The 59,420-nt window shown below is 40.8% G+C and overlaps 2 protein-coding genes across 5 annotated transcripts in view; one reads left to right on the top strand and one right to left on the bottom strand.

The window, feature by feature from the left end:
• Positions 1-917: 917 nt before the first annotated feature.
• On the bottom strand, positions 918-23,088 carry LOC125888262 (POU domain class 2-associating factor 1). The gene is made up of 5 exons (XM_049575513.1): positions 23,000-23,088; positions 13,159-13,286; positions 4,092-4,131; positions 3,673-3,965; positions 918-1,448 (listed from the first exon to the last, which is right to left on the bottom strand). Exons 1-5 carry the CDS (start codon positions 23,013-23,015, stop codon positions 1,011-1,013), a joined length of 915 nt encoding a protein of 304 aa, XP_049431470.1. The 5' UTR covers positions 23,016-23,088; the 3' UTR covers positions 918-1,010.
• A 34,249-nt stretch (positions 23,089-57,337) lies between these two features.
• Positions 57,338-59,420, top strand: part of zgc:113279 (uncharacterized protein LOC553749 homolog) — a 19,007-nt gene continuing 16,924 nt past the window's right edge. For 2 of the 4 annotated variants that reach the window (XM_049576940.1, XM_049576937.1), the window contains exons 1-2: positions 57,338-57,401; positions 57,487-57,643. In XM_049576940.1, the coding sequence (XP_049432897.1) occupies positions 57,496-57,643 (148 nt within the window). In that variant the 5' untranslated portion in view covers positions 57,338-57,401; positions 57,487-57,495. Of the gene's footprint in view, positions 57,402-57,483; positions 57,644-59,420 lie in introns of all 4 variants that reach the window. The other 2 variants (XM_049576939.1, XM_049576938.1) reach the window with 2 other exon arrangements.

The following is a 59,420-nucleotide window of genomic DNA, read 5'->3' as shown; positions in this document are numbered from 1 at the left end:
CTTCTCTACATCCTGTGTGTTCTCTGCATTTAAGTTTGAGTTTCCATTGAGTTGTTATAATATTGTAAGGGAACATATACTTTTATTTTAAGGCTTGAGCTGGAAAAATGTGCAAAATATTGAGAAATGGAGTGTGCATGAATGTCACTGTTGTGAGACTGTATGCAAAAATGTACTGTGATTTGACTTCGTAACATCCATGACGACCTCATGTTCTTTGTTTCTTCAATTAAAAAAAAGTTAGAAAAAAAGAAGAGTGTCAGTTCAGCTGGTCCAAACAGAAACTCACAGTCAGTTTAGTAACCTATCATTAAGTTGCGTGACCCCAGTTCTTCATCTGGTTTGATACAAATCATCAGCTAGAAAAACAGGAAGCCAGCTGTGCAGGACACGTGACAGTCCTCCAGGCTCCTGTTAACTGACAGCATTAATGACAGATTTTATGGCTCGTACAAACGCCTCAAGGCTACGAGGAGATGGACGGCACTTCACTGTGTCTCGAGAAACTGCAACTGTCTGAGATAACTCCTGCTGACTGGGACAGTAGCATGTTTTTACTGTTTTTCAGTGACAGATTTTGCTGCACAAAGCCTCTAACATGAAAATAAATCAATCATACTTTAAGAAAAGCATTCATATCTTACACACGTATTTAAAAACAGTCTTGCAACACCAAAAGGCTTCATTAGTTTGACACAATCTGAGTTTTCCCCTTTCATTTGGCTTTAGTGGTGCATAAACTAATTTTTACAACGTAATAGTCAAACAGACAATCTTGGGGCTTGTAGGATTTGGTGAGACTTGCATAATTTCTCCAAGAATTCTTTTCAGCAACAATCTCTACAGTTACTCCAGTGAGTACAGTGCTGTCATAGTAAATGTAAATTATAGCCACAGCTACAAAATGAAGCCTCAAGTTGTAATAAACCCAAATTATCCTTTAATGACGGCTCCTCAGAAGCAAACAGAAAGAAAAGCTGCTCTCTACAAACACACGAACACTCATATTTTTAGACACTCGGAATAAAGAGTGAGCTGCTGTACGAGTCTTTGCCCTCCTCTCCGCCGTCACCCTTTTGATCCTCCAGAAGTTTATCCAGGAGGTTCGGTGAGTCCGACTCTATTCCTGGATCTTCATCCAGAGACTGGCCCTGTGGCTCAGGGTCCAGCTGGTGTTCTGAACGCTGCGGGAGGTCCAGTATCTGTGGATGAGGATGATCTACACCCTGAGCATCCAGCTGAGGAATCATGGTGGTCAAAGACATGGACAGGGGCATGTGGACCAGAGGTGAAGCTGGCAGGGCTGTAGAGCCGGGGGCGAACTGGACCCCCGGGTTCGGCATGGTAGATATGGTGGTGATGGGCTGGGCCCAGGGGAGGTAGGTCAACCCTGAGTCTGGGAGATCCATTTGAGGGAGGGAGCCTGGTGTGGAGGCCACAGGTATGGTCTGAAACAACAAGAAATAGAACTGAAATGTTTGAAAGATTGAGCAACTAGAGAAATTTGGTCTTGATCTTTCTTTGGTCAACCAAGTGCCCCCTTTAACACAAAGGCCACAGAATGCTAACAACATTACTCTAAGAGTCTGTAAGAGTCTTATTCTATAAGCTAGCAAAATCATAGTGGTATCATGTATGAATAGACAACCTAAGGCATCCACTGGAACCAACTATGTTGACTTAGCTTGTCAGAAAAGGGGGCTAAATAACACCGCAAACTGAGGCTTAATTTTGGCAAGGGAAATACTCTAATGGTCATTTTTAAAGGGGTCTCTTAACTCTCTCCTTAAGACTTTCAGAGGCCCCATCTGCCCACCCACATTAAGCATTTCTGGGGGCACCACTGCTTAACAAGCTTTAGCAATCAGATTATTTAAGTCAGTACCAGGCTGCAATCCTGTACCAGTCCATGCAGTGTTGATTAATGGGCCTCAAAGACATGATCTGACAGGAACCGATCAACCAGTCATCCTGGTCTAACCCTCTAACCACCCCACTGCAGGGGTATTTTTTGTGTTCCTTTTGCAATACTGTACTTCTACTCTTTACTCTAGTATATTTTTGAGCCAGCGACCTAGTTTTCACTTCACTGCATTTGCCATTTATACCTTTGTTACAACCAGTGTGTAGGGGTAAGAGCATGCAAGAAGCACCTCAGCTGCAAACCAGGCGGCCAAACCCTCGGCTGGACTAAAGCATCTTGGATTTTTTGAAAATGTATTTTTAACCTCCTCAGACCCGAACTTGTGTTCTGAATGCAATTTTAACCTCTCCTAGCTATTTGGGATCAGTAGGACCCGATAAGTATAAAAAACTAACATTTGTCAACAATAATAAAGTCTCAATGTCCTCGAAAGAGTACTTCCTAATTAACTGTGTCTTGTTACTGTTGCTGAAATTGGTCAAATTTGTCGCCATATCAAACAACTAACATTAAGAATCATAAATAAACAGCTGCAGACTGACTTGTCAGAGATGGCTGCCATCTTGTTTTACATGGATTAGTGTATTGTGCTCTTACTACCACTAGATGGCACAAAAAGTGTCTACCAACGAGGACAACAGGTCTGAGTTAAGCAAAATGAAGTATACTGTCAAGTAAACCCAAAATACGATGTTCTCATACAAGGACACGGCGTCTTAGGAGGTGAAGATGGTTTTTTTTGCATGTCAAGAAACACATCCTGTTGACGTTACAATGAGCGCAATGAACATGAAACTGGCTGCACTGACAAACGTCACAGAGTCGCCAGCCTCTGGCCTCATGACAGCCACAGCTAACAGGGATGTTAACATTACCAGTTAGCTAATGTTAGCATGTTTGCTTTTAACCGTTATGTTACATGTTAACGTGTCAGTCAGAGTGCACACTATCGTGCATGTATTGTATTGTAGAAAGTGAGAAATTAATGATTTAATTAAATAGTTTTTACAGTATTTTCATAGATTTTATATGTATATAGAAAAAGCATATAATTTTGTTTTAGATAGCGACTGACTATGTAAATAAAAGAAAAAGAAAACCATGATACAGATGGGTTTGCCTTCTTCAGGATACATAGCAAATGGCTCCGTTTTTAAATTAATATTCTTTTTATTTATCATTTACCTTTAAACACAGGTATATTTCCAAGGTGGCAGTCTAAATCACTTGCAACGGCCCGCACTCTCTACGGGCCCCAGTGCAACTGCATTGCCGACAATGTCTATATTTACACCCCTGTCATAACCCCTTCTTCACTGTCCATCTGTGTCCTTAGCATGTTTCATACAATGTTGGTGTTCCATCCACTTCACTCACTGATGAATACGCGGCATAGAATCTCTCTCATGACAGTTAAATGACTTTTAAATCTCAGACGCAAATAAATAATTGCAGGTAGTCGGCTGTATTTGATGTGATGTGGCTCTTTGAGGCAGCAGGATTGTTAGTGCCAGACTGCACCTGCATTAGGAGGCTGACAGAGTGGAGCAGAGAGGAACTGGGGCATCGGTCCAGCTCAGCAGCTGCCGGGTGTGTCCTTTGGAATCAACCCATGATCATTAACAGCTTCTCTCTGCTCCACACAATCAAACCAGCAGAGCAGAGACTACTCCTGTAACAACTGTTGGACTCACAATGGGAAGAAATAAATAAATAAATTATCACATGCAGAGTTTTCTCCTACTCACCCCAAAGTTAGTGAGCAATGGTGTGTGTGTGTAGGTCAGCATGGTGTAGCTGGGACACAGAGTCTGCATGTACACATCTGCAGTGAGGGTGGGGGTTGCTGGGTAGGCCAGAGTCTGAGCTGAAGGGTCCTGCTGGTTGTACTCAGATGACGACCAGGATGTTACAGCAGGCTGCAGGCAGGTGCTGCTGACAGGTGGTGCAGCTCTCCATCCTGCGCACTGCAGCCCTCCATCAGCGACTGCAGTCGGCGGCTCAGCTGGGGAGCCGCCGGCAACATCAGGGCCAAACATGCCTGATTTTGAAAGAGGAGTTTCGAGCATAAGTCTTCAGAGACAGGCAGAGACACATGCTCTACTTCCAGAAATCAGTTTAATAAATACATCATGTAACTCTCAGATGCAGCTGAATGAACAATTACCTTGTGTGTATGATGACTGGTTGTTGCTTGTGACCACATCCTAAAAGAAAAGTGAATTTAGCACATCAGTAATTTGCAGTAGAACCACAAGCACACGTTGCTGCTGTAGAATAGGCTATAGTGTAATGTTGATATATAAATATGCAGTATTTATACTTGTACAGATCGAGTCCAGGTGTGAGCAGCAGCTGAGCTGAGATTATAATTAAAGTGTGTTTTGTGTTTTGTCAGTGTATTCATACACAGGTACAGTCTTGAACGGTTGTTGCGTGCAAAATAATCTTTATTAACTGATTCATGTCTAACTAAGGTGGTAGCGGCACCTCAATTCTGGGGTGTCATTCATCCCGCCGACTCAGGCAACCGAACGTGGCCATGATTTCTTCCAGCATGTTGAGTTTGGGTCAGTACTGGGCCAGGTCATTTTTGACTACAGCCCAGTGTCAGCAGGCAGATTAAGGCCAGTTCATGTGGCTCGATTATGGGGCATCAATCATGTCAAGTCTTTGCTGAGTCAGGCGACCAAACACGGTCCAACCTACTTCTGCAGCGTGCTGAGTCAGGTCATTTTTGACAATGCTCCAGTGATGGTAGTGTTGACGGCCAGAATCAGGCCAGTTTATCTGGTCCAATGTTGGGGCATCAGTCATCCTGAGTCTCAGCTGAGATTGGCAACAGGATTCAGCCCGCCTTTTTTCATTCAGCGTGCCAAGTTTGGGTTGATACTGAGCCAGGTCATTTTTAAGTGATGGCAGTGTCAGCAGGCGGATTCAAGCCAGTTTATCTGCCTCACTTCTGGGGTGTCATTCATGCCACATCTTAGCCAATTCGGGCAACCAAACACGGCCCAACTTATTTCTTCTGGCGTGCCGAGTTTGGGTCAATACTGGGCCAATGATGGCAATTTGGCAGCTGGTATAGGGCCAGTTTATTTGGCCCAATTCTGAGGCATCATTCATCAAGTCTTAGCTGACTTAATCAGTGGCCAGACTTGCTTCTTCCAGCATGCTGAGTTTGGGTCAATACTGGGCCAGATCATTTTTGTCTATGGCCCAGTGATGGCAGTATCAGCAGGCAGATTCAGGCCAGTTTATCTGCCTCAATTCTGGGGTGTTGTTCATCCCAAGTCTCAGCCAACTAAGGCAGCAGGATGCGGCCCAACTTATTTCTTCCAGCATGCCAAGTTTGGGCCAATGCTGGGCCAGGTCATTTTGCCTGCCTGGGCCAGAAATTGTTTTTAAAGCTCTGCCGAATAGATAAAATATAAGTTAGAGTGTGTAATTCTGTCTTCCACTGGGGCAGGGCTGGTTCTGTAACTGCCAACCTATTTATTGGCATACTGTATATATCATTGCATCAGCATATATTTACGTTTCTCATTGGAAATGGTTTTTCCTAATTACATATCTGTGATCCACAAGATTATAACCTACGTCAGACCCCAACGAGAAAAAATACACACAGTGGCTGACAGTCTATCACACACAGCAATTAACTGGAAACTTCCAAGCTGCAATTTAATAATTGATCAGTTTGCGTAAGTGGATATCATATTCCCTGAAGGCACAACAGACATGCTTGTCTTACACCTGAACAGTTTGTTGCTGTCAGTGAGAGAGGGTGGGGTTATTATTTTCTTAAGATCCTAAAACTTTCAGAACCAGTGTTTTACACGAATGGATAGAGATCTGATAAATCTTAGCTGTACTGGAAATACCTGGACATTTAACCATTTATCCAGAAAAAAAAAGTGCGCTGAACAACAAAAACAAGCTAAAAGAAAAAATATATATGAGGGTACTTTTAAGGTATCTTGTTTTAGGTGGGACTATCATTTATGACTGGCACACTGACGCACATTTTGCACCTAATTTCTAACTGTTCAGACCCTTTCAACCAAAATGAATATAAATTGCAGGTTTTTCTTGACCTGCAGTGTGAACTGTGATGACATCAGTTGGCATGCCATATTCTGCAGGTTGGAATGAGAGGATAGAGAAGTCAATAGTAGAGAAGTAAAATGAGAAGTCATCAGTGCATTGTGCAATGCCTTCTGTTGATGACACATTCCTTGATAACAGAGGTTCTGCACAAAACAGGTGAAAACGTGGGCTGGTTCACTAGATAGCACCAACGTTCCCAGAATCTTGAATGTAGTTAATTTTGGTGGGAAAGGGGTATGAGGGGCCAGCAGAGAGCTCAAATAAGCCAAGTAAGGCTTGAAAAAATGTTTAGAGCTAAGAAAAATAGTGTGTACAGAGGCAAAAAGAGAGCAAACGGAAATAAAACAGTACAAATCAGGCATTAAAATGGAAAGCTTTGATATAAAAATATATTTTGAGCAATAATGTAAGAACAGGTAATGCGCTCACCAGCCTGATCTCCTCAGGCAGAGAATTCCATTGCTTATAGTGGCCTCAATGGCAAAAGCCTGGTCACCTTTAGTTACCAGCTTTGGTCTAGGGATCACAAGTGAGGGCAGGCTTAAAGATCTCAGGTCAGGACTTGGAGCACAGGTCGTCAGAAGATCAGCTATATAACTGGAGCTAAACTATGCTGAGCTTTAAAAGTTGACGTTTAGTGGCAACTAATGAAGTGAGGCGAGAATCGGGGTGATATGTGACGTATGATTTGTCCCAGTTAAAATACGTGCTGCAGCATTCTGCGCTGGTTGAAGCCGAGCTACTGAAGATTTACTGAGGCATGTAAACAGTGTGTTACAGTAGTCAAGGCGTGAGAAGGCATGAATAAACTTTTCGAGGTCAGCAAAAGACACAGCTGATTTAATATTGATAATATTTCATAGCAGGATTTAATGAGATTATTGACATGTGGTTCAAAATTCACTTGAGAATCAAAAGTGATGCCTACATATCTGAGTGTAGATTTTATAGAAGTTGCCAGAGGACCAATAAACAGTTGTAATTTGTTTGCTAAGTGATCCGGGCCAAAGATTATTACTCCTGTCTTGTCTGAGTTCAGCTGCAGAATATTACAAGTCATCTATTTTTAATAGTAGTGAAACACTCCATTCAAGTGTTCAGACAGCAAACATTATCCGACTTAAAGGACAGGTAGATTAGGGTGTCATCAGCGTAGCAGTGGTAGGACACCCCATTAAAATGACCGATAATAAAAACAAAATAGGACCAAGAATAGATCCCTGTGGCACTCCACACGTTAGTGAAGCTGAAGACGAAACTAAATTACCAATGGACATTTTGTCAGTCTCCCTGCTTCCTATGTTACCTCCCTATGTGTTGCATTTGCACACCCAGATTTCCATTGTGCAGAACCATGTGTGTATAATCTTGAAAGACATCTGTATGCACCTATGAAGGAGTGTATGTGCTCTGTATGGTCCCTATAAGGATGAGTGTGTGGCAAGCAGCAGAACAGTGAAGAATCTGTAGTGAGACATCAGTGAAAAAGAACAATAGAGCCGGCAGCAGTGACGGTGCTGACTGACAGCTAGTGTCAGTATTTAGGTGCCGCTTGACGCCAGCAGCAGTGAAATTGTGCATCCACCTGCCTGCAGACAGCCAGCAGGGCATGTTCAGAGGCAGCAGGGCATGTGCTGTCAGATGCCTGAACAACCGCAGAGGTTCTGAGGAGCTGGTTAGTGTTACAGCTTTGACAGCAGGCGGAGAATTACAGCACTCTGTCATTACACCAAAGACTAAACTCCTCTGATGTCACTTTTACTCAAGTGTTGAGGGTCACAAGACTTTGAGAGATGAACCAAGAAATATTAAAAAGCTGAAAGTAAACAACCTTTTTTTTAAAGAGACAGTGGATTGCTTCAGGGCTGAGGGTAGGTTCAGTTTTAATAACGTCAATAAACCTAATACCATTTGTGGTAATGTTCGTGCTGACTGGGTGTGTTTAACTGTAAACTGAGAGCACTCCAACAAAGCACTGTGGCAAACACAAGGATCTCAAACCAAAGCTCTGTGTCTAAACAATAATCCAGTGCACATTATGTCAGCCTGCTGCTGTTTAAATCTGGCTCAGCAAATCTGCATATAAATGACCTGCCCTCTGATTTAAAGTGGGAAACTGTCAGACATTAAAGGGACAGTTCACCCCAAACAGTGATACAGCCAGGGAGACCTTTTGTTCTGCTGTTGAGAAAACTCTGCCTTCACTTTGATACAACAGCAGTGAATGGATTTGTGTCTGCGGTGCTCATAGTGATGAGAAATTACACTTAAAACATTCTTTAGTAATATTTTTCCGAATTAGGCCACTCACTGCTCCGTCCAGCACTCTCTGTTTTTCCTCATCAGTGGTGACAAGTCTGCACCTCGTTTATCGTCCACAGAACGAGGCTGCACGCCGACATTTTCAGAACAAAATAAATGTTCCACCTTAAAAGTTGCCGGCAGTCGGCCCAGTGAATGAAGTTATTGTTTCTCAGACTCCAGCTGCTGTGAGAGGCAGCAAAACATCCTTTCATTTTATAGTTACAGTTTACTAATAAAACTCTCCACAGTATGAACAGTGGTTACATGAGCCTCAAAACCAGACACAACTCAGCCCTGAGCAGAGTGACCGTCCTCTACTGACCAATCAGACTGCAGTGTTCACAGCTCCACCTTTTAGTACCAGATCTGTGTGCTAGGTACCCCAACAGAGGGGGGACCAAACATGGGGACGCTAAGGAACGCTTCCATTGGTACCATCCACAACTTTTCACAGTGGGATTTAGTGTCCCAGTTTCTCACTGTCAAAAACATGCTGCAAGCTACTCTTATGCCTCTGCGCTGGCGACAGCCGTAGTCAGAGGTATTATGTTTTTGGGTTGTCCATCCCTCCATCCCTCCATCCCTCCATCTCTCCGTCCAACTGTCCCTCTGTCTTCTGTGCTGCCGTGGGGAAGATGTGTGTGAAGCGTCCATGTTTTCACAGACATGGACTGGTGCACAGAGGGACACGACCACGGGCCGTAATTTTAGTTTCCTAACATGGAAATGCCCTGCTGGCATTTTAATGAATGAATGAATTAAATTACCTACATCATGTTTCTTTAAATTGTTTTTAAAGAAACATTTTTGGGAACATCTTTATTTGCTTTCTTGCCAATGAACAGTGATTCAGTGTCAGGTAAATATGAAGCTGGCTGTTCGCTGAAACAGAGGAAATCAGCTAATTTGACTCTGTCTAAAGATAGAAAATGTGCTCACCAGCATTTCTAAAGCAACATACAGACTCACACAAAAGTTATCCCTCTCAATCATCACTTATCAGCACCTGTCCTCTGTCTGTATTTTCTTCTTATTTTGGTTTGTTTGGGATGTTTCTGGGTGTCATCATTTGGGTAGTGGTGTGTAGCCTCCTGCTAATAGCAGCACAAATTCAGGGGACTTAAAAATGTAGTGACCGGCCGTCTCTGTCCTCTGCTCTGTGGATGGCAGCTGCAGGTCTGTGTGACTGTTTGATGGAGGGCGAGGTTGAGCCACATGCACACACAGAGACAGAACAAAGAAGCCGAACGGACAGGATGAAGCATGCGCTTTGGCTGAATTCACACAAAAATGAGCAATATGGTGCCTTCCTGCCGGGCTGTGCGGAGGTGTGGGTGTGTTTATTTGTGCTTTTGAACGTGACTGCCATGACACAATTATAAAATATTGTTATATTTCTCTTAGCTTGACCAACGCTGCTCTTTTTAGTTTCATTGAGCCGAGGAGGAGGGGCCAAGTCTGAATGTGGTGTTTAGAAACTGTGAAGGGCAAATCCTGCATAGTACGCCTTTAACTTGTCACACATTAGGGTTTTTTTTTTTTAAATCTGTGAAAAATCAAATATGACAGTATTTTTGACCATCAATATTGATGAGATTTTTGATAAATTATCATCAGTCATGTGGATATAATGATTAAGTGGGTAAATGTAAATAATAGAACAGCTAGAACAGTCTGGTAAGTTCAGGATATACATCACTTTACAATAATGCAGCCTTTAAATCCAGGAAAAGACAACAGTTGTAGAAAAACTAGTCCAAGCATTGGTTACTTCCAGGCTGGATTATCGCAATTCTTTATCACCAGGTTGCTCCAACAGGTCTCTAAAGACTTTCCAGCTGATCCAGAATGCTGCGGCACATGTACTGACAGGAACTAAAAAAAGAGGTCATATTCCTCCTGTTTCAGTTTCTCTGCACTGGCTTCTTGCAACATCCTTCTCCTCACTTACGAAGCTCTACATAGTCAGGCTCTGTCATATTTTACAAAGCTCATACTGTAGTACCCTATTATCCGTCCAGATGACTGTGCTCCCAGAATGCAGGGTTACCTGTGGTTCCTAGAGTCACTAAAAGTAGAACAGGAGCCAAAGACTTCAGCTATCAGGCTCCTCTTGTGTGGAACCATCTTCCAGTTTCGGTCTAGGAGACAGACATTGTCTCCAAAATCACTGAAAACCACAGCTTGGTCAGTGACTTTCAGCGTCAGACACCAACAAAAAAAAAACGTCCTTTTATGTCAGCATGATACGCAGCCAGTCACTGTTGTTGTTTAAAGGCTTCCTGTGGCGTCAGGGGGAAACACGGAGGGACAACAACATAAGTTAAGGGGCTGGAAGGCAGGTGGGAGGGGTGGTGGATGGATCCTACAACCACCAACTTTCACCTGGAGGCTGGTGTTCACTTCCCAGATTGTAAAAACCAAATCTTGTTCCACTTTCCTTAACCCAACCATGTGCCTTTGTTGCCCAACCCCAACCCCAACCATGTGCATGTGCCGGCTAAACCAAACAATGTGCGTTTGTTGTTGAATGTAAAAAACTGTCAATTATCGGTGTTGTACCAACGTAGTGGGTTTATAAGTCTTGTGTGTGATTTATCCTGGCTTCATATGAGCAGAGGAAATCTCTGCTCGTCGCTAGGCTAATTTATACAATATAAAATGCTATAAGCTTGTGCTAATAATGTTAGCATGTTGTATTTGTTTGGAAAACGTGTTCAGTATAAGACAGTTGTTTTGTCAGTGAACCTTGTGAGTTGTAATGGAGCCAAATTTTGTACCATTACCTTTGTTAAATGTGTCTATTGTCCCTGGCTTCATATGAGTAGAGGAAAAGTCCACTAGCCACTAGGCTAATTTATACAATGTAAAATGCTATAGGCTTGTGCTAATAACGTTAGCGTGTTGTATTTGTGGGGAAAATGTGTCCAGATAAAGATAAGTGTTTGTCTGTGAATGCTGCGAGTTATAGTGAAGCTGATTTGTGTACTTGTGTTTGAAATTGTCTCTATTAAGTCATGTTTAATGTGTGTTTAATGTGTGTTTTGAATCAACTAAACTTTACAGCATTTCACAGAAACCCCACCGCCAACTAGTGTTTTGGAGGTGTAACTGCAGAGTGACACAGACACACCACTGCACAAGTATGAATGCTCACAACAGTGTATACCACATGTGTAGGCTGCGGCGTAGGGTCTGCATAGAGCTGATGCACAAGTGTAAATCCCGCTTTCTCTGAACCCTGAAACACGCTGTATCATCATGTCAAAAATGACAAAAGCTCTCTGGTGCCCGCTCTTCTACCACTACACTACTGAGAGCAGTGTATGTGGAGAGAAAGAAAATAAAATAAAATAAAAATTGCCTCGGGCACCAAATGCGCCACTGAGTGAAAAACAAACTTAAACTCAAAGGTCAAAAGTACACAGAGACATTTTGTTCACAAACACAGGAGCGAGCTGAGGTTAAAGAGCTCTTGAACGATCTCCAGTGTCCAGTTTCAAAAGCAGGTTTCTACTTTCCACAGAAACGCTGTCACAGTGAAAGATGAGAATTATCAATTACATTTCCCAGTTCATCAGAAGATAACTTACAACTCCACTTAGTAACCGAGGGCTGCGTCATGTTTTTCTCTCTCTTATCAGTGGGTGTGTGTGAGGGGAGTCTGCACATATGTGCGTGTGTGTTTGTGTGCACGTGCAGCAGGCGTAATAAATAGCAAGTGGGAGGGCTCTTTGGCAAGGCTGCAAGTAATTTTGCATAGGGCTGTGTGCCCAGCCCTGGAGCCATGCAGGGAATGGCTGTAACTGTCATGGAAAAACACCTGGATTATATAAGGACAACCCCCCCTTGCTCTGGGATAGGCCCTGGGACCTGACTGCTCACATCCTGATGGCCCCAACAGGGCCCTTCCTCTCAGCTCTTGAACATGCCATCTATAATTTGTTCAATAATTTGCCAGTTGGAAAAGTTACTCCCCTCAGAACAATCTAGAGCTGCTGCTCGACAAGGTCCACTTTTACAGCCATCTTTATGCATCTGGAAGTTCAGCTGCTTTTCTTTGATCTCTGCAGCGGCGTCTTTGCTGCAGATAGCATAAAGATTATTGACACCATTCATGACAGCTCTGTTGAGAGAAAAATTCTAGCCTGGAGACTAATGGTAATATATCATCAGAACGCCTAATTAGAAATGCAATGTGGTGTTTAGAATTGATCCCAGAAAAAAGATGTCATGTGTCATGCAAACTATTGCAACAAAAGTTCATGAGCTTGAGTGAAACACCTCACTGTGACTGTCCGAGCCCCCTGACAAGAGCTGTTTGTGCTTTTGTTTCTCAGACAAATAAATGTAAAGGTAATTCTGACTCTTTTTATTTCCCCTCCTCTATATTTTCATATTTCCAGTTTCTGAAAATCTCACAAAGCACAGGTCTGAAATGTTTGATTAGTCCAACAGCTCATAATCCTGAGCAATCATTGCTCCATACTGCAACTGCTGCTCCTCCTGCACTTATTTGTTTAATGACTAATGATGCTGTGATACAGCTGCAGGGAAACATGTGGTGCCAGTATGTGCAGGGCTTTTTGGGAAGGGATTTTCTTTGGAAAGGGTGGACCGACATGTTCCCAAAATCAGACATGATTTGTTTAAATGTATTTCTATGTAAATGTTGCCGAAGAATTAAGGTGTTGTTGATCATTATTTTACTTCACTGTACACCTCATTTATCTCGCAACTGAGTTTAAAAAAAGAGCAGGATAAAAAGCATCATGTAAATGTATGTTATTGTCATGTGTCATGTGTCTTGGTGGACTCACTGCAGTAGGGGGCGCTGCCTTGGTGCTGTGTGGCTCCAGACTCCTCTTTCTCCTCAGCAGCTCTTTGACCGGGTCTCTGACTCGAACACCTTGGTACGGTCTGGACCTGGCCAGGGCTGATGGTGGCGCTAGAGACGCAGAGAAATAAAGACAGAGAGATCCACTGTTAATTACGTGCTCCATATCTGTTTACTAAACCAGACACTGATGTGAAATAACACTGGCCTCTCATTTTTAAACAAGGTTATTATGCATACATACATATGTATCTGTATCTCCTGTATCATTTTAACATGTGACATCACAGTGAGGAAAAACTATGGAAACCTTCCTTTCATCTGCAAATATGGGCAGAGTATTAAATGTATTTCAATTAGAAATTTAGTTACTTTTATGTATTTTGTCATTTGTATTATGCAGGGCAGAAAAAAAGATGCATTTTTTAATGAAATACTTAAAGAGTTGTATTTGTGTATCTGAAATAGTTAGAATTAGAATTACAAAGACATTGCGAGTATAAATTAAGAATCATATGGCATCTAAAAAATATTGTGACCCTTGCATAAGGATCATGATGTAACAGCTGCTCATGCAATAATATAAACTTTATCATGTCCATCCTAAACAGCTTAACAATATGTAGTAGTCGCCCATTATCTGGTACCTGCTCCTTTTTTTCAGTTTATTTTAGCTGAGTGTCACAGTTCCCCTGAGTTGACTGGAGGGTGATTCAGATCACCTGTTGCTCAGGGTGTGTGTACTGACTGCTAATTAAGAATTGAGAGCAGCTTGGTGCATTTCTTCTCTGGGCCAATCAGGGTGTGATGACGCCCTTTCTTAGGGTCTATGTGAGGAAATGCAGGTTATTCAGATCCTTCGTCAGTCGAACACAGACCTCATGTTAGCAAACTTTGTCAGTCAGAAGCTCTGGTCTCTAATTCCCTGTTTAAGGAGGATTTTGTGCATTTTAAAATAGTAAAGGACTCCTTAAGACTGTGTCACCTGCATCTGGGCCGTCCTGAGTGTATTTGTGCAAGAGCTTTGCTTTCCAAATGATCACCTAAAGCCTGCAGGCTTTATATAGTGATGTATTCATTGGTTTATTTCATTGAGACCCAATATAACCCAAACCTCCATACATAAACACATCTGGTTTTTATTAAACACATTTGTTTATTATTTATGATTGAAGAGAAATTTGTTTACAATTGAAGAGACATTTGTTTATTATCAAAGACACACTTGTTTACTATTGACAAGGCAGTTGTTTATTATCGAAGAGGAATTTGTTTATTAAAGAAGAGACATTTGTTTACTATCAAAGAGATATATGTTTACTATTGAAGAGGCAGTTGTTTATTATCGAAGACAAATTTGTTTACTATTGAAGAGACATTTGTTTATTTTGGAAGAGGAATTTGTTCATTATCGAAGAGGCAATTGTTTACTATGGAAGAGACATTTGTTTATTAAAGAAGAGACATTTGTTTATTTTGGAAGAGGAATTTGTTCATTATTGAAGACAAATTTGTTTACTATTGAAGAGACATTTGTTTATTTTGGAAGAGGAATTTGTTCATTATCGAAGAGGCAATTGTTTACTATGGAACAGACATTTGTTTATTATTGAAAAGGCAGTTGTTCATTATCGAAGAGGAATTTGTTTATTAAAGAAGAGACATTTGTTTATTTTGGAAGAGGAATTTGTTCATTATCGAAGAGGCAATTGTTTACTATGGAAGAGACATTTGTTTATTAAAGAAGAGACATTTGTTTATTTTGGAAGAGGAATTTGTTCATTATTGAAGACAAATTTGTTTACTATTGAAGAGACATTTGTTTATTTTGGAAGAGGAATTTGTTCATTATCGAAGACAAATTTGTTTACTATTGAAGAGACATTTGTTTATTTTGGAAGAGGAATTTGTTCATTATCGAAGAGGCAATTGTTTACTATGGAATAGACATTTGTTTATTATTGAAAAGGCAGTTGTTTATTATCGAAGAGGAATTTGTTTATTAAAGAAGAGACATTTGTTTATTAAAGAATAGACATTTGTTTATTATTGAAAAGGCAGTTGTTTATTATCGAAGAGGAATTTGTTTATTAAAGAAGAGACATTTGTTTATTAAAGAAGAGACATTTGTTTATTTTGGAAGAGGAATTTGTTCATTATTGAAGACAAATTTGTTTACTATGGAAGAGACATTTGTTTATTTTGGAAGAGGAATTTGTTCATTATCGAAGAGGCAATTGTTTACTATGGAAGAGACATTTGTTTATTATTGAAAAGGCAGTTGTTTATTATCGAAGAGGAATTTGTTTATTAAAGAAGAGACATTTGTTTACTATCAAAGATATATGTTTACTATGGAAGAGGCATTTGTTTATTATCAAAGGAATTTGTTCATTATCAAAGAGGCATTTGTTTACTATGGAAGAGGAATTTGTTTACTATTGAAAAGGCAGTTGTTTATCATTATGAGGGCTTATCACAACTCTGCATGTGTTATAATGTTTTATGTATATATTTAATGTGTTATAGATACGGGTTTAAATTAATATTGGTAATAAAATAAATCTCAATAATAATAATAACAATATTAACATTATTCATGTCTCATATCTAACTAAACCGATAATGTTAGTAATATTTAGTTGGTTGTTGTTACTGTTGATTAAAGAATTTGCGCACTCACCAGAGGAAACAGTTTATTTTATGAGCCGAGCATCATAAAGATGTGTATTTATAAAGTTGTATTGATTTGAATATTCCAGTGATAAACATCAGGTGTCAGTGTCCTGTGGAGCCACGCTGACAGACACTTCAGGCTATATGTGTCTCCCACTATTCAAAATGTTTACAACCAGTGACTCCCTGCAAGTATAAGCATGACAGGAAATCTGATCTGACAGAGAGGGCCTCTTCTGAATAAACTCACAGCAGCAGTACTGTACATGTAAAACTGTGAACAATGTCACCAGGCGCTACGGCCTCGGGCTACAAAGCCATTGAGAGTAATGGCATTTTCCCCCATGTTGAACTGCAGCAGTGTGAGCTGTCTGCAGATGGGGGGTGATCTCTGAACACACACCACAACACCTCGTGTGAATGCCACACACACTTGTGAGTCAGGCTGAAAGATGAGTGAAATTACACTTTGACTCTCCATCACTCTGACTTTCACCGTCACCCTCCCAACTCGAACATTGTCTTGTGTTTTTCACAGCAGTGTTGCACAACAATTACTGAATGTGTACTGCAGTTTAGCCCACTGGTTCCCAACTGGTTCCCAACTGGTCCAGCCACAGGGTCCAGATTTCTCTTCAGTCATTAGTTCAAGGTCCACACACTTTAATATATTCGGTGTCGTACTTGCTTTTGGCCATGTCGTCGAGCTAGTTTGCTGTCTGTTAGTCACTCATGCTACAACAGGAAACAACACTTCAAAATAAAAGCTCTGTCCCAGCAATTTACTGCACTTCAAAATAAATCCTTTCAGAATGCGGCACACTTTTGGATGGCGACCCACCAGTTGGGAGCCACTGGTTTAGCCCGTGGTATGCTGGATTGAACTGGGAGGACTGGTTCCCACAACACCTGTACTTATGTGACACTGATATAGAGAAATTATTTACATGTGCTATTATGTCCTCAGATTAATGAGCTATTATGTAAGAATAACTCAAATAATGTTGATGTATTATTCATTAGTAGTTGTATCAGTGAATTGTAGGTGGAATATTTTGGACTGAATGAGTTTATTTCATCATGTAAAGGTTTTTTCATGATATTTAAGTCACTAAATAGCGTTGCGTAACTAATTAACTCTCATTAGTTTTTTGGTTTTTTTTTATTTTACTCATCAATAAGGCTGGGAAAATATATTTTAAAGGATCAAAGTCTTGACTAATAAACCTTGTAATGGCAAACCCACGCCTCGAGTTCAGACCATTAGCATGCTAATATATGCTTACTGGCATTAAACACAAACTACAGCTAAGGTAGGGGATGCCTTTAGTTTTACAGGTATGAGTTCATTAACCATAAAGTACTGGAAAATTAAAGTTTTGAACAGAGGATGTGAGGAGGTGTTCAAGTCGTCACATATCGCTGCTTTGTCAGTGGACTTTCACATCTACATATGACATGCTAGGTATCCTCAGTTCAGGGATGCCGCAACCAACACTGGGACATCAACAAAAGCAGGTGGTTAGGTTTTGGTGGTTAGGTGTCCTGTGGCATATCATACCGCTGTGACAGGTGCCGTCAGTCTGTGTTATGGCATGACACTGACCGTCCAATTATCATACTGCTGCAACAGATGTCATCCAGCCCACTGGTAGCGTATCGTAACACCACGAAAGGTGGCTTTTGGTGTCAGTGACTAATGCCAAAATCACTGACAAAGCGAGAATAGGCTGGAAGACGAAAGGTTAGAGGAGAGAGGTTAGAGGATCACCAAACTGAATTTATCCTCTTGGGCAGTCGTTCTCAAATGGTAGGTTGTGGTCTGAAAGTGGGTCACGGGTCCATTCTGAATGGACCATAAGTGACTCGCTAACAATTCAAGTTTGTTAAAAACACACTGTATTTTGAAGTACAGTGAATTTCTGGCACAGAGCTTTTATTTTGAAGTGTTGTTTCCTGCTGTAGAGTGAGTGACTAGTGGACTACGACTTGACAGAGACAGCAAACTAGCTCAATGACATGGCCAAACGCAAATATGTCATTGAACATATCAAACTCGGTGGACCTTGAACTCATAACTGAGGAGAAATCTGCCCAGCAAGCCAAATGATGTCCAGTTAACGTCGTGTTGACGTCATTCAGTGACGTTCTGGACTAGTCTAAATCACAGCCAAATAGGCGATGTTTTAGACGTCATTTCTAGGACGTCCTCACCAAGACGTCACCTCGACGGCTTTTTAATGACCCTAACTGACCACATAACCGTCCAATTTATGTCGTCAAGAGGACATCTTGGTGACCACGTCCTGATCTGGCCCACTTTCTTCACCAGTCGCCAAGAAGACTCAAACCTCGGTCGCAATCTGAAAAGTTTTTGTACGCCTTCACAAAATCACATGAATAAATAAATACATTAATTAGTACATATATATAATAGAGATAGGGTGATAGTCTCTGATGTGACTGGTCATGATATGACTCGATCACGACCTCACTGGGCTCTCTCGGACTTGTGCTGGTCCGTCCGTGCGCAAGTAATTGGTTGTGATAGGGTCATATTCTGGGCCTGATCGGACTAGTTGTGATTTGACGTGATCACGTCCATCCATGTTTGCTGGGTGGACCCTGTGGCTGGACCAGCTGGGAACCACTTCTTCAGGGACCTTAAATGTCTGTAGCAGATCTCATGCCAATCCACCCAATAGTTATGAGGATATGTCACAAAAAAAAATAACAACAGATCATGAAAGTTGTTAGACTTCCTTCTCTGGGGATCATGAATGTCTGCACTAAATTTCATGGGAATCAATTAATAGTTGTTCAGATGTTTCAGTCTGGACCAAAGTGTTGGATCGACCAACCGCCAGCCAACATACAGACTGACAATGTTATTTAAAGAGCCCGGCCACTAGCTTGGCTAACAATGCATAGTGTGGACAGGACGTATAATGTGTCCTGCAGCCTGTAGTCGCAGCAAACTGCAGCCACCTTGGTGAACAAATGGATGTGTCATGAACTGTGCTACAGGTCATGACACATACTGCAGCAGCCTACAGCACAGATTAGTGTAAACTGCAGTTTTTTGTTGCTATGTTTTGTTACCTCCTATTGTCCCTTTAAAGTAAAGTGTCTTTATTTCAACACAAACGTGTCGTCTGAGTCAGTTAAAGGAAGAGTGAAAGAGTCTGGTTGTTATATGACAGTTACTGTACACATAGACTGTTATGGGTTCTGACTATAATTGCAGAGACGTGAGCAGCTGCTGGCAGATGTCTCCTCATATGTTGAAATAACAAAATGCGCTCTTGTCTTAATGCCACACACACACTGTACACACATACATTAATCTTAATGTGACAGATCGTAATAAGGGATCAAAAGTTCAGTAGATTGAACAGTTCAGAGTCAGTGCTCTGCTAACAAGCTGTCTGCAGGTAATGGCACCCTGAAACTGATTCTGAGGAATAATTAGCTTTAGCTCACGTTGGTTTAAAGTCAGAAGTCAGACTGCCATGAAGAGAAGTGTCCCACGTCTGGTTTAAATGTGTCTTGATGTTTGGTGTTTCCACTGGTGGAATTTAGGAACACCCTGCAGCCATTACGTCAAAAGTGATTTAATACTTATCATTAGAGCTTCATTTGACGCCAACTGCATGTTTCTGACTGTTAAGGAGGGCCTGTGGGGGTACAGTTGTACCAGTGGTGAGCCTGATGTACAAATAAAATGGCTTGTTCACACAGGTCATATTGTTGGTTTTATGACGCTCTGGTTCACCACACTTCAATTTTTAGTTGTGCCATAATATGTGTTGACTCCCCCCACAGCGAGTCAGCACACTCAGTTTACTGCTGCTGACAAGATCTTATTAAGCTGGGCTTGGTTTTGGTAACTGAAGAGTGGAGCTGCAGAGGAAAGAGGAAAACTACCTGTGTGAGAAAACCCAAAATAAATAATCAATGCTCAGTTGGCCGTGCTGGTTTACTTTGAAGCCAGCATAAACACAGTTTGTCTAAACTTCAACATATTAGTGGAAAGTATTGGTGGTGGTGTCTGGACATGATCCAACAATAGTTCTGCTTGAGTATCAGTTGGAAAAAGTCTGCCACTTGGCTGATAACATGTCAAATTACCATCAAACTATCCCTCCTCCCCTCAGGTGAAACTCCACCAGATGACATCAACTGATGCAAAACACGTCATCCAGTGGAATTTCGTTGGCTCTCGAGGCTGTTGCTCGAACTACAGGCTGTACATCCACGTTGTTGTATTGCTCACCACCCATGCTGCAGACACACAGAGTATAGAAACTGGGGCACCTTCAATCTCAAAACAGTGTGCACTGTTTTGCTACGGTTTCCAGGTTGTATACACATGCATGCACCAGCACACCTACATATTGCTGTACTTGTACATATATCCCTAGACATGCAAATAGATCTATCCATATCAATACACTGCTTGTGTCAGTAGATGAGCGCATGTGAGAGACAATCATCTTATCAACTGAATCTGGAGGAGCCTCGACGACATGCCTCCTGTGACTTTTCCTGTTTGAAGTTTCCCTCCAGTTACCAGCCTGTTACTGCGACTCCTGTTCCCATCAACAGAGGAGGGTAACCTGTGGTCCAGACTGCTGCTCTCTCTCAGCCCCCTACTTGACCTCTTTATTAGGCTGAAGGCGGTCTGACAGTATCTTGTTAAGATTCTTATCTGCAGCTGATTAATTTGTCTGTACAGGTCAAAGAGGCTAAGTGGCCTCTTTAGACAAACAGAACGGTGTGATTTATGCACAGACGAGTTCACGATGCTCCACAGAAACAGGGACTGGAAACACAACTGACAGTTAGCTGAGTCCCAACTGCTACTGTTTCTGCGCCTGTCAAGGTTTCTGTACATGTGCAACCTGCAAAAACATTCTCAGATTTATTACTCAAACTTTTTTTTAGTACTTTGTAAAACAGACAATGCATGTAACAGGCTGAAGCTGACATGGCACCCTGCACGTCATATCTCAGAAATGGAAAGTCCATGACTAAACATTGATATGTGACGAAGTCAGAGTGAGAATGTGCTGAAGGGGCCCTGTCACTCCTACACCGCTCACTGAGGAGGGTGTAGGATGCTTGACAGTGGGATTCACCTCCTTATACACTGAGTGTTCTGCACATATTCAAGTAGGTGCATCCTGATTTGCTGGCTATCTTTATGCTTTTCTCAGTTTGCAAATGCGTGTTTGTGATTATGGGAGTATAACCCAAACAGTCCAGTAGAGGGCTCGGCCTGTGTGAGATAAAACATTACAACTGTCAGTAGCTATTGAAAAGCTCTGACTACTGTGAGTAAGCTAGCTTGCTAACATGCTAATGTTTGCAGCTTAAGTTATACGAGATAAACATAATGCTTAATCCATTCCGTGTATACTTTTGTTCATCCTGGTCTCACTCTGAAGTCACTGAGTCAGACACCAACAAAAGAAGTCTGCCTTTCAGGTGGGCATGATACTCGGCCAGTGGTAGAATAGGGTGGATGAGAGGGGTGCTGGATGGGTCCAACAACTACCAACTTTCACCTAGGAGACCGGTGTTCACTTCTTGTAAGATTATAAAGCCAAACCCTGTTCTTTTGTCCTAAAGCCAACCATCTGCTTTGAAAAAAATTCAATTTGGGGTGTTGCACTGACGTAGCACTATTATTTTGAAGGAGACTGTATGCAAATTGCACATTTCCTGTGAAAACAGAAGTGTATTTTAAAAACAGACAATGCGTGTAACAGGCAGAGGTTGACCAACCAACTCACCCAGGTTATCTTGCACATCATATCTTGACAAGAAAGTCCACGACCAAACATCGATATGTGACGAGGTCAAAGTGAGAATGTGTTAATTTGTTGGTGATTTTGGTTATGGAAAGGCGGAGGGCTAGACACAGTTGCTAAGCCATGATTGCACAATCACTGTTTAGGGTCTGACCCCATCCATCTTTAATAATCTACTGAAACTCTGTCCAGTTAATGAGCTTTTTCTAAGTCTAAGTCCAAATGTTTAGACACAAAAATATCATAATCCAGGACTTTTTATCTCCTTTTTATATTTAAAGAACTTTTATTGTGGAAAAACTGTACCTGACATGCAGGAAGCTGCAGTAACAGGGTTTGCAATAGGTGCTAAGTTCCAGTAAATGCTACAGTACAAAACCTTGACCTGAAACTCAAACGGACAGAAGACGATGTTGTCTTTCATCGCTCTCTGGTTTAAACAATCACACATGAACACACAAAGACAGACAAACAATCACCACGGCACATGCACAGGGACTCAAACAACAAGAAAAGAGGAAGCTCCACAGCTGTGCAGTGTTTTACTGTGGCGAAGGCCTGCAGCCATTTGCATATCAAGATTAGACCAATAGCAACGCACAGCCAACATCCAAATGACCACCTTCCCCTTTCCAAAAGAGTTAGACACCAACAGGAAGCAACGGGAAAAAATGTCATATATTTCTCTTTCCTTCTGTTGGAAGTTTTCCAAAAAAAACCAAACAAGGCCCAGACTCAAACTTCCAAGTCAATTTTCTAAATGACACGTTCGATATGGGGGGAGAAACAACAGAGCGCTGGACACATCTGTCCGTTAGTTTGAGTTCTACATCTTTGATTAGCAAACGCTCAAATAAAATGAAAATTCATTACAATTGTCTCAAAATACAGCAGCGAAAAATCAAACAAGTTAAGCTAAATCTAATTTTTTCTCTCAATAGCAGCCTTGGATCCACAATATCCACCCAGATTATCATTTTAAATGACACAGAAGAAAAAAAGAACAATTATGCTCTACAAAAGTCAAATGCATTGCATGGCTATCGTACTGGACTGCATGGCATGAGTACAAAATGTATATTATTATGTTTACCTCATCTAAGTGATGAAATGTAATATGCACAAAGGCGAAACTTGTATTTGAACAATTCGTTTAAAATTTTAAAAACTTTCTGCCGCTTTTTTAATAAAAACAAAGCACATTTAAAATTATTTATCAAGTAAATAATAATAATAATAATTTTATACAAAATAATATAGTATAAGCCGCATGAGAATTTTACAGTCACTGTGCATCCTGTAAATAAAACAACAATGATGTGTTGTACTTACATTTCTCCCAGTGCATACTGCTTATGTGGATTATATCATATAGTTAAAGTGAAGAAAATCAAAGTGGCGGGTGGTCTGACGAGCTTTATAACAGCCTGCAGCTAGCTAACAATCCCCCTGGGATGTCACAGCGCTCTAACCGCAGATCTCCCATGTGCATCTAGTTTCAGTGTTGATACTATTTAAGTTGAATCATAACTACAGCAGATAAAACATTTTAAAAAGAGAAAAAAACAGGCTGAGCTAATGCCACAATGAAACAGAAATTAAGATGACTAAACATAAAGGAGAATGATGTGGATATATTCAAAAGCATCACAGACAAATAATGAAAATCAAGTGAAATATCCTTGATGCAAATGTTTTCGTGTGTATGACAAACTTCCTTCCCAGCCGTCCTTTTCAAACCAAGTTACACAGAAGTTTAGTTTGTCTCAGAGAAATTAGACTTTGTGACATTCATCAAAAGTAATTAAAAAAAGGACTGCATTTCTACAGCGCCTCAAAAACTCTTGATTTCAGAATCAAAGTGGGCACATTTAAAAGTATTTATATCATTCAGTATCTTGTTTAATTAACATTATATTTATTTAATATTTGTTTGAATAGGGAAAAGTATGTAGCATACATAAATGCCACACACCACAGTATTTATCACAGTTTGCAGTTACCACACATCACAGTTTGCAGAAAAGCAACCTGACACAGTTTTCTTAGCATTAAGTGTGAGATATGAGTAACAGGACAGCTCTTTGGAAGCTGCCAGAGCAGTTTTTGCAGATACATGTATGACTGTATCGTCCGCATACATCTGAAAACCTGCTCCAACATGACAATGGAAGGTCATTAATGTATGAGCTAAAAAGAAGCGGACCAAGAACAGAACCCTGAGGTACTCCTGTTCTAGTCTGTAGAAAAGAAGATTTCTCATTATTAATGATGACACACTGTTCTCGGTCAGGCAGATAAGACTGAAATCACTGTAACGTTTTGGTGAAGATATTATATTTGGAGAGTTTATGAATGAGGATATCATGATGTATAGTGTCAAGCTTTTTTAGGTCCAGAAAGACCTGCTATACTGCCATTATGATCTTGTTTCATATATTAAAGGAATATCAACATATGCTTATTTGGTTTCTTTGAAAAAGTGAAGTCACAAGATGACAGTCAGTCTTATGTCTGTGTGTTGAGCATTGAGCTGAGGACATGGTTAGCCTGGCTTAACCCTTTAAAATCTGCAATTGAAACAGTCTGTCAGAGCTTACAATGATATTTTTGCTTATTGCGATGTCATTTCTTGGGGTATCTTCAAATGCCACATATTCCTAAAATCTGTACAACCTAAGCTAAAAGGTTTTGTAAATCAACAAACCATAATAATTGATAAAAGCACTGGAATTGTGTTATAAAAAAAATTACAAAAATTAGATCTTTTTTTTCATTAGACTGTCCAAAAAAACTGTACAAAACATTACAGTTTGCATATAACACCCAAAATTGACATTGTTTTCCTTCAACAACAAAAGCACATGGTTAGGTTTAGAAAAAAGAACATTCATACAGGAAGCGAATGCCACTCTCCCAGGTGAAAGCCTGTGGTTGTTGGACCCATCCATCACACCTCCGGCCCACCCTACTTGGACTACTACTTGTCCAGCCATGTTTCCCGCTGATGCTGCTGGGCTCAGTTACACAATAACGGCGACTGGCCGTGTCTCATGCTGACGTGAAAGGATATGGGGTGCCGTTTGTAAAGTGTCTCACACTGAAAATAACATCAACATTTTGCCACATTTAGCTTCAAACAATGTTTAAAAAAGTATTGTGATTTTTTTAACGTCACCTTTTACCACATTTACAGCAATATTTGTTAACTTAGAAATATATTAAATAGTTAAATCTAAATATTAAATGTGGCACCTAAATGTTAAATGTTAAATCTAAGTATTAAATCTAAATCTAAATGCTAAATCTAAATCTAAATGCTAAATCTAAATCTAAATCTAAACTTTTAAATCTAAATATTAAATCTAAATCTAAATGCTAAATCTAAATCTAAATATTAAATCTAAATCTAAATCTAAATGTTAAATCTAAATGTTTTGGGTGAAACTAAATATTTAGCTAATATGCAAATTCACACTGCTGGTCACCGGAAGTACCAAAATAAAAGCTGGAGATGGTCAGACTGTTTATAGAATCAAATAACGAATTAAAACCAACTTATCAGGGGAAATGGACACTTGAACATACATTAGCGTAATAATAACTACCTAAAATAACAAGAAACGTGTTTGGGCTAACTGTTATTGTTAGCCCCGTTAGCGGTGTCTGTAATGACTCACTAACTCTAAACGGTCCGTGAAGAAAATATTTTTTCCAGGGGATGTCTTAGTTACAACATGATTGAGCTAACTGGAGTAGTTTAATGTCGTATCCGACAATGGGAGACATTTAACAGATGACGTCCTGATAGCTTTGCTGCTGCTGCGGCCACTGATGCTTTCTAGACATCGTGATTTCCCAAAACTGAATAAATACCACACATCGCAACACAAAACTGCTTTGCTAGCTCAATCATGTTGTAACTAAGACATCCGCTGAAAAAATATTTTTTCACGGACCGCTTAAGAGTTAATGAGTCATTACAGACACTGCTAACGGGCTAAGAACTGACGGTTGTTAGCTTAGCTTAGGTTGTTAATCCTCCGAAGGACACTAACAACTCAAAGTACACGCCAAATAAAATTTCTCCAAACACGTTTCTTGTTATTTTAGGTAGTTATTATCACGCTAATGTATGTTCAAGTGTCCATTTCCCCCGATAAGTTGGTTTTAATTCGTTATTTGATTCTATAAACAGTCTGACCATCTCGAGCTTTTATTTTGGTACTTCCGGTGACCGGCAGTGTGAATTTGCATATTAGCTAAATATTTAGTTTCACCCAGAACATTTAGATTTAACATTTAGATTTAGATTTAGATTTAATATTTAGATTTAACATTTATATTTATATTTATATTTATATTTAGCATTTAGATTTAACATTTAGATTTAGATTTAGATTTAGATTTAATATTTAGATTTAATATTTAGATTTAACATTTAGGTGCCACATTTAATATTTAGATTTAACTATTTAATATATTTCTAAGTTAACAAATTTTGCTGTAAATGTGGTAAAAGGTGACGTTAAAAAAAATCACAATACTTTTTTAAACATTGTTTGAAGCTAAATGTGGCAAAATGTTGATGTTATTTTCAGCGTGAGACACTTTACAAACGGCACCCCATAAAAGGACAGCTTTTTCCATTGGTGTCTGACATCGGAAGTCACCACCCAAGCGTCGGTATTTGACGACTTTGGGGTGAGACCAGGTTGGCATAAAAGTGCTAAGAGGATGGACAGGCTGTTGTTCATTAAGAAATAGCTCTCAATAAAACCACAAATTTTGGTTTTCACATTTTCTATTGTGTGCAGGTTAAACAAACAGGATACAATGTGGTAGCTGGTGAGCTTCAGAGGTGTCGGTAGGCAAACTTCACTTCTTACAAAGCTAATCTAGCTGCTTCCCACTGCTTCCTATCTTTATGTTAAGTTACGCTAACTATGTCCTGGCTCTAATGGTGAACTACATAAAGTCACGAGACTGATATCAATTGTCTTGTCTTACTCTGGTAAAGAAATTAGCACATAGGAGAAATTTGCACTGTTTTCAACAAAGAAACACTGTGCGTGGAAATACAAGTTACCCTCGAATGCATTCACATATAAACCAGCATCCATAATCACGTTAGTCTTTAAGTAAAATTCACTCTCAGACTCACAGTACAGAACATTTTAGAGCCGTCTGAAACGGTTCAGTGAGGATGCTAATGTGTTGCTAATGAAATGAAGATGCACCGTTGGGGCTTGTTCAGGAAGCACTTTGTTCATAATGAGTGCCAATAAAAAAAAATTAAAAAAGAATCCTGATTTCACCAGTGGAAAGGAGCCAATATGTGAGCGATGTGAGCCCCACAGCCGGATCTGACTGGCTGCCATATTTGGCTGAGGTATTTCAAACACGAGAGTTTGCCGAGGCTAACCTGTTTAGACATGTGAGCAGAGAATTGGTCCGGCTTGAGATGTGTGTGTACCGCATAATCACAAGATCTTGATAAGAGACAAGGGGCTTCAATTTAATATTCCAGCTGGAAGAAATAGAGGTGAGTAAACATCTTTACATGATTCATGTGTTGGTCAAAAAACACACCAGAGTCTATAACATAATCCAACATGCTAAAACTGAATCTTTCTTTCCTCTGATTGGCTGATGAGAGAAAAGTGTTTCCATAGCACCCCCATCTGGGCAAGTTAGGTGAAGGATCACAGAAGATGGCTGGCTGTGGTTAGGGATCAGGGTCAGGTTAAGGTAAAGGCAAACACATCAACAGAGACACACACTTAACCCAGAGAAGAACAAGCTCCCACTAGAGACTATCTTGCGATGGGATCACAGCAGCCATGACGCCAAGTCGGTGTGTATGGTGCAATGGACCACATGATATTAGTGATAGGGAGTCTGACGAAACAGGTAGATAGGGCTGGATCAGCAGATGGGAATGTTGATTGAAACAGTGAAACGAATAAAACAAATGTGGGCCAAGGGTGTAAAGTGGATGGAGATGGGGAAATGGCCCCTTCCCTACTTCCTACCTCCCTACTGTTGGTGCCCCTGCTCAGACCACACCCATCTTTAAACTTGACCTTCATTTTGATCTGAACACACCTGTAAAGTTTCATGACTGCCGGTTTTACAGTTGTGATGCTAGCTACCATTTTGCCTGTCAAAGGAGTTTTTCCTCATCCACTGTGAGGGTCTGAGGACCGAGGGATGTCATGTGTTGTAAAACCCTCTGCAGCACATTATGATTTATGGTATTGGGGTATAGAAATTAAAAAGTGCACTGAATCACGGTGACAAAATCTGTCCACAAACAGACAGACATTCTCCTGCCAAGTTCTCACATATTGCTGCTGTGTCAGTGGACTGTCACATCTGCATATTACACATTAGGTATCATCCTGTGTCTGCTGTTGATGTTCCAGAATGCCACAACCAACGTTGAGACGTCAACAAAAACACGTGGTTAGGTTTAGAAAAAAACATCATGGTTTGGCTCCACATTCACACGGGAAGCGGACAGCGGGCTCCCGAGTGAAAGTCCAGGGTTTGTTGAACACATCCACCACCCCTCCCTTCCACCCTCTAGGCACTGTCCAGCTTCTTATATTACAGTATTATCAGCAGCTTTTCAAGCTGACGCCCTCCAGCAGTGTCATACCGCCATGAAAGGTGGCTTTTGGCATTGGTGTGTGACGCCGAAATCACTGACAAAGCGACAGTATTTGACAACTTTGGAACAAGAATGGGCTGGACAGACATATGTGTGTCCACTATGTGTCTACAAGGCCACATTTACCATGATCACACACACTTAACACACAAACACTGACCTAAAAGGTAAAAACGTGTGCCTCCAAAATCACATTCACGAGGATAAAATGGAAAACTGCAAATGTGATTTGGTAAAAGTCTGAATTTTAATTTTATTGTATTATATTTTATTTTATTTTATTTTATTTTAAAAAGTGGCAGGGTGACAAAGCTTATAGTCAAAATAATAAAAAAGAGTTCAGTAAATCAGGTTTATAGGTTAAAAAAACCTTTATAATCATTAAAGTTTGTATAAAGATGTGGTAAAATTTAACTATTTGTCGTTAAAAAAAAAAAAAAAAAAAAAATATATATATATATATATATATAAAATATATTACTTATATTTAGTATATTTAGAGTGTTCAGGCTGGTCCACTAGGCTGTAAGGAGATAACATAGTTTTTTAAGTACCTCAAGTTCATTATCAGTAAGATAAATCTAAATACGTACACTGAAAAACAGACAACATATATCTTTTGCCACAGGTCATGGCACACAATTGAGGTAGTTAAGAAGACAAAACACTTAAAAACAACAGTATAAAGTGATTTTAACTGCATCAAAATGCTCTCTGACATTATTTACCACACCCAGCCCAGGAGTTACAATCTGCTTTCCAACATAAAGACTTCAACATCATCTTTCTGTTATGTGTCATTATTGCTGAGTTAATGTGTGACTCTCAAACACCAGCCGACCTGTGCGTGCCAGATTAAAAAGTAGACCAAAGATAATACAGTGAAATCCCCTCACACTCACCCCAGCCCCACCCTCACCCCTCCCGCAGCAGATAATAATTGCTTTCCTCGGAAAACAGTGAGTCAATCTGGTCAAACAGTAATCCGAGACGTTTGCCTCCCAAAAAAGACCCGATGGCATCACAGTGTCAAACGCAGAGCCTAAACAAGCTGCCAGGCTTCTTGCCAAGACTCTCATTTGTTTGTGGTAATTTTGTTTATGTCTCAAAATGACTGTGGTTACATAAATCTGCTCACACAGAGCACTTTAAATCTTAAATTCAACAGCCTGTAGTAAGTCTTTCCATCCTGTCCCGTCTGGAGCTGGAAGATGAAGGAAAGAGATAGTATCTATAGATGCAGCAGATTATTCTGGTTGGTTTAAAAAACACAAACTTATCTGTTATTGGAGTGTGTCATCAATTTAAGAGATTAATGTTAGGAAAAAAAATATAATGTGTGCAAACATTTGTTAGCTGGCTCGCAGAGGCAACTAGTTTCATAATTTGAATTCATTAATAACAAATGACCATCACTTTTAGTCTATGAACATGCTTCTGTAAAAAAGATTGTGTGATTTCCACACACTCTGTTGAGGGTTGTTTCAGGCAGGTGCAAATTAGATATTAAATGATGCGGTTTGGTTCTGATACAGCAGGCCGTTGTTGTGCTTCCACTCGTGTCATTGTGTTTAACTTCCTCTTTTCCAGACTTGAAAGGAGTTTTACGACAAAACAAATGCATTGGACTGAACTTCAAAGACACTAATTTTAATATTTATATCATGTTTAAATACTCGCTAATATAAAAAATGATATTAGGGGTAGAGCTGAATGGCGCATGGGCAGCTGACGTTTTTTGTCTGCATGTTTGCTTCTCATTTAAGAAGCGCAAGTATGTTGATTTTAACGTTATTGTCAGTGCATCTGTCTGGGTAATAACAAGAAAAGTTTCTTCATACCAGCCCAAAACCTGGTATGAGTAGAGTTTGCTGTTAGTTCTCCACATCCTCTCCAGTAGTTAGTTCTCCCTAAAGTGGAAGATTTCCCATATTTATTTGGGAATAGAAAAAAATCTCATAATCACTTTTCAAGCAAACTCTCTCCAACAGTTGGATTGCGTGATATTTAATTTTCCTCTTCATGAACTTTTCCAATTCTCAGCTCTTATGTGCAATTCTTTACAGTTGGCTTCCATTTTGTATAAGATCTTGAATTAACACATTATAATTGTCCTCTTCGAAATGTTTTCTAAATAATTTCAATCAATAATTTGGGTTAAATTATACAAAATTAGACAATAAAATCATCTTGTTATAGCATGAAAATATCTTGTCATACACAACTTTTTTTCTGGCTTCTACACTTCTGAACATTAGCACAATGAACAGCTGCAAAAATCTGGGAACTAAATTCAATCTTAGGCTACTGCCGAGCCTGAAACCAGCCAGGGTTTGTGTATCGAGTGTTGCAGGAGGGAAACACCTGCATGTACTTCAAGGTTCACTGACCAGCAACGCTTAAACAACCACAAGCAGAAACTCATACACGTCTGCATGTTTCAGTGCCAAAATGAATATTTTCCTTTTTTAAATCATGTTTTTGTTTTGTAGGCATGAGAAAGAAAAAATGACACCAACTTTCTTAGTGACAAAAAGTTTAAACTAAACGCCTAGTGGTGGAAATATGAACATTTTTCTATCTATAAATTGCATTCACAGACAATGGTAATAAAAAAGCAAGTAACTGACATTGCAGTTCATAAGTTTGTTAGTATCTGCTGCACATTTAAATCATTAAGGTTTAGGTGAGCCTTGAATATATTTTAACCCTCTGACTGCAAATGAAAGGTGGGTTCACTCCAGTCCTAACCCATCATGCTAAGTTGCTAAGCTACGTAAGACGCAGAGCAGAGAAAAAGCCCAGACTTACATCAGCACACCAGCCTTCACGACAGTCCCAACATGTCCATCTGTCCACATTGTGACTAAACTTTCGTGTGCTGCTGGATGGTGGACGGTGGATTTTGAATGTGTGCAGTGACTGATGCAAAGCGAGGTGTAATGTAGATAGCTGATGCAAAGAGGGGAGAGCTGAGGCTTGTGATTGTTCACGATGAGACATTCTGTGTTCAAATAACTGTGGTCTGGATTTGCTTCAGCTGTGTGTCAGTCAGGGCGCAGATATCAGGCCTGAGAGAGAGTGTGAAAGAGGCCGGATGAAAAAGAGGAAAAGCCGAGAGAGAGCGATGGAGCCATCTGTCCATGAGCAACAGTTGTTTCTCACAGTGTGAGCCTCAGTTGTCAGTTTGGCCTGTGGGCTGGGTTTCACTACTGATAGTATCGCCACTGCTCTCAGTGCTCTTTAAGGACTCGAGCTGCTATTTCCAACAGTAGCTTTACTACTTACCCAAACAAAGACAGTGGATTCCTATCTGTGCCTCATGTCAGCTGCAAGTGCCCCAGAGACACCGAGGATCCACGACTCAGTTAATCCGAACTACCTGACTTTAAGAAGACAAGTGAGCTGACTCACCTGTGCACCCCTGTGGATGTGTGAACCCGAGTTCAACACATCTGCATCTCACAACCGACCAATTATGTGAGAGACATTTTAAAATGACCTCAACAGCGAAGACAAAAGCCAGATATTAACAGTGAGAGTGAACATGTCAGGTCAGACAGTGTGTTACTGTATCCACGAGGAGAGCAGCTCCCTGAGGCTGTTCACAGAGGACACTACAGTACACACACATTCCTGCAGAGGTCCCAGGGGCCAAGCTGCTGCCGTGCCAGGAGATTTAAAGAAAACTCTTATAAAACACTGAGTTCATTCAGGTACAAATCCATCACAGATCAGAGTTAGGAGTCAGTGCAGAGCATGGAGGGAGGCTCAGTTGACAAACAATGCCAATCAAAACACTTTAGTTACAACAGAACTCCTGGAAAGCTGAGACACATTACACCTCCACGTGTGAGCGTTCAGAGGTGGAATTTTCCTTTAAGCAATATGTTTCATCGTTCAGGGCCTGCCAACAGGTTAACGTTTGGCACATCCCCAAAACTTACAGTCTTCACTTTTCTTTAGACCCTAATTCCTGTCAGGGTGGAAAACTAAAGCGCTCCATTCAAGGCAAGAATAATGATGATAACGCTTATGATAATAAAGCTCCAAGCAGCCATGTGGTTTCTTTAATCAGGCTGCATAACGGTAAACTAAGGTAAAGGGACAGTTTGGAGGTCAGCCTCATGGAGCAAATATCACTGGATTTGGAATTTACATGGTGTGATCTACACATGATAAAAAGTAACATGATGTATAATTGGTGTGTGTTCTCTAGCGCCACATACTGGACATGGTAAGAGGTACACAGCTGCAATATGTCACTTATATTGCAATGCACGCCACCCAGGAAACCTTTAATCCGTGTGTAGATGTAGGGAAGGTGTGAGGGCCCTAATTCTCCCTGAGTCTGTCACTATGATTGACCCCTACTCTACAAATAGTTGTTTGATCCACTGTTTAAAATATTCAGCAATGCAGCTTTACAGGGATAGTTCAGTTTCCTTACAGTGTGGCTGTATGGGGTACCTTTCTGTAGGCAGTATACTGTAGATGTAAGATGGCACCCCCCCAGTTTGGAGTAGCAGGCTGGTGTCAGACATAGAAGCAAAGCAGGGGCGTAAACATGGACAGTGCTAGGGGTGACCCCGAATAGTCAGTGATTCTGTGATTCGATTCGGAGGAGTCTGATTTGACTGCCCGTCTCACCATCGAATCATCACAAAATGTGGTTATGAAACAAGACCGTACCATTCTGACTATATGGGGGTGCTCACTGCTGCTGAACATCTTGATTTAACATAGAATGTATTTGTTTTCTAGTAATTCATGATATATAGCCTATTTTGATACAAACCTAATTTCTGTTACTAAAAAACTGAAAATGACATGTGCGTTCAATCAGTAGGCATAATCATTACTACGCATGAATAAATCACCCAGTTGCTCGATACAAATAAGCTGAGGTGAGTGAGTGCGCTGCAGGACCATCAGAGCAGCATCGAGGCCTACGGTGATTTACGGTGATGGAGTGCAGAAACAAACACTATGGAGGAGGTATGTGCTCTCAAATCAAACTTTTTTGAAGGATTATTCGTTTACCTGAAGTGTCTTGAAACGAATTTCACCGCTGATTGTTGTCTTGATGGACTCTGTTTTTTTATTTGGCTACTTTTTGTCTGACGTGGCCAAACAATTGAGAGCGGTGACGCGTGGTCCGTGTGGATGAACTTGTATGAACCTGAGTTGATTAATGAAGTAACTTGAAGTCAGAAAGAAGGAAAACTGTTTCTAAACCTTTTGATGATGTTTTTGGATGTTTATTTGTGAATGAAATGGCAAGTTCTGACGAGTCAGAAACGACTCCTGTTAAAGACATGGATGAGGCTGCAGCGCGTCTGTGCTCATCTAGAGCATCATACCTTGATGAAGTGAAAGGAATAAAGATAAAGATAAAAGGATAACCCTTTTACTTTTATTATTATTATTATTATCTTATTACGCCAACTGAAGAATTAAATTTGTTGATTTGGGCGTTTTAGCTCTTTTCTCTGGAGCGGAAACTGACGCAAATGAGCTCATTAATCAATGAGACTATGAAAATTCTTAGTCGGGGACACCCCTAGACAGTGCAGGCAGTGTGGTTGCACTAGGGCCCGTGAGGTAGGGGCCGATAGAGAGAGAGTGGACCCCTCGGCCCTTATAGAGACAGAGCGCAACGCGTCATAATCTGAAAGCCACGCCCCCAAAGGGGAAACGAGGCCCGCTTTCCCCTTCGCTTCTTCGCTTGCCACACCTTCAAGTCTCCACGACTTAATTACTAGCTAGCTAGCTAAAATTATTAGCTATAGCTAGCTAATAATTAGCTAATAACAAGATGGCAAAGGATTATTTTAGCACGCTATGCCTACCAGAGAGGCAACGGTATATTGATAAGCTTAATATTGCCGCTCTACCTCAGTGTCCCTTCTCCTTACCTTGCTCGTCTTGGAAAAAACATGATGTGGAGATTCTTTTTTAAGAAGATGAGCATTTGGGCATGCTCAGCCGTCAGCCTGCTTCTACTACTGGCACACGTTGTTGTTTTGAGACACGCCTCTACATGCTGGTAGACTGATAGAAGTGCTAGAGCGGACCACTGGAATGGACTGCTTGAATCGCAGAGCGCTGGGCACAATTATAACAGAAGTTGCATTCATACTGTCAATGCTTTAGCTTAACATACATAAATACACTTAACTGTTCTTCTAACATACATTTGGAGGGTTTGACAAAGTGTTTGCTGCACACATGGGCATACTGAGTGTCAGGATGCCACAATTTCTTCCCTGTTGAAGCCTCACGTTTTATTGCCTCTATCCACTTTTGTCTCCTACAAGGTTCTGTTTTTTTTTCCGTTAAGCTCCGGGTTGTTATTGGTCGTGCAGCCCATCACACAGCAACTTTTCGGCATTTGGACTTAGGGAGGCTGGAAACGGAGGAGGAAAGTGTGAGGGGAAAGTGGGCCTCGTTTCCCCTTTGGGGGCGTGGCTTTCAGATTATGACGCGTTGCGCTCTGTCTCTATGAGTGATAGCCACCTTGAAAATATGCCTGTGGTCAACAAGAACTCTAATTAGATTAAAAAGTGTCATTTGCTATATATGTGCTTGAAAAAGACACACCCATCTGTGTCATGTTTATTATTCCTTTTCTTTTTGTAAAATAGTCAGTAGCATCTACGACAAAATCAAATGCTGTTAAAAATGTTAAATCAAATTAATAATTTCTTTATTTCTTATTTTCTTTGGTATTTTTTTGTTATGTACGTACGTTTATGTTATCCAACTTCCAGACTCTGATCATGTGACAAGATGATATGTGCACACAGAGGTGGGTAGAGTAGCCAAATATTGTACGCAAGTAAGAGTACTGATACTTTAGAACAATATTACTCAAGTAAAAGTAAAAAGTAGTCATCCAAATAATAACTTTAGTAAGAGTAAAAGAGTATTTGGTGAAAAAAAACTACTCAAGTACTGAGTAACTGTTGAGTAACGTCTGATTTATTTGTAAAATAAGAACATGAACGTAATCAATCAATCAAAAATAATAGTCTGCAAATTCATGTATTTTAAACAATACCCCTTTAACTAAAACAAAAATAAATTAAATCTTTACAAACATAACATAAATCAAGACACAAGAAACACAAATATATTCTTATATATACTGCACATATATATGTATATATTATTATGTACTCAGAGGTGGGTAGAGTAGCCAAATATTGTACTCAAGTAAGAGTATTGTTGCTTTAAAACAATATAACTCAAGTAAAAGTAAAAAGTATTTTGCATTAAAACTACTCTGAAAAGTACAATTTATCCGAAAAGTTACTCAAGTAAATGTAACTAGTTACTACCCACCTCTGTGTGCACAATAGCATGCAGTAGGGCGCGTCATAATAGCGTGCACTGGGGCCCATCGTAACCACCGTACACCGCTGAAGCTAAGCACTGTTCTGTTTGTGACCTCATTTATAGAGCACAGAAAAAGTGATACCGTTTGATGATGGTGGAGTTAGGGTAAGCAGTGAATTGCAGCCAGCTAAAACTTCTCCCAGCTAGGATTCCTTCAGTGTTCATTGTTCAGGAGGTTTTTACCAGGAGCTGAATTATCCACAGAGGTCTCTTCTTCTCCAAAACAAACAGACCAGCTGATTTAAACTGGTAACAACACTGAATGACGCAGCTGCACGTTACAAACCCATGTATTTATGACGCAGTTTGGCATGACCCTGCAGGCCGCTAGTCCAGTACATGCTGAAGTGTGGTCACCTTTTTTCTCTGATAACTTAAGATCCAGATGTTCAGGAGGTTTTCATCAGAAGCTGATTTATTTACAGAGGTCTTTTCTTGTGAAAATGCAAATGGCCCTCTGTTGAGTCAGTGTTTGGTTTGTCTGTTCTGGGCTACTGTAGAAACATGGCAGCGCAACATGGTGATCTAAATAAACAAAGACCTGCTCCCTATGTAGATATAAACGGCTCATTTTAAGGTGAGGGGAACACAACAGTTCTTATTTTCAGGTGATTATACACAAAAGAAAACATACTTACTGTATGATGTCATATTTCTGCCAATATATCCCCTTAAATCCTGCAAACTGGACCTTTAAATGTGTCCAGGGACTTTAAATTCAAAAGTAAAATAAAGAAAGAAACAGGAAATACTGAAGCTGTTGTATGAAATGGAAAAAGTCTGGTTTCTGTCACTGTAAGAATAATATATTTGACGCAGTGGTCTCAGCACGTAAACATACTGTACATGTGCGTCTGTGTGTTTGAGAGTGACTTTGTGTGGACTTGGACTCATGACAGCAGTCCGTCTTCCTGGCTACAGTTTGAGCTGCTATGACCTGAAGTGACCTCACTATCTGACCCCTCACAGTCCTGACAGGCCACGCTGGGCGTCGTGTGGTATGTGTGTGTTTGTGTGTGTCTGGTGTGATGGCATTTCCATGCAAATTTGCTATTAAAGCACCGTCCCAGCAGCAAGGTCAGATGGAGGAATGTGATGGTGGGTTGTAGTAGCAGAATGTCGACCAGAGGAGGCTGAGAGTGAAGCAACTGGGGGAGGGAGTGGTGTGTGTGTGTGTGTGTGTGTGTGTGTGTGTGTGTGTGTGTGTACCAGGCTCCAGTGCTGATTGGTTTTGACCTGTGTGTACATGCCAAGCCTTAAAGAGCCGGGAACACGCCTCGACCTGCAGAGCAAATAAATCTACTCTGGGGGCTGCGGCTTCACTTTCACCTTTCACTTACACTCTCTCTCTGTCATGCACGCACACCACACACACTACACACACATGTGAATGTTGCATGTCAGTCCGTAAAGTGGGTGGACGCTGCTGGCTGGCCCTTCACCTGTGCGAGAGGATCCAGGCTGGAGCTCAGAGGGCCTGAGACACTAAGAGAGGAGAAAGCTGCAGAGTGCTTGCACAGCTGCTGCTGTTGAATAAATGGTCAAACAGTGAGAGCAGCTAGTGTTGGCATTCTGTCGACACACTCTTGGTCTCAGGGTGCAAGTTCAGAAGTTCACAAGTTGAAATGAAAACACCATTTTGTCTTGTTTTTGCTCTTCTCTCAGGTCAGAGAACATTCAACAAGTGATCAAGAAGAGTCTTACCAAGACAAGAAAAACATCTCGTTTCCACCGTCCACAAATTGTTGAAAATGAAAAATAAGTTTTATATTTGAGGAACATTTAAAAAATGCATGAATATCATCAAATTTAAATTATGTTTTACAGTAATTAAAGTGATTGGGTTACTGAATTACTGTAACTCTCTGGCTTGGAGCAGTAACTAACTGTGGGTTGGGAGAACTGCCCCAAGCGAAGGAGTTCAAGTATCTCAAGGGTAGAATGGAGCGTGAGACGGATCGGCGCACCATCTGCAGTGATGCATGTGCTGTGCCGGAACGTCGTGGTGAAGAGGGAGCTGAGCTGGAAGGCAAAGCTTTCGATTTACCGGTCGATCTACGTCCCAACCCTCACCAGTGGTCATGAGCTCTGGGTAGTGACCGAAAGAATGAGGTCACGGATACAAGCAGCCGAAATGAGATTACTTCCGTAGGGTGTCTGGGCTCAGCCTTAGAGATAGGGTGAGGAGCTCGGAGTAGAGCCGCTGCTCCTTTGCATTAAAGGGGGTCAGTTGAGGTGCTTCAGGCATCTGATCAGGATCCTCCTGGGCGCCTCCTGTTAGAGGTGTTTCGGGCACATCCCACTGGTAGGAGGCCCCGGGGCAGACCCAGAACACACTGGAGGGATTACATATCTCATCTGGCCTGGGTACACCTTGGGGTCCCCCAGGAGGAGCTGGAAAGTGTTGCTGGGGAGAGGGACGTCTGGGGTGCTTTGTCATGTTCTGTTGTTCCCAGTTAGCACTCTTGCTGTGGCATTCTGAATTAGCTGGGGTCTACCTGTTGTGGTTTTGGCAGGTCCAGCAAAAAGAGCATGACAGTAATCCAGTCCGCTAGAGATGAATGCATGGACCAATTTTTCGGAGTGTTGGTAATGGTCGTGTTGTGATGCTGAAAGTTCAGATTGGTATCAACAGCACCACCCTGGCTGCTAACATGCTCACTGTGCTTTAGAGAAAAAGATGATAACATGGATACAGTCTCCTGCTTTTGTATGTTTGGACCGACTACCAGAATTTCAGTTTCAGCTGAAACAATTAGTCGATTAATTGGAAAATTAAATGGCAAGTATTTTTATAATGAAATCATTTTCAACATTCATGGTTCCAGCTTCGCATACATTACATTTATGATGACTTGCTGCTTGTCCTTTTAATTACATTCATTTAAACTCTTCTGCATAGAGCTGCTGCTGCTGCTGCAAATGTTTTGTCATTACTGTGTTTTTCCATTTTCCTGTAACACCACTTCTAATATTTCACAGATCACATTTACTTTGTTTAAGTTCATCTAACAGTACGTCGATTTACTGCTGAAGTTCTTCTTCTCCTCGCAGACTTTTTCAGGTGCCATCTCTCCAGTTTTTGGGCACGTGCCAGAATGTTTGCACACGGCACCACACCTGCCCTTATATACTGTTTAGGGGGCATTATCGCTGCTAATAGGTGACTTATGATGAAGTGTATTCAGCATTCAGCACACCTGGGTGGGAGCAGATCTGGATGATAAGAACATCTGATGAATCTGGAGTTGACTTCTCTTGTTTTTTCTCTTCACAGAAAATTAAGAGGAAATAAAAGAGAAAGTTTATTTACTGTTACTGCATGAGGTCGACTGTTTGTGGCGCTGCAGTGTAAAGATGACAACAGCTCAAAGAATAATATGAAAACACGTGAAGTCCCTTCAGTCATTCAGGTTAATATTTACCTCGGACATGGTGGAATGACTTCTGAAGGCTCTTCAGTCATTCATGAGCTGTTTGGGTTTTTTTTAGAAGTTAACAACAGAGCAATTCTACTGCATACTATATACTAATACTGCACCTTATTTATTCAATTATATTTATCGGATAGTTGGAGTTGCTAGTTAAAGGTTCAGTGTGCAACCAGCTGAAACTTCTCCTGGTCAGAATTCCTTCTGTGTTCATTGTTCAGGAGGTTTTACCGTGACCGCAATTATCAGCAGAGGTCTCTTCCTCTCCAAAACAAACAGATAATGATTTTTACACTGAATAAAGCAGTTTCACATTAGAAAACCTGTGTATTTGCAACACTGCTTGTCACAGAGGGGCTGCTATGGTGGTCGATGCAAAAATGCAAATGGCCCTGTCTGGAGCCAGTGATCTGTGTGTCCAGTCTGGGCTACTGTAGAAACATGGCAGTGCAACATGGTGATCTCCATAAACTGAACCCTATGTCATAAATTAAACTTACTAACAAGTGGCTAAATAAGACACGTCGAACACGGCTTTACAGTCCTGTTATGGTGGTGATGTTAGGTCATGCAGTTTGTTTATAACCTGTTACCTTTTCACCTCTGCCGATTGCATTTAGGCTTCAATAATCATAAAAGTCGAATTGAAGTATTTGCCATAGAGCTTATTTTCAGGAATAATCCAAAATCCAGTGGAAAAATCTCACTGGCTTTGTGATGAGGGAACCAGTGCGATGCTAACTACTGTGTTGACCTATAGAAAAACATCGTCCCTGGAGTTCTCTATGTTGTGGACTGTAATTACATGCTTATTTTCTTTTATGGACGGGCCAATTCATTCTTTGCTAATGACACATTGAATTCATGTGTACTTTCAGACATATTTTTTAAAAAACAAAACATGAATTTAAACCCCCTGCAATAACTCTGAGGACCCCCTTGGGGCCGCGGACCCCCTGTTGAAGACCCAGGTACATGCTTGGCACTCAAGAGAAGTTTCAGCTTCTGCAATCTGCAGCCTCACCACTAGATGTCACTTAATCCCACACTCTTAGACTTTAAGGAGCATTTTGATTCAGGATTTTTACTTATAATGGAGAATATTTACTCTGTTGTATTGCTAATTTTACTTAAGTTAAAGATCCGGGGCCAGTTGCACAAAGCACCTTAAGTTTGCTCCTTAAGTATGACACTTAAAGCTTACATGAAATACCTCACCAATAACTGACTGGAAAGATCCCGCAGAGCAATAATTGTAAAAGGGCTGGAAGAGCGCAGCTTAAGCGAGTTGAGTGATCCGGTTCCATCGCAATCATGAACTGATTTCTGTTAAAAGTTTAAAGTGCAAAATCAGTTGCTCATCATTGAGCGTGTTCATCGGGTTTTCACAGTCATGGAACACTCTTCTCGGGATGCTTCAACTTATCTCATTTATCTCTATAAACTCAACCATGTTGCACTTAAGATGGAGTCAGCGGTACTTTATGTTTTTGTCCTTACTTTGGTTACTGAGGTTCTTTGTGCAATGGTTTAATTAACTTTAAGCACTTCCTTAAGTATAAGGAGAAAAATCCTAAAGTAAACATTTTTTTTTTCAAGGAAACCTTAACTTGGACTTAAAGGAAAAAATTAACTTAAGGTGCTTTGTGCAACCGGCCCCAGACTACTTCCTCTTCCACTGGTCCTCGCCTTGGCTCTGCCTCTGATCAGCTCTGCAGCTGTGTGGCACCAACCAGGTGTCCAAACGTCCTCAACAGGCTGCTGTCAGTGTGGATGTTCATCATGCAGGTTGAGGCCAGACATCCTGCAGTGTCAGCAGAAATACTGCGAATAGTGTTTATAAAAAGACATCAGCTAATATAATAACAATCATACATAAACACAGAGCCAGTGATGTGACACGTAATATAAAGGAAAATAAGGGTTCCTTGCAGATGTGGATTTGTAGAGAAACTGTAGAAAATGTGTAGATATAGAAAAAAAAAAACATTAATATTTGTCCCATTCACTGATCTCTTAAAGACATGAAGACATCCAACAGTGTGGCAGTCATATTCAGGAAGTCATGGAACTTCCCTTTTCGGTTTCTAAGCAGTGCTCTGGGTAACTGTGCCAGGTGTTTTTACAGTTTATCTTAGTTAAACATCAATTTCCCTCAGAACTGCCCCGGCCAAGTACCAGCCATACGCACGGGGCGGCCAGACAGGTTGTCATGAGACTGCACGGACTTGTCCAACCATCTTATTATTACAGAGGAAAGCTGAGTGAGGGGGAAAACTGCAGTTTATGACACTTGAGCAATACAAAAGTAGATTATTTGCAGGTCAGATCAGGTGAGGAGGCAAAGCAGAATTTAAACAGTAATGCATCAAAAATGTATCCGGTTTTCAGTCCTTTTGTCAGAGTGACTCATAGTTGTTGGTTGTGAGGAGTTTGGGCATGCACTCGTATTGATGTGACTGATCCATATCCAAAAAGCTGTGTTAACATAATCCAGTTACTGATGTAGCACCAAAAAACAAGAAGTTGGCCATGTTTGTGTTCTTTACAAACATCTACATGAACTTTGAACTCTTACTTTGTCACTGTTTTTTAAGCCTGTGTGGTGTGTTTTAGAGAATGTTTCCGGGTTAAATATTTAAGGATGAGCAGTGTTATCTCAACACTAAAGAATGAGAAAGTGATGTTTCGCCATGATCCCATTAGTCATGAGTCAAGTAACAACGAGGGTGCAGCGCTGCGTGGGTTCCCCTCAGCCACAGAGTAGGAAGGTGCCTCACACTCGCATGTGACTCAAAAGCATTGCCGTGAGCCTCAGTGAAAGTATTCAGCGGCTCCACAGAAACTCATTTAATGAACACTGCCTGCACCTCCACACAAGTGAGGGCTTGTACAGTTTCTACAGTAGGAAACAAAGTAAACCCTTACTCAATACTCCCCCCACACACACACTCACACACACACACACACACACATTGTGTGTCCTGCAGATCATATTATTTGAGCGCACAATGATGCACACAGTGTTCCTTTTTACCATCGAGGCATGTTATCACGTCTGTCTGAGTGATATCAGTTATAACTTGTGTTTCATTGTGTGGTGAGAATGCTTGCAGAGGCAAACCCACTTTTTAATAATGTGCCTATTTAACGGTTTTGATCTGTGGAATACCAGAGAAGCTTCAGCTCTTTGTTGCGCTGCTAAACTAACACAGAGGTTAATGTAAACAGATTCAGAGTGAAGAATAAATAAAAGGATATCAACATAACTTGTAGGAGCTTCAACAATTCACCCAAAAAGTCTAGGAGCAAACTCTCAGAGGGGCCAGTCCCAGCTGGAGAGGGCTGTTTCAGTCTTATACACTGCTGCCACCTGGTGGTGAAAAGTTATAACTACACATCATGCACACAAAGAGCTTGTAAGAAGATCATATCAATCAATTTCAATTTTATTTATAAAGCCCAATATCACAAATCACAATTTGCCTCACAGGGCTTTACAGCATACGACATCCCTCTGTCCTTAAGACCCTCACAGCGGATAAGGAAAAACTCCCCAAAAAACCCCTTTAACGGGGAAAAAAAACGGTAGAAACCTCAGGAAGAGCAACTGAGGAGGGATCCCTCTTCCAGGACGGACAGGCGTGCAATAGATGTCGTACAGAACAGATCAACATGATAAATTAATAGTAATCCATATGACACAGGGAGAGAGAGAGAGAGAGAGAGAGAGAGAGAGAGGGGGAGAGAGAGAGCGAGAGAGAGATATGCAGGTAATGACAGTATCTTACAACAACATTAATGGAAGTAATAATATTATAGTTATAGTTCTGGTTACTGCGGTACAATATGTTGAAAGTATGTATTAACATCTGGCAGTATACATGTGTGACAATAATCATATGTGTATAATAACAGTAGAAGTATGACTAATGACTAATGATGGCAGCAGCAGGAGGCATCTGGCAGGACCACGGCAGCAGCACAACCACACACGTCACGCTGTCCAGGCACCGCTGTGATATGAGTTAATCTGAGAGACAGTGGAGCACAAAGGCTCCGGAGAAGAAGCCGAGTTAGTGACATCCAGAATGGCCGAGTTAGCAAGATGCAGTAATAGGATACGAGAGAGAGAGAGAGAGAGAAGGAGAGAAGGGGCCCGGTGTATTATAGAGGGGTCCACCGGCAGACTAGGCCTAAGTCAGCCTAACTAAGGGCTGGTACAAGGCAAGCCTGAGCCAGCCCTAACTATAAGCTTTATCAAAGAGGAAAGTCTTAAGTCTAGTCTTAAATGTGGAGACGGTGTCTGCCTCCCGGACCGTAACAGGAAGATGATTCCACAGGAGAGGAGCCTGATAGCTGAAGGCTCTGGCTCCTGATCTACTTTTGGAGACTTTAGGGACCACGAGTAACCCTGCGTTCTCAGAGCGCAGTGTTCTGGTGGGATAATATGGCACTATGAGCTCTCTAAGATATGACGGAGCTTGACCATTTAGAGCTTTATAAGTTAACAGTAGGATTTTAAATTCAATTCTGGATTTTACAGAGAGCCAGTGCAGAGAAGCTAAAACAGGAGAGATATGATCGCGTTTCTTAGTTCCTGTTAGTACACGTGCTGCTGCATTCTGAATTAGCTGGAGAGTTTTTAAGGACTTACTAGAGCTACCTGATAATAGAGAGTTACAATAATCCAGCCTTGAGGTAACAAAAGCGTGGACCAATTTTTCTGCATCTTTTCGGGTCAGGATAGGCCTAATTTTCGCAATATTACGCAGATGAAAAAATGCAGTCCGTGAGGTTTGCTTTAAATGAGAATTAAAAGACAAATCTTGATCAAATGTTACTCCGAGGTTTCTTACGGTAGTGGCAGGGGCCAGAGCAATGCCATCTAGAGAAACTATGTCATCAGATAAAGAGTCTCTGAGTTGTTTGGGGCCAAGAACAATAACTTCAGTTTTGTCTGAATTTAACATCAGGAAATTGGTGCTCATCCAAGTTACAACACTAGATGGCGCCAGAAGGCTGGACACAAACTGCTCCTGCTGCAGAACACCAACTATCATTCAGACTGGAGGTTGATAAGATGATGCAAGAGAGGCTGAAAGTTTAACAGTAGCAGCCAGAGAGGCTGTTTCATGGCCAGTCAAACAGACCATCATCAGGAGTTAAGATTTCCATCCTCCTGTCTGTCTCATCAGGTGCAGCGTAGGCTTCATATTTGACTCTGCTCTCAAATTCGACAAACAAATCAACTCTGTGGTGAAAGGCTGTTATTTCCAACTACGAAACATTGCCAAACTCAAAGTCCATCATCTCTCACATGACAGGACGACTGTAACCACTGCGTTGATCACCTCCAGGCAACTCTCTGTACCTGGGTGTCGGCCAGTCATCTTTGTCTTTGTCGAGACTCCTCACTGGAGCCAGAAAAAGAGACAGCATCACACCAGTGCTGACATCTCTGTAGTGGCTTCCTACAGTATCAAATACAGGATTGATTTTAAGGTTCTTTAATTCGTTTTTCAAAGCCATGCATGGGCACCTCTGCACATCTCTGAACCTCTCTGCCCCTACTCCAGCTGCCGACCTCTTAGATCTTCAGAACAATGTCTTAACTGTCTCACGATCAAGGCTGGTGGGTAAAGGAGATCGTGCCTTTGCGGTAGCTGCACCAAAGCTTTGGAATAACCTTCCACGCTCAATCAAATGGTCCACTCCACTGACACTTTTAAGACGAAATTGTAAGGTGTACATGTTTTCAGTGGCCTTTGGTTCAGTGATGGGATTTCTCGTTCACTTGTGAGAGCCGGTTCTTTGGCTCTTGTTCACTTTGAACAGCCGGTTCAAAGATGCGGTTCAGTCGTTCGTTTCTTTGTTTGTTTGTTTTTTTCTGTGTGTGTGTGTGTGTGATGGGGGGGTGTTAGTGGGTTCAACGACGAATCGCATTGGTGATTTATCGCATCACGGATATTGTAACGTGCACCCAGAATAGACTCCGCAGATATAAAGTTTGGTGTAGCCATAGCAACAGCCTTTATAAACATAGTGATGTGACGTTCGCAAACAAGCCAGTCTTTGAACCGGCTCTTTGAAGTGAACGAGTGAGTGGCTGTACTGTCTTTCTCCCTCACAAACGAGTCTCTCTCAACTTGTTCCACATCAAATAATCTGAAATTAATGGATACAGAGTAAGTTAAAGCAAAAAACAAAGAAATTAGGAACTGGCTCGTTCACTCGAAAGAGTGGTTTTAATATTTTCGTATTTTATAATCGTTTTAGGTATGTAATTGTTCTAAGCGGTCTTATTCTGTTTTATATTTGTGTTCATGTTATATTGCTACATGCACTCACCGGCCACTTTATTAGGTACACCTTGCTGGTACCAGGTTGGACCCCCTTCTTAATTCTTGGTGTCACAGATTCAACAAGGTGCTGGAAACATTGCTCAGAGATGTTGGTCCATATTGACATGATGACATCACACAGTTGATCCATGATGAGAATCTCCCGTTCCAGCACATCCCAAAGGTGCTCTATTGGACTGAGATCTGGTGACTGTGGAGGCCATTGGAGTACAGTGAACTCATTGTCATGTTTGAGATGATGTGAGCTTTGTGACATGGTGCGTTATCCTGCTGGAAGTAGCCATCAGAAGATGGGTACACTGTGGTCATAAAGGGATGGACACGCTCAGCAACAATACTCAGGTAGGCTGTGGTGTTTAAACCATGCTCAGTTGGTACTAAGAAAATCTCCCCCACACCATTACACCAGCAGCAGCAGCAGCAGCCTGAAGCGTTGATGCAAGGCAGGATGGATCCATGCTTCCATCTGAATGTGGTTTTTCCAATCTTCTATTGTCCAGTTTTGGTGAGAAAACCCGTGTGAATTGTAGCCTCAGTTTCCTGTTGTTAGCTGACAGGAGTGGCACCTGGTGTGGTCTTCTGCTGCTGTAGCCCATCTGCTTCAAGGTTGGACAAGGTGTTGTTCGCTCAGAGTACGCTCAAGATTTGTGTGCCGTTCTTTTAATTTGTGCAGCATTTTGGTCAGCTACAGTTGTTTTTAAATGCGCTACATAAATAAAATTTGATGTTTTGGACAGCGCTCTTCTTGGCAAAGTGTAAAATGCTCCAGGCAAAGCTGCCTTCAGGCAAAGCAAAGCAAGCTTTATTTATAATGAACATTTCATACCCAGGAAAAAAAGGTCAGAGTGTTCTACATGAAGATTAAGATGAAAAGGAAGACAGAAAGAAGAGGAAAGATGTTATCAGTAACAGTAATATTATAGCTGCTGCACAGCGATGGGTCGGGTCCGGGCATTTTTAGGCAATTCTGAGCAACAAGCAGAAGAACTGGAAGACATTTAGGAATTTAGCAACACAATCTGCCTTTTGCATCAGCTGAGGCTTGAACTCACAACCTCTGAGACTAAGGATCAATTTCTATCTGACTGAGCTAATTAGTCAGTGACAATTCATGTGTAGCTTCACAAACTGACTAAGCCAGACGTTCAGGTTTAGCAGCCATCTGTGCATGGAAAAGCAGATTTCAAACCACTGTAAAAAATTCAGCTATCGAAACAAAAATCTGAAAATCCACATATTGCATCTAGACAGCATGGAGATGTTGGTAATTTGTTTGTAACAATGATTGATTTGCTCCATAAGTGAAAAACTGATGTTTAAAATTGCCATTTTTACATTGACTCCAATTGTTCACATTAGAGCAAAATTCAAAATGCTGTCAAAAATTCAGTTTCTGAGATAAAATTCTGAAATCTGCCACACATCATCTACCATGACTCTAGAATTTTGACATTTTTTTCATGAACATTGAAGATTTATTTAGCAAGAATTTACATGTATATGTTTACAGTACCGTTTACAGTCAAACATTTTGATGCACTGTAGGCTCAATTTTTGATAAATCAAAAATCTGAGAAACATAGTTTGTGTAGGACAGTCTGAAGATGCTCTGTAGCAAGTTTGGTGTCAGTTGAGCAAAAATTGCAGGAGGAGATAGGTTTAAGAAGTTTTACAGTTTTTGAAAAAAACAGAGTGATGAACTTCATAATTTTTAATAGGTTTAAATGTACAAAAGTTTCTTCAGTATTGGGGCTACAGTTTGATGAAAGTTGTGAAGTTGTAGCACGTATGGTTGATTTGTTATGAATTTTCAAAGTTTTGAACTTTAGGCGCTTGCTGTAGCGCCACCATCAGGACTATTGGCTTGAGTTTACAGCTGAGGATATCTGGCATGAGACTGGACCTTTGTGCAAAGTTTGGTAAGTTTTCACCCATGGGAAGTATGATTTCCTCGGAAGAAGAAGAAGAAGAAGAAGAAGAAGAAGAAGAAGAAGAATACCTAGGATTACAATAGTGTCCTGGCAGCTTAGCTGCCCGGACCCTAATAATAAGGCTGGTCCAGAAGAGGTACAGCAAGTGTATTAGAATCACATGACCTGAGAGGTGTCAGCAGCTCAGTCCAGTCACAACAAGAAAATGTTGGTATTGTTTGTTTCTGCAAATCACAGTGACATTATGTTTGTAAGTTTCATATCAATCATATTAACATTTCTAATATGAGCTAGCTTTTCATTGAGAGGTTGAGAAGTTGAGAAGTTGAGGGGATGGTGGATGGCGTGACATCAAAAAAAGATGCCTGCCAAGACGTGAGTCATTACTGTGTTTTCCGCACTTTTTAGCCAAAAAATGTGGGTGTTGTAAAGCAACAATTTACTGTGGATAGGGCCACCCACTAAAAAACCTTGATCTGATTACCTTACATGTTGCACTACCCACATCCCTACCAGCAAACAAATAAAGAAGGTTAGAACCAGGCATTGGCATCCTCCATCTGCTGACGATGTGGGGAAAAAACGTGTTTTCTGATTTGCCCCTTTTTGTCCATTCCAGAGGCTGCAATCTCCGTGACATGCTGGTACACGCACACACCTCACATACTGCACACAGGGACAGCACGATGGGCTTCTTTCCTTGCTGTCACTGCACCTCCTGCCAAAACAATAAGAAAGCCAATACATTTGTTAGTCATATCACCACAAAACAATACAGGATTAAGACATGTATTACTGTTTTTTATTATGTTATTTACCTTCTTTCATGTCCTGTTGTAGAATAAAGAGACTTAAAACACAGGATTGGACATTTGAGGGTTTACTCGCGAGGAAGCCAAAGAATTAGTACATCATAACAATTTATAATGCCTGACAAACAAGCAGTATCAGCTGACTCACCTACAGCTAAGAGGTGTTTCCTGTCACTTAAGTTACTGTTTTCCTGTTGTACAGACAACCTGCTCCAAGAACAATTGCTTCTCCTCACATAACCGAATTTGGCCTGAATTGTGCCAGATCATTAAGCTGAATTCACATCAAGATAATAAGTTTATGCCAGGTCACATACACTATGTATTCCTCCCTCTAGGGGTTCATCTGACCCCCATCAGTCAATTAATCAATTAACAATTCAAACAATTAACCATTAGCCAATGCCAGTGATGGCAAAAACCCAACAAACCTTTAATCCCTTCACTTAAAATCTTTACCTCCGCCAAGGAGGTTATGTTTTCGCCGGCGTTGATCTGTCTGTTTGTTTGTCTGCAAAATAACTCAAAAAGTTATGAATGGATTTTGATGAAATTTTCAGGAAAGGTGGATAATGGGACAAGGAACAGATGATAACATTTTGGTGATGATCGGTTGACGCAAAGTGGATAAAATAATAAATAAAGTCTATGGTCTGACAGCCTCAGCAGCTATTCCAATTTCTAACAAGACGGTGAAAATAGCGCCATCTGGTGGCCAGACAGCAGGTCTTGTTCTACTTGCTAAATATTGTTGTAATTCTAAAGTTGAAATTAATGTTCTGTGCTGGAAAAAAAGAACGTGAAAAATACAAAAAAACATATTATATTCTGTGTTGCTACAAAATAAAAACGAAATAAATACACCACAGTGTCTCCATGGTGAAGGCATATATAACCTAATAATGATAGTGATGCAAATAACCTAATTGTGAAGCAGGCTGCAAAATCTCGCTTTGTCATATTTTGTCCTTTCTTTTCTATTATTGTGTATAGTTGTGTTTTTTGTACATTTGTATTTTCTTATGTTCTGCTGTCATACATTGGTGTTTGAGGATGTTGTGAACAGTATAGTACTCATATGACAGGTGATAGTGATTTGGTCGTCAGGCCTCTGCTCCTCAGAGTTGATCTCATCTAATTAGTGGCAGCAGCTGACTGATTCATCACCTGGTAGGAGTCTGTCTGTGTCTGTGAGGCGGTTTACACGTTGCTGGCTATTTTCATAAACGGACATTTCACCGTCTCCGTTTTCAAAAAGATCTTCGTTTACACTTACCCGTGTATATATACACAAGAGCATGCCAAACCTGTAGGTGGCAGTGTAACGAGAAGCTCAAACCTTCCATGTATCCATTGTCACCATAGCAACATAGGTCGCACTTTTGACACAGGCGCAAGTTACGGCTCATACTGTGACGTCGGCTGCCTATAACTCTGTTTATCTCTGTTTATCTCAGTTTACATGCAAACGCGCAACCGGAGTTTTCCAAAATCTCCACTCTGGCCGGAGTTTTTAGAAAGACTCGTTTTCAGAGGAGAAATCTCCGTTTGCGTATAACAGGTAGTACATATGACAGGTGATAGGAAGATGTCTCTGTTTATCAAAATCAGCAGCTGACTGATTCATCACCTGGTAGGAGTCTGTCTGTGTCTGTATCTGCTCTGTGAAGCACTCCTGTCAGTAGCTCTGATGATAGTCAAGGGCTGAAACGTCTGCTGCTGTTTTTACTCACTCTATATCTCTTTTTTCGCACCTTTTTTTTTCACAGATGTCTTAAAATAAAAACGCTATTTTTGCACTGATCTCTGCCTGTGAACGTTTTTGTGGCTTTCTGTCCTAGTCACATTGGTGAGCATGTATCTCCGCTACCACCCTTTCTTGTTTGTCCATTGTACCGACGCACCCAGGACACACTTTTTTGTTGCCCTAAGTAGGTGCAGTTTCACAGCAGCCCTAATATAAGACTTTCCACCAGGGATGGTGCCACGAAAAGGGATTGTTTTCTATCAAGACATCACTGCGTTTCCTGCCAGAAAGTGCCATGAAAGTGTTTGTTTTTTTAATTGAAACATCACTGTGTTTTCTAGTGATATAAAAAATTGTTTTTTATTTACACATTGCTGCGTTTCCTGCCAGAATAATGCCATTTAGAGTGACTTTTTTAAATGAGACATCGCTGATTTTCCTGATAGGATACTGCCCTGAGAAGCAGGTTTTTTTTACAGAGACATTGCTGCGTTTCCTGCCAGGATAGTGCCATGAAAAAGGTGTTTTTTTATTGAGACATCATTATGTTTTCTGCTGGGTTAGTGCCACAAAAAGTTAAGACATTATTAAGACATAGCTGTGTTTTCTGCCAGGATAATGCCACAAAAGGCAGGTATTTTTAGCCAAAACATGTCAAAAACTTTTCCTAACCATAACCAAGTGGCTTTTGCTGCTTACCACACATTAACCACTGCACTGTTCAAATATGTATAGAAATGTATGGTCTGAACTTATCACACAATACATAATCATGTAGAAATGTTGGGCATCTGTAGTTTGCAGAAATGCCAACATTTTTTTCTGGTGTACAGGTTGAGCTCAGCTCTTACGCAGGTCTAACCCTGATGGACGTTAAGATAAATGAGGCCATTAAGTGCTTTAATCAGAACTTTAAAGTCTGCTCTAGTGTTCTCTAAAGATTAGAGAACATTTCCAAAAGTTAAACAGATTTGTGCAGCAAAATAGTTCTGTTTCTTCCTTCTGACTCCATTAATCATCTCATGACCTCAGGTTTATTCTGTCAGCCTCAGGGGGAGGCCCGGCTGAACTACCCAAACTACCTCCACCTTGAGGAGCTTCAGCAGTAAAATGCTGCTTCACACTGATGCATCGATATCAACAATCTAACAAATCAATGAATTAATACTACATCAGTCACAGACAGCACTTCTCTGCAGGATGAACACTTCTGCTTTTGATACTTTAACTGCGTTTTGCTGATATTTCTGTAGTTTTACTCATGTGGGATATAAAACACAAGACTTTGAGTATTTAACACTATGGTATTAGTAAAGCGTCTGAGTACCTCTTCCACCCATGATGATTTCCTCCAGATTAAAATAAAAAAATAAAAAGAACCATAAGAACAACAGCTCTAACACTCTTATTCACTCTGTTTAATCAGGAATGTCTCCTGAACATGATGTGTCTTATTCCAAACTGGAACAGAAAGTTCTCAGAGTAATAACCCTTCATCATACACTGTTGCAACACTGCTTCCATGTCATGTCTCCCGCTCTAAACACTTCACTGTCACGCTAATCATACTGCTTCGTGTAAAGGCCTTGTATCTACAGATGACGACATGCATAATATAAGTAATTTTCCTTGTCAGTCTTTCAGGTACCGCACGCAGAGTATGATAGTCATGATAAGTGTTCTGCTACTGTCAGTGCAAGGAATTCACTCTGTGTAATTATTCTTTAATTATAGGAATTATTGGGCATATTTTGAGGCCTGTTTGAAGTTTTTCTGGTGTTTAAGCACACTGGGCACAGGGCTGATGAATGTAAAAAACACTGACAGGTAAAATCTGACAAATATTAAATATTGTTAATCTGTGAAGTGATCCCTAATCTATCTGCAATTAAACTGGGAGCACAGGAGATGTAAATGATTAATTAAAGATGTAAATATGCATTCATAGGTTGTTCATCCAACCGGGTCCATGGTCCGACAGCCCATTGGTCCGACATCCCATTAGTCCGACGGTCCGCGGTGTTGAACAGCTCCTGGCGGGCGTATTTCTGCCTTGATGGTGCGCTGCGACCGGCTCTGGGTCAGCTGGGAAAGGCTTGAGGCGAGGCAGGCTCACAGCTTATGTGTTTGTCACTTTCTTTTTCATTTTAACCCACACCATGATCTTTTCCTGACCCTAACCAAGTGGTTTTTGTGCCTAAACCTAACCAGACCTTAACCACAGGGCATCATGATGATTTCGGAACAATGGGACTTCGGAACAATGGGTTTAATATTGTCGGAACAATGGGCTGTCGAACCAATGGGCAGTTCCCATCCAACCAGCTGCCCATATACAGTAGTATACTGTATGTGATATGGCATATTGACGCCAAATAAAACTTTGTCAATATGTCATTGGGCAGTACAGCAACAAAAACTATGGATTTTGTCCCCTATTACTTATTAAATTGGTCCAACAAACCCCAGACTTTCACCCAGGACCTTTCTGTATGAATATGAGGCTGCGCTATATCGTTTTTTCCTAAACCTAACCATGTGGTTCTGTTGACGTCCTGGCATTGGTTGTAGCGCCCTCGAACGTGAACAGCAGACGCAGGGGATACCTACCATGTAATATGTAGATGTTAAAGTCCACTAACTAACAAAGCAGCCATATGTGACAACTCAGGATGAGAACATGTCGGATGAGCCTTTCGGTGCTAAACAAGCTTGATCAAAGAGCACTGCTCAGCATGACATTCTCCAACCACTAAATACATGGACCTAACATTCATCAGGTGAAAAAACTGTGGGAGTATACAGACCAAATCATGACCACAACCAGAGTGTATTGAGACTGAGACAAGACCAAGACCTTCAGGGGTTGAGATCAAGTCATGACCAAGACCAGAGTGCATCAAGACAGAGACAAGAGCAAGACTTTAAGGGGTTGAGACCAAGTCAGGACCTGGACCAGAGTGCTTCGAAACAAAGACAAGACCAAAACACTGAGGGGTTACGAACAAGTCATGACCAAAACCAGGGAAGACCATGGCTATCAGTCCGTAAGACTATCATGACCAGTGTATTGAGAACGAGACAAGACAGAGATTTTGAGGGGTTGAGACCAAGTCATGACCAAAACCTCTACAATGCTCTACAACTTACCCATTTTATGTTAAGTTGGACAAAGAGTTGCATGACCACTCATCGTTTTGCCCTTTGTAAGGAGATGTGTCAAATTCTGCTGATAGTGATATCTCCAGCTGTACTGACACAACCGCTAAAGTGAGGACGTAATAACTGTGCCTGAGGCAGTGATGAAATCTGAACACAAGTGGTCAGCTGGAGACACGTGATAGGCACAGATTTGAACAGGTGTGTCTCTCCTGTCCACTTGTGATTGGACCACCAAAAATGCGTGTTAACACCAGATCTAAGCGTGACCAAATGATCTTAAAGATCCCCATTCCCATGAAAACACCAACAGAAAAAAAAGACAAATGAAGTGAAGGAGCGAGCCATGAGCCAATAGATTGCATGGCAATATCAAGAATATTGACTAATGCAAGTTTGTGCTTTGTTAAAGAACTGCTTATTGCAAATTATGCAACCCTTCCCCCACGACAGCAAGACAGCCTCAAACAGGACAGCGAATGGTGGTATCCACAATCACTCCTCTCAGGTGAGCCACACCGCAGTTGGAGACAGGTAAGGGTTAACAAGTACGCTGTAGCTGTAGCAAACTTTGGTGCCTCCAAAGCAGATGTCAGACGTTGACGTCTCCAATTCAGTGCACATTATGCTTTGAGGCCCCAGTGTGCAGGTTGGATTTCTCACATACTTCCCTCCCACAAATAACATCAAAGTCAGCTCACTCAAAATATGTAGCAGAGAGCTGGCTCTTAATTTTGAGTGTAGCAGGTGACGTAACGTCGACGTAAGTTAGAGTTAACATTACAATCAGAGCTATTTTCCAAAGTATTTTACACCATAGTACATCTGGCTTTGACATGTACTGTGAGCTTACAGCAGAGCCACTTCATCAGTACTGTAGTAGACAGAGAAACTATCAGATGGCCTCTACTGTCTCTCTGTCACTGCAAACAGCTTGATCAGGAACACTACTTGCCATATGTATGATGCTAACCACACATTCATACTAATTTATACACTTTTCCTATGCTGTAAAGCAAATCAGCTGATTTTGGCCCTGATCACATGGAAAGCATGTTAGCAGCTGGAGGCGGCTTTTTCTAATTGTCTTTAATCTGAATGAAACGTTTTGCTCGCTGTTTGGCGTTGCTACATGCCTCGTGTTTCCGCTGGAGTGTTTTTGCTGGAGTGCTCTGAACTCCTCGAGTTGATTAAACTTCAGCTCAGAGCAGAAAAGGTCCTCATGAAGTAACTCAGTTTTATCACTATTTAATTTGAGGAAGTTGCAGGAGAACCAGAATTTGATTGCTTGAAGGCAGTCAGAGGATGAGGTGGGCGGGAGGTTGAAGTTAGGTTTGGTGGACAGATAAAGCTGGGTGTCATCAGCATAGCACTGGAAGTGGATGTTAAATTCACGGAAGATGTAGCAGAGAGGAAGAAGGTAGATGATAAACAGAGGAGGACCCAAGACAGAACCTTGAGGAACACCGGTAGTGACTGGACATGATCAAGAAATTACAAATGATATCTTTGTTGTAATGTTCAAACAAATGTTGTTAAAATGCACAAACTTCTGATACACAGTATTGTATCAGAACCTGTCATTCAGTACAGATAAACATAACTACACCATGAGACATGCTGCTGGAGGTAACTTTACACTGCCCAGAGCAGGAACAAAATGCAGTCAGACAAACACTAATGTACAGAGCCATGTATGACTGGAATTCACTCCCTAAATACATTAAGCAAAGAATCAGTAACTATTCAAATGACTGCAAAACAGCATCTGCTAAATAAATACAACCAAATGTAGGAACCAATTAGTTTTTGGACAAAGAGAAAATGTGTTTGATTGACTGATGTGCCTGTGACGCATTATTGTTATTTGAAATTTTGTGTAATTATTATTTATTGTTTCTTGCTGGAAGAAGAATAGCGACAGCTAATGGGGATTCTACATATCTTTTTTATTTTTTTAAACTGAAAGAAAAGTGCACATATTTATTTAATGAGCTGCATAAAGTGAAAAAAAAATTGTTCATGATCTACACATTTTTTGTACTTCTTCCCCCCTTTATTAGCCCAAAGCTTAAAGCTTTGCTCAGTGTGCAGTGCGGAAAACTGTGATTTTGGCATGTTTATTTTGAAAAAAATTGGAATTGCAATCTTTTGAATTGGATTTGGTGTGAAGGAGTGAATGACAGAGTGAGAAATAAACTTTCAGCCTGAGCATGAAAAGTATTGTCTTTCTGACTGAACTTTCGCTAGAGCTCCATTTCCACACAAAGCTCAGCATTTAAAACTGTGGACGTGAGCGGAGGCTACGATCAAATCGCACGTCATGATAGACAACATGGGACGATTGGTGTGGACCATCGTGTAGTCTGTCATGTGTGTCGGCCAAGTCAGGCACGATTTTATGACCCCACAATCATCTAATCTGACATAGTGACTGTCAGTACTGGCAAAAACGTTGTGTAGCATGAACCAGGCATTATGAACAACTGTTCATTTGTAGCAGAGATGTGCATGTTAGTAAAATAATAAATAATAATAATTTCAAACAGTTTTAAGAACATTTAGCCAAATCCCCGATCTTTTCTTATCTTATCTAAAGCAGAGATATTGCATAAAGGAGATACCCCACCGTAGGCTTATCCAATGTTAAGAAAACGGTTACTCTTCCTGTCTCCTAAGTGGGTGTCGTTAGCTCTCCCTTCAATCAGAGTTTGTTCTCCCTCAACCCCGGAGTGGAGCTCGCGAACGCTGCAGCGAGGCATCACCTCTATACATGGGGCGCCGGCACTATCCACTAAGCTACCGACGCCCCAACGTCATATGTTTTCTAATTTGGGTGGTCTGAAGTTTCTTCTGCTTTGTAATTATAATGTTGATCGGATACCTGTCTCTCTCTCAAATTTCCATAGGCAGTTGCTGTTGGCCTGGTCTCTTATTTATAAGCACAATTTTTCTCCTAATAGATATTTTATATGGAACAATAAGGATGTTTATTACAAAAAGAAATCTTTATTTTTTGACAGTTGGTTCAGGAATGGTATTGTGCAGATGAATCAACTTTTCAATAAGGAGGGAAAACTCTTTGGTTACCAAGAATTTCTTTGTCATTATAAGATCCCTGTGACCCCTAAAGATTTTGCTGTGGTTTTTGCCATTCCATCTGGTGTTGTTATGCTCTATAAGGGTTATACCTCTCCTCCTTCAATTACGACACCTTTGCTTGATCCAGTTGACACACCTAGAGGGAAAAAATGTTTTCAACCAGCGTCCTGTAAAAATAACAAAAAAAATCCGCACTTTATTCCAAACTGATTGTATCTCTGTCCCATATGTAGTTGCAACCTGGAATAAGCATGTTCAGGACTTATGCTGGGAAAAGATATGGTCTCTTCCTAATAGATATCTACTGGTTAACAAAGTTAAAGAAATTTCTTTTAAGATCATTCATCACTATTATCCTGTCAAGGCATTTCTAGTAAGATTTAAGAAGGACATTGATGTGTCTTGCACTTTCTGTAACATGCACCCAGAGACTGTCTTCCATTTATTCTGGACTTGTCAACACACTCGGGCTTTGTGGCAAGGCATCTGTCGTTTTATACTGGACTATATCTATGATGCCTTTGTACTTTGTTTGAATGATGTATTATTTGGCTTTACGAATTATAGGAGAGAATCAGACGATGTATTTTTTCTATGTAATCTCATCATATTCCTGGCCAAGTTTTATATTCATAAATGTAAGGTGTTGAAAATCAAACCTTTCTTTTGTACCTTTTAAAAAGGAGGCAGAGTCCTACATTAAAACACTATCCACCTCTTGCAATAGAAAAGCTGTGAAAACGTTGAAGCTGTGCTCCAAATTTAATGTACTGTTATAATTTTAATATATATGTTTTTAATATTCTGTGCACCATTTTTATTTCATATTTGTGTTTTGTTTCTAACCCCTGGCGTTGTATATCTGCTTGTTTCTTTATTTTCTTATTGCTACTGATGTTTCAAAACATGATATTTGTGTACATGATGCTGATGTTGAACAAATAAAGGTTTATTGGGGGGGGAAAAAAGTAGGCGTAGTCATCCTCACCTGTGGTGGAAGCACATATGATGCAGTGAGCCAACCCTCACCTGATCAGACAGGTGTTGTGACTCTGAGCGAGCTGAGTCCTGAAGGTGAGCGGTGAAGCTACACCCAGCCCCGCGAACTGGGTCAGTATTTGATTTTAAATTATTAACGTTAAGAAGCTGAGCTCCCGTTTTTGTTTTTTAACTTTAACATTATCTTGTTTAGTAGTTGTGCAACATGGGAGGACGGTGCAAACGCAAGGAGCCGAAGGAGGACATAGGAGCTGAGCTCTCTCCGCTGCCAGGGGACACCGCGGCGGACCTGGCCGAGCCACACACACCTGTTCCCGGGTTGAAGGCGCAGAATGTGGGCGGTAGTAAGAAAGGTAGGGCAGCTTGTTCAGGCAACAATTTACCGATTTAGAGGCGGTGTCTGCGGGTTTATTACTTCTAAGGTGTTGTTCTTCTTATAAACGACGACTTCTGGTCTTATAACAAATGTCACTTTAGTTTGGTTCCTGTATTGTACTAAACAGGGCTGCATACAGCTATTTTGTTACACCTTGGCAGGCGTTTAAACATAAAGATATCCAAGTTAAAATTCTACATATTTATCATAGCTTCTAATACTGTCAAATTAATGTTACATTACTCTCATTTAATGCGAGTAATAAAGACTAAATCATAGAAACTTCTGGCACCACAAAAGCCTCCAAAATGGCCCCAAACTTTGAACCAACAACTCCCTAAAACACTTTAAATAACAAAATCACCAATGATAGAAGAACTGAGTGAGAATATTCAGCTTGAGTTGAACACCATCACCATTAGGGTGAAAAATGAATAAATTAGGGGAGACTGGGGCTGGTTGTCACACTATGTTTCCATCCAAAAGTGATTCGAATCATTGGGAAATGTGCTTTAAAAGAAATACGAATCCTGTATGTTTCCATTAAATGTATGGACTTTGGTGAAAACTACAAACTCATGCGAGTTTTCCGCAGAACCAGAAACAAAACAAGTCTCGCATTCTTCTTCTTCTATGTTTTCTGGCGGTTGGCAACCAGCTTGTAAATGCATTACCTCCTTCCCGACCCGGAGTGTGGATATCACCATGGAGAGAGGTGCGCTACGTCAGACTTAATTCAAACATAACTGTTTCCATCCCCCGTTTTGCGAATCAACATTTTTTCGAATCAACCAAAACCCGGCTAAAGCGAGCGTATTTTAGTTTGTGCGAATCAGGGGATTTTAATTCGAATTTTGGCGTTTCCATCATAATTTTCCGATGCGATGCTTCTAGATGCGCATCTACACAGGCTGATGGAAACATGGCTACTTTTTACTCTTGTGTGAATTGCCTTATCTCAAAAACATCTTTCAGTTGTCATTCCTACAGCAAATGAAAACTTAAGGTCTTATCTTGAAATGGGTTTCCCTTTCATTTTTACAACCTACTGTGACAAGAAGTGATTAACCATCAAAGACACTCTGACAGATATGGGGTTGGTTGTCACAACAGGGTTTTGAATTGCCCTCTGTTATGTAAGTACAAATTACAGCGCTGAAAAAATAATCTAGCCTTTATTAAAGCCATTGTTTCATGACAGTTCATTAAGAATATAACATTACATTAAACCGTGAGATTGGAACAGATTAATCGTCATCACTATGAGCAGGAACTTGTGTTAAAATGTCAAACAGCCTATGTTGAGGTATGTAAGAGTTTAGATACGACGTTGTTTTCTAGTGAGGAACTTAAATGTCAGTGTGTGTGTGTGTGTGTGTGCGCGCGCGCACGATCAAAAACGCCCGAGAACATATTGACTAAAACATGTTTGCCATGCCGACTGTCTCTCTGAACTGTCTCATGTCACCATCCTCAGCTGACCTCTTGACAAACATTTTAAGCTAGCTAGCTAGTCGGAGAAATTGAAAGTGTTGCAACCATTCCCAGTCTCAGCTACTTAACATGATACAGGCCTACTTAGTTATTTCCTGCCACAGCTGTTGGCTTGAGCAGATACTGACAAATGAGTTGTCAGGATCAGATTATGTTGCTACGATCAGGTCACTATTCTTGGCAACAGACAGTACAGATACAGGAAGAGGATTAAGGTGAGCTTCTGCAGTACTTAGAAAGTGTTTGCCATTTCATTACAT

Source organism: Epinephelus fuscoguttatus, linkage group LG5, assembly GCF_011397635.1.
Source record: "Epinephelus fuscoguttatus linkage group LG5, E.fuscoguttatus.final_Chr_v1".
Classification (NCBI taxonomy): domain Eukaryota; kingdom Metazoa; phylum Chordata; class Actinopteri; order Perciformes; family Serranidae; genus Epinephelus; species Epinephelus fuscoguttatus.
Note: the sequence above shows the minus strand (reverse complement) of the source record. Positions and strands in the feature narration are given on the sequence as shown.

What these genes read in the sequence shown, in the direction of transcription:
- LOC125888262 (XM_049575513.1), bottom strand. An exon ending in AGGCAGCGCCCCCTACTGCA is followed by an intron (nt 4,132 to 13,158) that starts GTGAGTCCACCA and finishes CTTTTCTTTTAG; the next exon opens with GATGTGGTCACAAGCAACAA. An exon ending in CATTGCTCACTAACTTTGGG is followed by an intron (nt 1,449 to 3,672) that starts GTGAGTAGGAGA and finishes TTGTTGTTTCAG; the next exon opens with ACCATACCTGTGGCCTCCAC.